The sequence below is a fragment of the Strongylocentrotus purpuratus genome, unplaced genomic scaffold (assembly GCF_000002235.5).
Source record: "Strongylocentrotus purpuratus isolate Spur 01 unplaced genomic scaffold, Spur_5.0 spur5_scaffold_7, whole genome shotgun sequence".
Taxonomy (NCBI): domain Eukaryota; kingdom Metazoa; phylum Echinodermata; class Echinoidea; order Camarodonta; family Strongylocentrotidae; genus Strongylocentrotus; species Strongylocentrotus purpuratus.
The window spans coordinates 31,023,097-31,084,455 of NW_022145613.1; the positions used below are offsets into that span (position 1 = coordinate 31,023,097).

Consider the following 61,359-nt stretch of genomic DNA (forward strand, 5'->3'; position numbering starts at 1 on the left):
TACTCTTGAAATGTTCTTGATGTTCCAGGTTTGAGCATTTGAACCACAGCTTCACCATCAATAATTATTGGTTGGGCCACAGGTGCACTATTGTTTTCGAGCAGATTTGATTCCAGGCAGCGAAGTAGATCTGCTTTAACTCCAAACCGCATTTACCTCCAGTTAACAAAGCTGGCGGGACTGCCTGGTTTTCATGAGAGAAGAAATTGTCCATATCTCCATCCCTTGTCTGACACGAGATGTAAATCCTCAAAAAGAGACCACAGTCACTCTTAAGTGCTGCAAGCTGTGCCTTCTGTTTTAACATATATATAACCTTCGCTGGCTGCCGACTGAAAAATGGCAACTTGTTCGTATGAAGTGTTTGTGTGACAGCTAGGTGTCGTACACTGCTCTAGCCTTTCTGTCACAAACTTTGTGTACTGCTCACCTAGGGTCTCAATCCTTCTCCCCGTTTCAGCCAATTGGATGTCCATGATATGTCGCTTGTGCCAATGACTAGTATGTCTTGACTTTGTTCTAGAGATGGATTCCCCATCTCTTTCAGTACTGTCAGAAGTTCCCATCCCTCAAGAATGCTGCCTGCACTCCAGGTTGCTGGTCAAGGTGATGTTTGTATAGTGTTAGCAGAAACGTTAGTTTGCTTTATGGCATGTTCCTCAAACTCTGTAGCGATTATTTAAATTACTTAAACCAAATAAAACACAAAGTAACTTAAAGAACATCTTACCAGTATTATTGAGCAGTAACGGAAAGGAGCAGTTTCCCTGACTTGAATTGAGGTTTGTACCGTATACTGCCTAGCTGCCCACTGACCATGCTATATGCATATGGTCAGTTACAAGACAACTACTGGTTTGGTGCTATAATTAGTGAAATAAACTAACTGACAGGGATTACGATGGAGACTATGCAGGGGAACCACTCCTAAAGAAATGTGAGAACATAGGGGGACAAATAAATGGGAAAACCTTTTGTAAACATTCAAAACTTGCTATTTTTTTAGTCAATTTTGACCTTGACCTTGACTTCATGCAAAGCCCAGAGTTCTGGCGTACCCAAAAGTATTACCAAATGAATTGGCATCCCCAACTTAGTTGGAAATGACACCTTAAACGTTTTTCTGGACTATTTAGTTCAAGAGTTAAGCGTGTTTGGACAATTATTAGACTATGCGGCGGACTGGCAGCCATTTTTTATTTGACCTCTCAGGGTCATCAGAGGTCAAATCTGATTTCGCTCTACATCTGAAAATTAATCTCATGGTATGCAGGGGAACCACTCTTAAAGAAATTTGAGAACATAGGAGCGAACAAATGACAAATAAATGGGATTTATTTCGTTGTAAACATTGAAAACTTGCTATTTTTAGTCAATTTTGACCTTAACCTTGACCTAAATGCCAAACCCCGAAATCTGGCGATCTCAAAAGTATTACCAAATGCATTGGCATCCTCAATTTAGTTGGAAACGACACCTTAAATGTTTTTCTGGACTATTTGGTTCAAAAGTTAAGCGTGTTTGTACATTAGACCATGCGGACTGGCGGCCATTTTGAATTTGACCTCTCAGGGTCATCAGAGGTCAAATCTGACTTCCCTCCACATCTGAAAATGAATCTTATGGTCTAAACTAACTATGCTAGAAGTTTCATGCTTTTATCAAAAAGTGCACAATTCTCGTTATATGGGGAGCTAATCCGCTGTACTATAATGGGGGGAGCCGGGCATCTACTGTACATGATTGCACTTTTTAAGCGCTCGCGCGCTGGCGCACTTTACGTCTGGGCTATAATAATACCTTTCAAAATAACGACAAATTATTCTGAAGTTCAAGAAGTGCTTGATCGCGCACGACGCGCAACTACTCTTAATGATCGTGACATACTGTATACGTGTAGGCTATACAGTTATACATACATAAAAAATAACTCATTTCTCATGCATTGTGCTGAAATTGAAACAATCACATATTTTTCTTCTTCTTCTTCCTTTTTTCTCTCTCTTTTTTTGGGTAATATCAGGGGGGATGATTGTACAGGCCATACCCCCCTACTTCAAGCCAGGGGGATGCAGCCCCCCATCCCCCCCCCCCCACACGGGATTTACGCCCCTTCTCTGTATCATTTTGAAAGCAATACTATTATTTTCATGATGTCGGTTTTACTGGTCAGATTATAAATGCTAACGTACGCTTTATCATCATTCACTCTTTAGTATATCCTTTATCCAGATATATATCATTGGTTGACTTTATTAAAGTTCGTCTCTATGGCGACAGAATGATCTAACTAACCAATATATGTTTTTTTTCCCTCTCACAGCATAAGATTCAGCGACCTCATATTAGTGGGCACTACGACTATTCCAACACTGAACCCAATGCATACCAGAGCATGAACCCTGCTCACACCCAGCATATCCCGGTATGATATAGGCTATATTGTTTTCAGATATACATTCTCATTTAGAATATATCGCAGAAAATTTTCCCCCTAATCTATACTTTAATATGCACGACAGGACTGTATATATATATATATATATATATATAGAAGAGGCATCTGCCCCTTTTCAAAATCAATTGGCATAACTAGAGTGAGAGACGAATGATATAGAAAGAGATAGAGACATGTATATAGTGTGTGCGTGGACCTACTTCGTAGTAGCTGGTCCGTGGTGTGAGTAAGATAGAGAGGAGAGGGATGGAGGGGAGAGAGTGACAGGGATTTGGGGGGGGGGGGGTGAGGAGAGAGTGGGGTGGGGGAAAGAAAGAGAGGGAGAGGAAAAACAGGGGAGAGTGAGAGGGGGATGGAGGGAGTGTGTGTGTGTGTGTGTGTGTGTGTGAGAGAGAGAGATAGAGAGATAGAGGAGAGAGAGAGGAGAGAGAGAGAGAGAGAGAGAGCGAGATAGAGTAGGTAGAGAGAGAGAGAGAGAGAGAGAGAGGAGAGAGAGAGAGAGAGATATATAGAGGTGGTGATTGAGGGAGAAAGAGAGAGAAATAGACGGGGGACTTGGGTCAGTCGGCTCCACTTCATTAGTAATATGCCAATGCCCATCTTGATAAGTAACTGGATACCTACACTACGATAGGATTGTGCCTTGGGTCGTATAATGTATGGTTAAGATTAAGTAAAAATTGTAAAAAAAACTCTATCATAAATACCTGTACACGTGAAATACAGTGATAATTCGCATTGTGGAAAAAGGAACATGTCTCTCAAATCAAACTCGTACAATATTATAGTCTCTTGTATAATTGTATTACAAGGCCAACACGATCGCAAGACCAGAAAAAGACTTTAAAAAACCAAGAAAAAAAAACGTCCCTTGCGGCAAGGAATGTAGTTCGTTACGTGAAGACACTGACATGGTATTGACACTGACATGAAACGTAATCTGAATATGATTTCTATATGCAATACAATAGGCGGTGTCACACAGAGGCCAAAAATCCGGATTTTTGATATTCGAATTTTAGTTATCCTCTTTGCTGTCTGTCATCAATTATCCCATTAAAAATCCTTTAACGAAGCAAGAAAATTCTCCCTTGAAAGGATTTTTCAAGGGATTTTGGGGGGATTTTTCTGTGTGACACCGCCTATTATGTAATTTAAATTGCACTGAAGTTAATTTCTTTGAAGTTTTTGCCATTACCAGGGTCCGGAAAATTTCAGGAAGGTCTGGGGATTATTTTCATGGTAAGAACTGTTTTTTCTGATGCCGGGTTTCGTCATGGGGTTTTATCGTTTCTGGTAGTATATTATTTTTGCGATGTAGTATGATATCGCAAAAAGTACCATTACGACAAGAATTAATATTGGTCTGTTTCATTTTTGTCTTATTTTATAGGAACCCGACTACTATCAAAGATGAACACACGACTATGCGTATCGACTCGCGTCTAGGCCAATATAAAATCACGCAATACCATGATGACACTCTACTATGTTGCCTTTATCCGAGTATAGTACACCCAAACTGATATTTTCAGAACAAGATTCGCAGCTTTCATTACCATTCGTCGGTCGGCAGAAGAGTCTAATCTTTCTTGACTGCAACATGACGAACCCCCGCTATACAGTGATATTTCCTGTTGATAGCCATATTATGTAACTATTTCATTTTCGTTTATTTGCCATGAGAAATATTCTTGTTCGTCGCGAACATTTTTTTCATTTAAGTGTCATAAAACACATCCATGATGTACACAGAATACGCCATATTTTTTATACCCGGACCTTTGGTTAGTAAAGTAATGATTTTTTTCTCTTTCTCTCTTTAAATTGTATGTATCCATGAACATTTTGACAAGACGATATCATGTATGTTGCAAGATCCTTTTTAGAATATATTCATTCTGCGATCTGTTTCATATCCACTGAATTCTAATTTCTGTAAGAAACACCATGTCAGGTATGAATAGGGAATGATTCTATTTCAATTTGTTATGCATGTATATATATTTTACACTTTATTGAGTTTGATTACATAGACTAACTTCTGGGCCATCGAAAGACCGGGGATAGGGGGGGGGGGGGGGTGGAGTGGCAGTCCAAGTGATTGCGTCGACAATAAAAATGAATTAAGTGTTCACATTTCCAAGTAAAATATGTTTGTAGTGTGGTGGAGGGAGACATAATATATGCAATGTTCCCTTCTTTAATATCCAATTATACATTTATGGGTGTAGGCCTATATGGGGCACCCTCTTCTTTCGGCGAGTACGCCGTTGAATATCAAGTTGTTTTGCTTGCATTGTGTATCATGAACGCTGGCTTCGAAATGCCGTATTAAAGTTGGTTAGGGTTTATTCTAATCACATTTCTGGTAAGTCAAAGCTATCTACCATTTTACAAGTATTTATACAATGTGGATTAACATTTTGTAACAATGTCTATGATAACATAGTATACTTACATTATTGACTTTGCATTAACAAGCTGCTACGATATACTCAATATAACCATGTTAAACCTCACTGTACCATTCTAATACAGTTAATGATAAACAATTATAAAATACAATGTACTGCAAAAGTGACTTTGTGCCTTTTTACATTTGATGTTTTATAGAATTACCAAACGGTTATAATTATGTAAATAAGCATGTATGAAATACTACTGACCTTGTAATACGTGCAAAGTCCTTTTCTTCACGAAGGAAATAAATAATATGTTACTCATTTTGTATATACACATGTTTTTTCTATAGCATATGTCATGATTTTAACGAATAAAAGAAAGTATAACAAAACAGACATATCCGTTTATATAATATTGACAAGATTGGTTCAGTAATTATTGCCTTAATTTCTATAAACTATATAAGCCTAGATAACTGTTATATATTCAGAAATGTCTGAATAAATTGTTTTCCATTACAGTACTATTTCATGTCTAGCCGTTGGGGGTGAATATATAGGATTCATTTCAAATTTATAATCATTTGCTGTGCTCTTTTGAATAAATCCATGCATCTTTTTCACAAAATAATTGTACCAGATAATGTTTTTGAGTAGTTTGTATGAATATGGTATATGGAGGAAATGAAAATTATTTTAAGAGAAAGTTCCCACCCCGTCATAATTATAAGCAGGAAAAATTAAACAAAGGGTGAATGTTTGAGGAAAATGTGATATCGGTTCGTAGTTAAGAAAATTTATTTTCAAAGTTGACCTTTTTCTTAATTGAAAGACATGAAGTCGCTCTATGAATATCGACCTAAAGAAATGGATATGCTGTTGTGTATGAACGGGCTGCTTTGTCATTTTAGATGGTAATCCAATCGTTATAATAAATTAATATAAAAGCATAACAATAATAGAGACAGAGTTTGCGAAGGTTTGAAATTAAATCGAACAAAGGGGGATGGGCGGGGGGGGGGGGGAGGGGGTCATATAAATAACATTTGCCCCTATTCCCCTCAGTTTTTAATATATTCAGTAAGTAGTACTAAACATTTTATTACTAATTAATATGAACTAACATCGCGATATTTATCAAAATTATACGCCGGAGATGATGGACAGCCGGATATAGCTTTGCGCGCTAAAGAGAGTACTAATATGAATAGTGAAGGATTTTTTTTTTTTTTTTTTAAATAAAAAAACAACGAAAAATCATAAGTTTGAAGAGCTGCAGAGACATATCATGATGAAGGCCACTGAGAGTTGTGAGAGGGGTTACAATACAGGACAGAAGACTGACGAAGTATGAAAAACAATTAGTAAGAGTGACAGATAGATGAGGGAACAGACCATGACAATACGGAAAGCTCTGTCAGGAGCGAATCAGGAGCTAAAGAGAAGATCGGTTAAATCAGGGCTAAGAAAGGGGAACAGAAGGGAGAAAATGCTCAGGGGTACATTATGCTATAAATTGATGGTGATGGTGATGATAATAAAACATTATACCCCTGTCAGTCCTTAATAAGTTGATATAAGTAATCAAGATAGTAGTTTTAGAGGTTCATATTTTTGCATGATTAATATATATTATGCTAATGGTTTCATTCTTCATAAAGATTGGAATGATAAAGAATTTAGATAATATGGGATTTTTTCCCAACCCCCTTAAAGAGACATAGATTGAAATAGAAGAAATAAAGAGTGAATTATTGGCCAGTTGGGTATTATACTAGACTCGATACGAATTATTTTATTCATGCCAATTCTGTTACGAATGAGTGTATTTCAATAGTTAGGTTGCAAAACGCATATATTCCGTGTAGGTAGGCCGACAATATTTGACCTACATAGCACCAACTAATTCTTGCAGTTCGCATTCTGACTATTGAAATACAATTATTTGTAACATATGAATAAAATATTTCGTATCGAGGCACTTCACAAAGGCGTATACGAAGAAAAAGAATATACAGGCCTAGTCTATCACAGTATCAGTGCTGCCGTATTTCGTAGCATTTTTTGTCAAAGAGATTCGATCATACACAGTTTTTTGTTTGTTACAGCGCCATCTGTTAATGATTTTTATTCAGGTTTCTGGATTTCGCAAAATTTCTTTGGACCCAGGCCCAATTCCCGGTGAAAAAAAAAACACCAAAATGGGGAAAGGTGGCATCGAGATACCGGACTGGCGCATCTACAAAGTAGAAGATGTACCAAAGTTGAAAGCTGTTCAGGAAAAGTTGGCACTGAGAGGTCTTAAGGACCCCTGGTTGAGGCAAGTATTAATGAATTCCAGGTTGAATCTTATCCGGCGAGTTTAGTTCGGTCCGATATGCTTATTTCTGCGTTCTGTTATCATGTATGAAACGTTAATGCAAAAAGACGGGTCGGGATCGAAATGAAATTTTGAAACAAATTCGATGTAATCATTGCAAGATTATATTGAACTTTAAAACATAAGATCTGAATGGGGCATCAGTATTAAAAATTAATTACACTTCGAAATCTTAGTTCTGAACTTCTGATTTTGAAAATTGAAAGATTTTCTGGCATGCGCATGTCAGATGTGCATGTCTACTCTGACTCTGAGCTGCTAGTTGCTGAGTGACGTGACTGAGTTACAGACACCGGGGAATCGCTTCATCATGACACTGTTATAAGTGCAAGTTCACCGACATCCCATTGAAACGTGTGTTAGATATAATACAAATGCTTCAATGTGTTGTCGGTATAGTTATACTGATTATGGTTTTGTGAAATGCTGCCCTGGCTTCTGCCTTTCTGGCCATTTTTAATTGTAACCAAGTTCTACAGTATTTGATTTTGTATGATTGCAAGTTGATTGCTGTTCTAGAAGTGCTGTGCGGAGAGTGGTGTTGGATGAATCCTTAAAAGTAACAATCTGTTGGAGACAGATGGACATTGGAAATAAAATTGGTTGAGAATTTCCTTAAAGGATTAATTGCTAAAAAGTGCAGAACAATTCCCTGCTAATAAGCTCAAAATCATTAAAAAAAAAATCGTTTTGCTTTCTGACAGGAACGAGGTCTGGCGTTACCAACCTTGCTTCAAACCTATCCCGTGGTGGAGGATAATCTTCAAAGGTCTACCCATTGGAGCTGGTCTCTTCGTCGTTGCAGTCGGCATCGAGAAGATGTTTGCCAAAGATGATGGCCATGGACATCATTGATGATGACCAGCTTGGATTAGAGAAGGATGTTGTCGATATCATCTCGACATCGAAATTGTTTATCTCCGTCTGAACTGTGATTTGCAAGCTGCACTGAATGTCTTTGATATGGAGGAATCCCGGAAAATGAAATGAACCTAGATGACCTTTGACTGATGTATGAGAAGCATTGCTATGACAGGCCTGTCAGGTGGTTAAGAATTAACGGAAGCTGTTTGATATTCATGCTCACCCTAAAAACTTGACTGTGTCTTTATTAATTTTCTTACTCAGGAACCCAAGGATTCACTGACACCTAACATCCCATAGTAGTGCTTTAAATATTTTGATTGAAAGTAAGCTACCAGTATATGTATTTTGACTGTAAATCAACTTAATCATAAAAACAAAGCAAAAAAGTAGAAATGTCTGAAAGTTTATATACCTATGTGTTCGAAGACATATCTCCCTCATAATTTGTATGTGCATGGGTCCTCCTCAATATAAAATTGGTCATTTACAGCATTAGATTGAATTAACACATCAATGCTGTCTTTTGACTTCATGATGAATTTCAACTTCAGTGAAAGTTACTAAAATGTTCTGAAGACCAAGATATTGTTAGCTGTATGAATTGTGAACATTAAAGGTATGCTTTGATCTGATTAATGTTAACACAGTGAAAGTGTTCATGTGTTTGCACAATGCTTTTACAAAGATGATTTCATTGTTTGAGAACCATTTTACTCTCTTCAAATCTGAATGTACATGTACATGTACATCTAGGAGTTTAGATGGAGATTTCATACCTAATCAAATTAATGTGTTTACGGATTGAATGTGTGGGATTAGCTTAAGGTCCAAAGGACCCAATTAGGAGGGTAAAAGGAATAATGTCTCCCCCCCCCCCCCCCACAAAAAAAAAAAATTTTAAGGCTTTTCTATGCAGCTTGTGTACACTACTTATCTCAGCTAAGGAATTATCAAAATGAGTTTGAAACTTAATATTGAAGTGATATTAAAAAAGATTTACTATCATATTGGAAAGTTTTTGTGTCAATTTTATTTGGAAATTTAATTGAAGGAAATTTTTCTTCTTCTTACTAATTTTTTTTTTTTTTGTGGGGGGGGGGGGGGGGGAGTGTTTTGCTGAATGATTTTAGATGAATGAATGCATTTTTAGGTATTGAGGATGTCTTTCTGAGATGGTAAGACGTAGTAGAGAGGGGAGTAAACAGAGGGAAGAGGAGGGGGAGAGAGAGAGAGAGAGAGATGAATACAGTGTGTGTATGTGTGTGTGGGGGGGGGGGGGGGGGCAGAGAGGAGATGAGGTAGACTGTCATCAGATGCACACAAATAGAGTGGTTCATAATTGTCATTGCAAACATATTATGTCAATGCTTATTAAACACAAAGCAAAATAGAAAGATTTACAGGACTTATGTTGATATTCTGTAAAATTGGAGGGGTTACAGTTCTTTCCTGTTTGATATTTCTACACTCTGGAATATTATTATGGCCAGTGCTTGATCGAATAAATCCATAGAAATATTTCTTGAGAAACATGAAAAAAAGTACTAAAATAATACAGACATAAAAAAAAAGTCTACTATTTTTTGTTGCAGTATTTTCTCTTCTGCTTTCATCTATTCTTTTTCTTATATCTTTCAGTATTTTATCTCTTAAAGCCCATCCCTTCAATATACATTTTATATTGCTTTCTTTTATCACCCTTTCCCCTCGCTTTCTTTCTTTCCATCTTTATACCTCTTCCCTTCTCTATCTCCTCCCTTTATCCCTGCTTCCCTCCCCCTCTCTCTCCCTCTCTTATTCCTCTCCACCCATTCTCGCACAACTACCCCCCCCCCCCCCCCCCCGAACTAGCTTTGCTGTCCCCTTGAAACCACCATTAACACGATTATATCTACTCATTCTGAACTAAATCATTTTTGACAGGGGGGGGGGGGGGAGATTGTAATAATACACAACTCACATTTCTTGCTGGTAAATACCTTTATTACCCATTTTACATCTACATGTATAACATCTGTCTCTTCCCCATTCATCCTCATTGCATGTATATAAATCTACATCTTTTAACTTGACACTGCACTAAAACTGATTACCAGTGGTATTCTATCAATATTCTGTGTTTCCATGGAAACAATGGAACGTGTACAAAAAAACTCAATATAAATATATATTTGTGTAACATATACCTCTAAATATACATAAAGATATTTTTTTCTCCTATCATACACATGACATAAAGTCATGAAACAAATTCACCTACCGGTAAGCACAATAAAGATAAATAAGATGCAATTTAATGATGAGCAAGAAGAAACTTGAGACTCGCATCATAAAGATTTTACAGACTGACATGAACGTGTACATATAGGATTATAAGAAAACAATGACTTTGGAAGGGGGGGGGGGGTGGATGTTTCCAACATAAATAACTCCAGGTAAATCCATGTGTAAATCTCATTGATGATATAATGGTCCTCTTATCAAAATGGACTAGTACATTCCAGATTTTAATTGTACTAAGAAAATATAAAGGAAACATGAATATGCTTTTCACAGGGTTCCAACAGAAAATTGAGAACCAAATTCCACAACTTTCCAGATAAGTACCATTTTGGTATGGGTTGGGGTGTCAATTCAAACCGGAAGGATGCCATAGCCACAAGTCAGGCCCACAATCAATTTTCATGACTTTCCATGATTTTGGAGATTCCCCCCCCCCCCCACCCCCATTACATTCCAGAAGAAATCATTTTTCCAAGAAATCCCATGAAATTCCAGGTTTTTAAATGACCTTTTATTCAGTATACCATAGTAAACTATGCCTCCAATTCTGTTAACTATATATTCTCTGGATGGAAAATGGTTGGACTATTTTGAACGGACTAGACGCGATTTACAATTTATCATTAAGGTATATTCAAATGTAACACATCTTTGTCTGACATATTCTAGAACTACTCTTGTGGTACTAAAACTACATGAATGAACCGGTACATGTATATTCTTTGGCATACCAGGAGTGAAAACTAATATAGATAATCCTTTATCCCCCACATGAATATTAAACACAACTTGGAAACGAGCAAATCTATCATACTAACGAAGGAGGGCACACTGGAATATAGACAAACACACTTTCACTCAAAATCAAACTTTTTTGCAAAGAATATAAAATCAAATAATTATGGACAATTCCAAGTGTTAAAAACTGGCATTTTTACAATATTTTCAAGCATACTAATCACTCAAACAAGTAAAAAATAATAACTAATGAAAATTTCATTTGGGACCATCATGAAGTACTATTAGTGTGCCATATTAGTTGGTCATTTGATTTCATTCTTTGATAAATGATAAAGTATGCCCATTGATTTGGTTCCTTTCTCCAATTACCATTAAACAATTATCACTTATTCTCTGGTACTGTGAGTCAGCCTCCTAAAAAAATGTAATCAAAAGCATATGACACACATTTTGAATGAAACTTAAAACCTTCTAAACAAGGAAAATCAAATCATGTGATAAAGACTGGCCTTAGCAAAGTTAAATATAAAGCAAATAACAGCAAATAACAGAAAAAAGAACAGTCAAATGCACAAAACCATTTCACTTTTCCTTTCATTCTATAATTATTGCTGGGGTTTATAATCATACATGTTCTGAGAGGCAACGTAATTTGTGCATAATAATGTTCACTCAGATCTACTGAATATAGAATATAGGAATATTAGACAAAATGGGACTTCAAAATCAAATAATGTACATGTGTCTATATAAAGAGATGACAATGAGCTCTATTGTCATTGTTTCTGTAAATCGATAATTTTTTAGTATAGCTGTAAGAATATGGTATCAAATATGAAGCAGGGGTTGAAAGTAATAGAAGTTCTGGGTTGGACAGTAACAAAATAATATGGATATCATGTGCTTCAAGCTATAATTTGTATACGGTTATTCAAGAATAATTTACGTTCACCAAAATAAGGAAATATAATGCAATAAATTAGGGGTAAATAAAAAGTGCCTGCACTCAAATCTACTATAATGATAGTACTCATACTACAAGAAAATGTAAACAATCAGCATTCTGATCATGATGCAATCAACTAAACTACATGTACTGCGTAGCAAGGGTGGCAGGGGATTCCCCTTTAGTCGATAGGGGTTTCCCCTTTACAGAAGTGAAGGCAAGGACTGCAAATTCTTGGACTCACTTTCAAGGAGGTGCCAACAAGAAGATCTCATGGAAATTAACTGGAGTAATACTCTATACTCTAACAATACCCGTTTTAAACCTAACACTAGTTAAAAGGACAGTGTTGAGAGTCAGAAAGGTGTTAACTATTTTTAGACAGTATACATGAATTAAAGATAATAGGAGTTAATACCCTTCTGGCTCTCAGCAGACATTAGCGAGTTTTCGCAACCGGCGACGTGGCCTTGCACTCAGAGCAAACTTTTTTGTGTAGCGTCCAAACCTACGACGGTATTCAGCCGTATTTAAATAGCGTCGGGAGTCGAGCTAGTGCGGGGTGGCGAGCTCATTTAAATACCCCGTAGTCAGCACTTTCGTCGCCGTGCGAGAACTCGCTAGTATGAAAATGGAGTGCTGGTAAAGAAGGACCGCGCTTCACACAATTCATAATTGCTTCATGGTCGACTTCTGAACCTAACTCAGTGACCAGTGTTTCCTTTTGGAGTACCGGGTAGAAGAAAAAGTCTGAGAGATTGAGGTTCCCATAAGGATATCAGAGATCTCATGAGTAAAGGATTCATATTCTCTCTGTTCAAAATTCATAGATTATATTCATACTTTCCAGCCCAGCTGTAAACCTCTAATCATAAAGATAATCTGCAATATAATCTACAACATATTTGATGTCTTTTCCAAATTTAATACTTACGGATATCATATACGAATATAGATCTTTTGTTCTGTTTTTCTAAAACAAGCATACCTCATAAAACAATTTATCCAAGAAATCCTTCACACTATTACAAAAATACATGATCAATTTACATCTTAATACAATTAATGTTAATGATGTATTGATAATATCCTATTTCTTTTTTATATAAACATTACCAGGTGTCAGGTGATAATGTAAAGTGATAGGTGATAGGTTTCAAAATAATCACCCTTTCCCCCTTCCTCTTGAATGAGTGCAAGTTCCTAATATCAAGAAATAGTTTTGTACTGTATGCAACCAAATCATCCTTCCACATCTGTAATGACTCTGCATAAGCCGTTATTTTCGTGATTTTCATTAATCATTGTACAGTTGTGACTTTCACAACACAAAAACATGAGCTGGCAATGCGTGAGCAAGCACGTTATGTAAGCAGTTTGTTTAACTATCGCAAAAAACAGCAGCCTGCAAAAAAACATCTGTGTCTATATCATCCACAAAAACAGTGGCTTATACAGTACACTCAAATCTTAACTGAGTGGAACACATTTTTTTTTAAATCTAATTTTTCCTGGTTGCATAATGACAGCACACAAGAAATAAGTTCACTCTTAAAAGCATGATGTTTTTTTTCACAATATATAGCTTATCTGAAGAATGCTGATCATATCTACTTCCACAGATAATACCCTGAGACGGAAGTTGTTGCTCTCGATAAAGAGAGACAGTGCGTATTTAATAGAAAGATTGAAAGATAAAGAGAATTGCTTTGGAAATCAGCGACGTAGTTATGTACACATACATATAAATTTTATTGGAAGCGACGGGATGATTTACATCAAGAACAATACAGGATGTGACAAGAGTCTGTCCACACTTCTGCCTATAACCTATTGAGCTATTAATACCACCAAACGCTATGAACAGATCTGTGTGAACAGCAAAAGTGTACATTGCCACAAAAGTAGCCATGGCAGCGGGCCAGTTTACACTGTTGTGCGAAATTCATGGATCGCACAGCATGGCAACAGACTCCAAAACATATGCATGTAACATCAACATGCAAGATGCATCGGCACATCTTAATAGAAAGGCCATCGATACTTACTGTGCATTATTTCCTAATGTAAGTGATTATTCAACAACAGACAGACTGTTCACATATGCACAGATTTGCTCTGTCTCAAATCTTCATGAACATTCTGTGATACTATCAAAACTGGTTTTTGAGACACCATGTATGACTCGTAAAGTGAAAGGTAAACAACTAACATACTTGTGATATAAACAGATCAGCATTCAAGAGGAGATCCAAAAAGGATATCTGAAGATAGATACAGTATAGCAGTCCAGTTAGCTCATTATTAAATTGATCTAGTAAAATGAAAGAATGATCATGTATTCCTTTACCGGTGATCAGTTTTGTATGTGTAGGTTTATCAGTTTAGGTACAAGTTACCACAGTAAAAAAATAAAGTGTTTGGGTTATTTGGAATACCTTTTATGAGTACAACACTCCAAATTAAGTCCTGTCTATAAAAAATGTTTGTGTTCAGATAAATAAAGCATCTAGTTGAAATCAAGACTCAGTGTTGATACATGTACAGCTGTACATTAATGGGCATTATCAAAATGAGTTGTATCAGCACTATGTAAATACTGGCAATTCAATACGCCATGCTTTTACCTACTCCTCTTGAATTCTGATCGTGTGTTGATTCATCTTTCCTTTCTGTACAACTTAGAAGACTTGCATTCTATTAAACACGTTCCTATTTTAAGACAATTTTCTATACTTTTCCCTAAAAATGCAATTGTGAATCATATTTTGGAATTGTATTGGAGGACCACTAAAAATGAATTCTATTTCATTGTATCATTTCTGGAATGTTAGTTTGATGTACTGGTTTACATACTGGTAGGCTAACATGTACCAGTATATCAATTTGAGAACTATATTTAATATGGAATCATGAACAACATAATTCTTGAAATGTAAAATCAGAAAATCTTTCTTTTTTTCTTCATCTTAGTGCATTTGGAATGGCTGTTTTGATTGGAAACCTACACATAAATATTCAGTAAGAAGCCCCAGAATCTCAAATCTTCTAAGTTGTACGGAAAATGTTTGTCTCATTACTGAAAGATTTCCTTGATTCACAAAATTTGAAGAAAGGTACTTTATCATAGTGTAGTCTCATAGCTCACGCTATTCCGGCTGTTTGCTCCGGTGCTGTTGCTATTGCTATTCTGGTCCCCATTTAGTCCTGTATACCTCACGTCTAAACCATCCATAAGCCCCGTTTTTTCTGTTGGGGATAACTCCCCGCCCATCAAATTGTCCTCCGATCCGTGTATATTTTCCTTGGACGCGGATCTTCCATAAAGTGCGAACTTGGCCGAGGGTGATGTCCTTGTGTCACTGTGCGATAAATGTTCCACACTCTTGCCATTTGTCGCGATTGTTGAGTTTGAGATATTCTTCAGTTCCAATGCCTCTAGGCTTCTACTGGTCCTTTGTTTGATGAGTGGATGTGCTTCGTCTGGCTCTGTGCCATTTTTGTGAAATTCCTGGCTGCCACGGTTACGCGGCGACCGCCGATCGTCCGCCACGTGATCAGAATTTGTTTTGCGGACAATCATTTTCTCCGAGCTTCTCTGCAGTTTTCCGTCGCCCTTCTCCACTCCTTCGATCATGACTGTGATAGTGGTGGTGGAGGTTGGTGTATCAGCTAAAAAAAACATATAGAGAAAACAAAATAGCATAAATACTCAAAGACTGATATTATTGACAAGTGAACCCTCTTTCTACTTTACTATAGATAAATGTAGATGTTTTCACAAAACTTATTTATATTGTGCCGTGTGCTAAAGAATTCTGTCCTTATATGGCAAAATTTGCTCCCAGCTTTATTTCATCAATGCTATAGAATTCAAATTTGGGTTTATGATATATTTAGGGTAATGTATAAAGTTGGGTCTGGGGTTGAAGTTAAAATTGTTAGTGTAGAAATTTCACCCAGAGTGATTGTCGTTGGAGCATGTGTCAAACATCCAGAAATTAGTAAAGATAAAGATGGTTATAAAGATAAATTGATATCCTTAAGTCCCATGTGATTTATTGTTATCTATTACATCAGAAATCATTCTCCATGCAAACCTTTGTTTCTCCTGTTCTTGAAGGACGCATTGGTGATGGCTGCTCTCTTGACCACAGGAGACGCTGGAGTGACCGCTATGTTGATACCGACCGGTCCATCGCTAGGTCGACCTGATGGATTGGTCTCGAGGGAGTTCTTGATGGCGTTGGTCACTAGCAGGACCTCAGCATAGAGCTCGTAGCTTGCCCTGAAGTGGATGTCTTCAAGGGCTTGTGTTGCTGCTGTAGCATGCCCATTGAACCTGAAAGGAAATTGAATCATGTACAATCTTATCTTATCTGTAAAGCGCTTTGAGAGGGCTTTCGGTCCCGAAAAGCACTATATAAGAACTAGCTATTATTATTATTATTATTGTGTCCGCTGACACATCCACTAGACTATGACATCTCTACCAATGGAGAAGATACAATGATATATTTGAAGATTAATTGTACACTTTGGTTGCTGTTAGATCGAAATGCCAATTTCTGCGGAATTACGATTTTGTCTGAACAATCCCTTCAAGCGTGGAAAGAGATTCACAGTGAGCTTTATAAACCGTACTGGTCTTGATATCTGAGAATACTGTCATTCCGATACGAGCCATTTTTATTCTTCTTTCATTGAATTTATAAGTCATTATTAACCTTTATGCACATTTTCAAGTACAAGTAAATACATTTAAAGACCCTTGCAATGGTAGGCAGTATACAATTTCAAAAGTTCATATTTGTCAATGATAAACTCAAGCTCACTTGCAGGACACAAGATTAAACTGGGAGGAGGCGAAGGCTCTGACTGAGAACTTAACCACATGGAATATGGCTGCTCCTTCCTAATATTCCAAAAGGAATGCAGAAGGGGGAGGGGGTGGGAGAAAACTAAGTATAACAAAAAGTCAACTTGAGCTTATTAAGCTTAATTCTTACATTGCAAAATAGACGCCATTCATCATCTCTAGCATGATGTTTGGTGTGAGGGGTATCCTGGGGTGGTTGTTAAGGTTGAGATGAAGGTCAGCACTCTTTGACCTTTGACCTGATGAGGAGGAGGAGGAGGAAGAAGATGGATGACTTGGAATGCTGTTACTGAACCCAGTCAAGCAAGTCTGTTGGCAAAGAAAATGGATGGTATTAGCTAAAAGTATGGTTTTACATCTAGGTCTAAGGATTGATGCTACAACACACAAACATATCATGAGTATTTGAAAGTCAGAATTCTATCTGTTCGTCACATTTTCATTCTTTTATAAATTAACATATGTTCATGTAATATATTTAAATGAAGTACAAAAAGCACTTTACTATAGCCTTATCATACATGTACATGTAGCTTTCAATTTGAATGAAGTTGCATGAGTTTGATGGAAAATATTTAAAATAAGCATTCTGGACTACAGTACAGGTATAATGGAAATATTTTGTAATACATAATGTCAGCAGGTCAGGAATCTCAAGCAAATCACATCTTAAATTGATTGGATTCTTAATTTTATTGCACACACACACACCAAAAAATTGCTTTAAAAGTTATTTCGGCACATTTACATTCAATTCAATTCAATGTAATGTATTTGTCCATTGTATGTTCAACGTGAATATTTGTTTTCGCTCACATAAAAGAAAAAGACTCAGATATAGTTTGCAATGAAGAGAAATGGATATAAAACATGGGATACATTCTTGTGATGACGAGGTAATAAATATACATAATATTGATTTTTTATGGTTATGGCTTGTTTTGATTCCTTAAATTATATAATTTAGCTGTCTTCATGCATATCTATAAATACAGAATTATAAACCACAAATAGAACTATCCTAAAAGGTTGCTTCCATCAAATATAACATTCATTCTTAGGTCGCGGTGTAGGTTACATTTATTATTGAATATGATGTTGTCTAAGAAAAATCTTCAACAGTCTAGGAAGTATTGGTGTGTACTGCAAGGTTCTGGAATCATCAAACTGATAAGAAATCTGGCCCAGTCTTAGTAAAGTTACAAGCACTGTACACAGAAAGATGTCACATCTGGGACTCCGCAATATCTATCCAGGCGGATCGATTTGATAATTACCAAACATATCAATTAGTAGGTGGTTTTCCCGGCAAAATTTGTATGATCACGTATTAGTCAAAAGATATTCTTTCACAGGATTGGTAATAAGAGCTTCCATTGAATCTTTTGAGAGGGGGGCGTTTCCAAAACTGGTCTATACCTTTAAGTATTGAATTGAAAACCGACCAAGCTTGTTACCTTGAGTAGACAGCACACATGGACTGGAGTGAGAGTGAGGAGAGGAAGCCGATGTCAGCATTGTACTGTGATAAAACGTGGCACAGAATGTTGCCCCTGGGAAAAAACAAAGATAGGTTAATAGGCAACCACATCATTTACGTCAACACAAAGGGGTTAACATGTATCGCTTAGCTGTGAATGTACGAGGCCACGTATTCCTTGGGGTAATACATTTTGTACATGTAGATTAATGTGAAGAGTCTACACTTATGCATCTCACTCGTAGGTGTATGATGGTGGGTCAGGGCACAACGGCATTAATAAATCAGAGTTGCCTTGAGATAAAAGCAAGAGCAAGATATACATTACAGGACCACTCTATCTTCAGCATGAAATACAAGCTGCTTCGTCTATACGATGCATAGATAGAAAGCAGGAGGAAAACGGCGGCTCTTATCCTTCAGTGGACCTACATGGAAAACTGTGGTAAGACAGTTGTGGAAGTTTTCAGATTGTAATCTTATCCTTGGAAAAGATGTTGGTGATTTCGGAGCCCATCAATATTAAAACTAATTTCCTTGTCTGTGACTAAAAGAAAAAAAAAAGACTAGGAGGAAACTGAGAGAAAAAAAAAGAAACAGAATAAGTGAAAAAAGAAAAAAAGAAAGGAAAGAGATATACTACAAAATCAACGGAAAAAAAGATGATGTAAATAGTAGAAAGCAAAAGATTAACAACCTCTATGCTACAGTTGGCAAATCTCCCCTCCAACAGAGTAACAGTCTCCTTTAAGTTTTGCTGACTTATTCCCAAAAAGATGGTTAAAGTCCAAATTTAAACATAAACAATATTTAAAACCCCAAATTTTAATAGGACAATAATCACAATCATATTTTCTCATAATGGAAAAGAAAAGGTTTTAAAATGTTTTTGTTCGCACCTGTTCTGACCATTAACAGTACTGATCTGTGGAAGAGGCCCCCTAGTGAGCACAGTGTGATCATTCTGATGACTGAGTAGAAGGTTGTCAGACAGCGACAGAGGGCTCATCGGCTGCACAGAGAATCGGAGAAGGAAAAAAAAAATAGATGGGTACTTCTGATTGTATGAAATAACATCTGTTTGTTGGGACACTTTTTCAGTTTCAAATGTCATGGCCTTTTAAAAATGTAAATCTAGGACTGCTTGTAATATACAGTAACCAATAGGTTGTAGACTAAACATGAAGCACTTGCATGTTGTCTGTCCAAAACCAGAAGGGCTTAACTCTGTGTTGAAGCATATGAGTTAAATGCCTTTCTGGCTACAAACAGAAGATGCATTCATCTAAACAAGGGAAACGCTCTCGGCGGTCTCGCCTGCATAACGCAATTCAATATGATAAACCAGAACGTCTATGACGTAGCGCTCATCCGCATCTCGCAACAACAAATATCCTAAATTTTATGAGGTACACTTTTGAACTGGTCAAAAAATAAAAATTTGATGCCCTGGAAGGTACATAATTTCATTTCATTTGCATAATCAAATCAAAATCGGTCAAGAAATGAGGGAAAAGAAGCAATTTTTGTTATTTTTGGAATAAATTTTGCATAAATTACCATAATTAATTAATGGAGAACAATTTCAAAATTCTGTGTATATGTTTAGTGTACCAAAGTTAGCTCTACGATATAAAGCAAACCAAATCAAAATCGGTCTAGAAATGAAGGAGAAGAAGCCTTTTTTGTGATTTCGAATAAATTTGCATATATTAGCATAGATAATGAATTTCACGATTCTGTGTAGAAATTTTAAATCCCCCTCCTAGCCCTATCATATGAAACAATCAGAATCAAAATCGGTTGAAAAATAACGAAGAAGAAGCATTTTGAAAATCTTGATGTTGATGCCACAACAAAGTCTAAGTTTGTTGACCTTAAATGACCTTTGACCTTAACTTAGTGACCTGAAATTCTACTTACATAATTGGGGAGACTTGATAACCCTATAGTCCAAGTTTCATTGACTAAGAATTTATACTTTCAAAATTATATCAAAAATTCAAAAACTTAACCTTAGGTTAAGTTTTCAATGATGATGCTACAACATAGTCCAAGTCTGTTGACCTGAAATGACCTTTGACCTTGACTTTGTGATCTGAAATTCTACTCACATGATTGGGGATACTTGATTACCCTATAGTCAAAGTTTCATTGACTAAGAACTTATACTTTCAAAATTATATCAAAAATTCAAAAACTTAACCTTAGGTTAAGTTTTTGATGTTGACGCCGCCGTCGCCGTCGCCGTCGCCGCCGTCACCGGAAAAGCGGCGCCTATGTCTCGCTTTTTTGCTACGCAGGCTAGACAAAAAAGTGGACACCCTTCATCACACAAATCTCAAGAAAATTATGTTTATGTAATCCATGCTTTCTCAATGTGAATTTTTACAGATCGAGTGACTGGGAGAGGAAATAATGCAATAGATTGTTATCATAACACAGTATGCCAAAGAGGAAATGTTATAAACATCCTACCTCTCTAAAATCACTTCCATTTACACCCCCCCCCCCTCCCTCTGTTCAGACCACCCAAATACATTATACAGCTATTAAAAATAACGGATAGAACTATAGCTGTGTCGATAAGTACTAATTATTCTAGTCTAAACATTGTGTCATGAAACACTGCATAACGAAACGCATGTTTGAGTTCAGTTTCGAAACGAAAACTCAATAAAGAATCAGGATCCCATTCCCATCAGAACATCATACCGTACAGAAACCGTATGACTGGGTGGGGCTTATCGTCAGCATGCACTCATTGTTGGCCAGCTAACCTATCAACTGATCACTTCAAAAGTAGTAAAGAATCAGGATCCCATTCCCATCAGAACATCATACCGTACAGAAACCGTATAACTGGGTGGGGCTTATTGTCAGCATGCACTCATTGTTGGCCAGCTAACCTATCAACTGATCGCTTCAAAAGTAGTTTTTTTTATACAATGTTTTTATCCAGTGTGTATGCCCATTTCGCTACACAATAATTCTCAATACATTTCTTTAAAACAGGTTTGGTACAGTATTTCTCAAGTCTGAAGTCTTTAATACATAGATGCTTACTTTACTGCAATCGAAAGACATGCGCCCCCCCCCCCACCCTCCTCCACTGTTTGGCACTGTTTGATCAACATATGTGTCCTCTGGTTACCTCATGGAATATTGATGGCCTTGCCAATGTTGGAATGGTAAAAGTCTCTGCTCTGGGGTTCCATCTGCTTCTACAACCTCCTGCAAATTGGGAAATATAAGGGGAGAAAGGGCCATCAATTTACCACTCTGATAACATCAACATGTATGTGCCACCCTGTATACATGTAAATATCAGATTAAATAAATAAATAGTTTGCAGGCACAAACTGTTGTAAGTCGTGCCAGTAAATAGAGGGTCTGACTAATGTAGATGCTTGGGGGGGGGGGGGGGGGGGGGTTCACAAAGATCCTAAGTTGAACTTAACTCTAAGTTGGACTCAATAATATGGAGAGCCATTTGTAGGCTTAAAATGAAATATATTCAAAAGCAGAAATTCAAGTATTTTAGACTTTTCATAAATTCCACATCAAGAACATGAAATCTCATATGATAAAAGAAATATGAATGTTTTGAATCACCATCTTATGCCATTTAAAGGTACTATGTTCCATTTGCAGGCCAAAAAAATGAGAAAGTTAAATTCCAACTGCATTTGAAAGATAATACTAATTTAGAACTTCCCTAAAAAAAGGTAGGGCTTGAAAAATGTCTTCAAGTGGGAAAATAATGACTATTAGTTGTCAAATCGACTTTAGGGCTATAGAGCCCAAAAGTAATAGTCTTGATTTTCAGATGATTGTACCAAATGATCATACGTTTTATGCTGCGCGAAGATTCAATCAGTTTTATCTTGGCCATCACAAAAAGTGGGTTATTGATGTAAACAAATGCTCATGTACCCTTTACAACTCTGTTCATGTATGTTATTACCAAAGAAGAAAAAAGGCCAGTCAGTCACTCAATAGTGTCTGACAGTGAAGTCTAGCAAGTAAACAGGTTTCCTTGCATAATTTGAATATGAGGACACTGCTAACGTTTAAATTTCACAGATAGGACATATACGACATATTCGTAATTCCTGCAAAGTTCTACAGAATTTAAGGTTGGCTGCAAAAGGGACATAGTACCTTTAAAATAACTTTTACAAAATATTATCAAAGATGCTAACGGCTTTTCATAATTCCAACTTAGAGATAAGTTGGACTTAGGATCTTTGTGAACACCCCCAGGTCTACAGCGCACCACATGCCTTGTATGGCAGCTGCTCCTGGCACAGCCAGAGACTGGCAACATTAGGGTTGGCTCAATGCTTTATGGAACTGTGTCAATCGCCTGACTGCAGACCAAATGCAGAGTGTCACTCTGCAGTCTAGACTATTATACTGCAACATATGTTGTGTGATTATTGACACTATTGCTAATCACTGATTGTGGACATTACTGTAGGCAGTTTATACTTTGTAGAAATATCTATGTACATTTAGTTCTAGTATAAAATTGAATAACCTAGTACATCTGTACTTGAGGCAGCTCACTGACATTTGGTTCAATGCCAAATCACCTAATCACAGTGTGGTTTATACATGGTTTGAAAATAGACCAAAGACTTGAAGGTGAGAATGACAAATATAAATAAAGAAGAAAAAATGAAAAGAAAAGAAAGAAAAGAAATTGAGAAGAAGAAGAAGAAGAAAGAAGAAGAAGAAGAAGAAGAAGAAGAAAAAGAAGAAGAAGAAGAAGAAGAAGAAGAAGAAGAAGAAGAAGAAGAAGAAGAAGAAGAAGAAGAAGAAGAAGAAGAAAAAGAAGAAGAAGAAGAAGAAAAAGAAGAAGAAGAAGAAGAAGAAGAAGAAGAAGAAAATTGAGAGAAGAAGAAGAAATTGAGAAGAAGAAGAAGAAGAAGAAGAAGATTAAACTAAAGATGAAGAAGATTAAATTAAAGATGAAATATTATTGAATCATACATAACGGTCAAAAAGTAAATGAAGGGGCAACCCCTTCTACACATCTCTCTCAAATACTGCTTGTCCAATAGAAGTACATGTAAGTTACTGTAGGCTCATTTAAAATGTGAATGATTTGCAATGCAATTTATAGATGGCCTCTGTGGTTTGGTGATGAGTGTAGGTTTTTATTAGCTGTTGAAGGGCATTAATCAGTATTGATCAAACCGTGAACCAGGCATCTATTTTAGGGGTGTCTGGAGATTAGCTGGTCTCGTGAGCTCAGGAGAGACTCACGGTGGAAACCTCCTACCCACTGCCAAGATGTATGCATAGAATGAAATAAATGATGCATACATGTAATAGGTAAAAGGGTAGGGGAAGAGAGAGAGAGAGGGAGAGAGAGAGGGGGATAGAACGAGAGGATGAGAGAAAGAGAGAAAGAGAGAAAGGACAAGAGAAAGAGAGAGAGAGGATGAGAGAGATAGAGGATGAGAGAAAGAGAGAGAGAGATAGAGAGAGAGGGGGGGGGGGAGAACGAGAGGATGAGAGAAAGAAAGAGAGAGAGAGAGAGAGAGGGATGAGAGAGATAGAGAGGATGAGAGGATGAGAGGAAGAGAGAGAGAGAGAGAAAGAGAGAGAGAGAGAGGATGAGAGAGATAGAGAGGATGAGAGAAAGAAAGAGAGAGAGAGAGAGAGAGGATGAGAGAGATAGAGAGGATGAGAGAAAGAGAGAGGATGAGAGAAAGAGAGAGAGAGAAAGAGAGAGAGATAGAGAGGATGAGAGAGAGAGAGAAAGAGAGAGGGAGAGGGCGGTGAGGAGGGGGGGGGGGGAGACTGGGAACCTTAGACCCACTGCTAAGACAACAAAAATGGATAGAGTACTAAGAGAAGATATTAGGAAAATAGAAAAGATAGAGAGGGTAGTTTAATAATAAACTCAGGATAAGGTGACATATGAGTCACTGCAAAGATTGAACAGTAGAAGGGCTGATAGAGGATAGTGGCAAAGTATAGGAGAAAGATAATGTTCTCTTTAATCTTCAGGCTTCAGCGGTACGTTGAGACCATACATGTAGTTAGAGTAATGGTGGAGAAGCAGTAAAGCACTTGAGATCTAAATGAATTCTGAAGCAGCCTGGCAAACATTGCATCCTCCAGGGGGACGAGATCTTTCTTTACACTTGGAAAATATAAAGGGAGAAATGAAAGGCTAGTCTGCAGCAACGGACTTGATTTTTAAAGTTATTACATGTACTTCAGTGCTTCAGGAAAGCCACTTGCATGAAATGCAAATCAAAGCACAACCTACATACAAAATTGCAGTTCAAAAAGCAAGACAAGAATTAGCACAGACAAAAAATAGAAGAACACAAAGAAAAGTGTGAAAAGACAAAAAGAAGGAGAAAGAAGAAGAAATCCACAAAGTCGCTGATACTAAATTGAACAGAAGGAAAATATAAAGAAAAGTGATGGGGGGGGGGGGGGGGTAGGTAGCAACAAATTACCAGGGTATTCTTCACAGAGGAAGTAATTTCCCCTGCAAAGTTGCAAAGTTGCAAAATATTTGAGTACTATTGGAAAAAGGATGAATGACACATGCAGATGTATTACATGAAATATACCGGGTATTTGTTTTTATGAACTTTGCTAATTAAGCATTACAAATTCAGTTATTTGGAAATTGTGTGTTATGTTTTTCTCCAGTTATACGTTGTGCATGATTCATGATTTTCTAAACTTTCTATAAAATGAAATTTAAAGTATTTCAGTTTTTCATCTTGTATGCCCTATGACTTGTCAAGCATTCAATGAATTTCATACGGATGAAAAAAATCTTCAATTACGAACAAATTAACTTTTGATGCACAATTCATGCAGCTGTGTTTGCATTTAATATTGGCTGAGTTTGATGCCCTTCATGTAAATAGTTTGCAATCTCCTCATCCATAACCCAGAAAAATAAATTGAATATTAGCTTTAAAGGCATCGTTTAAACAATGTTAAATCTGAGATGCATGGCTCTATGTGTTATTAGTGTCTGTGATATGGTGTAATATTGAAGCCCTAAAAACTGTGCTTCAAAATGATCATGAAGTGCCTCAAAAAAGTAAAAATCTTTGAGTGACCGGTTTTACCATACCGGTACTCATTTTCCCCAATAGATTGTAGTGTAATAAAACTTGTTAGGAAAACGTTTTTTGAAATTTCAATTTACAATCATAAATATATTGATAATCAGACAGGCGATCGGCTTGTAAAGTCATGGGTTTCCGTCTTAACTGACCTAAAAGTTTATAATTATGATTGCAGCACGAGTTAAATCCAGTATTTTGTTTAGAATCAGAGGCAAAGATACCCAATCCCTTTAAAGGTCTCTTTGAGAAATCATCCAACTGTGAAATTAAGATTAAACTGTACGGTACGTAAATATGGCACAACATGGTTTAGGCACCGAGCCTACAACATATTCGGTCTGATACACCTACGCACATTACATGTACTTGACAAACTGCCCTCATGCATACACTAATGGAAATATACATTAACAGCTGTAATGGACATATATCATGTACTAAGTAATTTGTGTTTTAAAGGAGAGTACCATATATTGTTGAAGTCTACTCATGCGATTTTGTGTCTGATCTCTCAACAGAATGAGGAAGAAGGGAATTAAATAGGATGAAAAACTTGACAAGGAGAAGGAGGACAAAACATTTTTTTTTTAAATAGGACACTAGAAGAAGGAAAAAGAAGTGGGGGAGAAAAGGAAATGAGGGGAAAAGGAAACAAGGAGAATCAAAGCATAATATCATGACATGAAAAGTAGTAAAAAACAAACAAAAAACAACAACAACAAGAAAAACAAATTATTCTAAAGCATGTGTACATGCATAAATATAATCAGCTTCAGTGACACATTTATTGTGGTTACATGCTTTTAGCTGTATGATTATACAATTTATTCTTACCAGGTTGTATATGCCCAGAAGCAAGCTCTCTATCCTTCCAATTGTCTGTAGAGGGAAAGTAAAAAAGGAACAAGAAATAGAGGTCAAATTCATTATCCAGTGTTCACTGGATGAGGGGTAGTAATAACGAAGTAAATTTCTATTTTGTATCACACTAGTTTAGATTTAGCAGTGTATACAAACAAATTGTTAGTCAGAGGTCTATAATTTACAACTGTACAGTATCTAAAATACAACTGTATGAAAGCATTGATTTTATGCATATGAGCAATACTGTACATTGTCATATAAAAAAGCAAAATGTTGGTGATACAAATATAGAACTGTTCCCTCTCTCTCTCTCCCTTCTCTCTCTCTTGTCAAATGCATCTTTGCTTTCCTACATCTTTTTTAGCATCAAATGAATGATGGTGTCTGGGGCTATATTTCATTCATTTTTTCATAACCCAAAAGTGAGAAGTTAAAACTAATTTCCAATTTGTGGTAAAATGTATGACAACCACTCCACACTGCCTAATACCATGAACCTAATAGGTTCATGCTAATACATACCACATGTTTGTGGTTGTGCAAACTGTATGTTTCTCTCATTTTTTTCTCTCCACAATGTGACATACTGTAACAAAAGCCTCAGAAGGAGACTTTCTAGTTTCTACATACTGTACATGTTCATGTGTTTATGTCGTTACAGGGTTGAAAACACAATAACGTCCCGACCCAGTTAACTTTACATTTTACAAGATTATCAGTCAGACAAAATCAACCGTCCTGAACCAACCACGAGCCGAATAAGCAGCCTTTTCACACACAGCTAAAATGCATCGTATCTAGAGATGATTAGTATAAAGTTTAAACATGTTTAACTCAACAGTTTTTAAACATGTTTATAGAAAATTTTCCCTGTGTGAACATTGTTTATAAGATGTTGGGATAGATACGAAGTCGCGATTCATACGCCCCTAAAAGCAGGCTGCAGATACGAAGTTCGTATCTAGTGTTTAAACTGGATGGAGCGTGCGCTTTGATTGATATGACATGACCTTCAATGCGCAATGGCACTACCGCGCATTTTACGAGCAGTAGTTAATCACAAAACGATCGCACCAAAAATTTCTGTGTGTGAATGATGTCGTATGTTCAGGTGATTAGTTTAAACACGCTGATACTAATCATGTTTATAGAATTTTAGTTGTGTGTGAAAAGGCTGAAGGTCAAATGTAGATAAATGGATTTAACAGTGTGCAGTGAATATGTTGGTGACTGTTTCACGTTCATATCACACAGACTTGTGATACAGTGTTTTTTTATGTTGACATTATTTATATCCTTTGTATATTAATGCAATTACCATAACGGAATGATAATAAAAACAAAATAATCAGTAATTAAGAATTCCATTGTGTTAGATCATAATATAAATACGGTAGACGCTTATCTATTATTAACCTTAAATCATTGACAAACAAGCAAATGAATAAATGATGCAAGTGAAACTAGATGGAATTTTGACTGCGCGCAGTCGAAAATTGATGCCTCCGCCATAGAGCAATTTAAACAAGTTTGGAGTTTTAAATCACCCTTGAACTTTGACCTACGTGCTCCAAAATCTAATCAAATTGTCTTCCTATGGTGATACACACTATCATTAAGTTTGAAGTTTAAATCTCCAGTGGTTCTTGAGATATTATGATATGGTGATGTACATACTGTCATTAAGTTTGAAGTGAAAATTCTCCAGTGGTTCTTGAGATATCGCGATAAACGATCTCAAGTATGGAATTTCATAGTTGACCTCTGTGACCCTTGACCTTTGACCTACGTGCTCCAAAATCTAATCAGATTGTCTTCCTATGGTGATACACACTATCATAAGTTGAAGTTTAAATCTCCAGTGGTTCTTGAGATATTATGATAACAATCTCAATGTATGGAATTTCATAAGTTGACCTCTATGACCCTTGACCTTTGACCTACGTGCTCCAAAATGTAATCAGATTGTTTTCCTATAGTGATACACACTATCACTAAGTTTGAAGTTTAAATCTCCAATGGTTCTTGAGATATCATGATAACAATCTCAATGTATGGAATTTCATAAGTTGACCTCTGTGACCCTTGACCTTTGACATACATGCTCCAAAATCTAATCAGATCGTCTTCGTATGGTGATACATACTATCTTTAAGTTTGAAGTTTAAATCTCAAATGGTTCTTGAGATATCGCGCTAACAAACTCAATACAAGGAATTTCATAAGTTGACCTCTGTGACCTGTGACCTTTGACCTACGTACTCCAAAATCTAATCAGAATCAGATCGTCTTCCTATGGTGATAAATACTATTCCCGAGTCTTAAGTTAAAATCTTACATGTAAATGGTTCTTGAGATATTGTGATAACGGTCAAACGGGACGGACGTACGGATGTACGGACGGACAACCCGAAAACATGATGCCTCCGGCACCACCTTCGGTGGGGAGGCATAAAAAAGAAATGTAGCCGGATACATCAGCAATGGATGTGAGGGAAAGATTTCATGGAATCCATGAATAATGCACACCATGTAACATATATACTTGTACATGTAACCCAAGGGGGTTTGTTCAAACAACAATCCTTATACAATGTAGACCCATTTAGACTACTAGACTTCACTGTGAGAATCACATACCGGTACATGTACATAAAAGCAATACACAGGGGTGATAGTGAGCACTAAAAAAAAAATAGGTTTTTTGTTTTCCCCTCAACCACGCCCCCCCCCCCCCCCCCCCCCCACCCCCCCCCCCCCTTGAGTAAAAAAAAAAAAAAGAGGATTCGCGGGGAAAAAATGGCATCTAACAACATTTCCCCCCTTTCGAATAAGAAAATTGGGGGAAAAATAGGGCAAAATAGGGAAGAATAGAGAAAATAAGAGGGAAATCTGGAAAATCAGGATAAAATAGGGAAGAAAAAAAAAATTGGTAAAAAAAAAAAAAAAAAAAAAAGAAAAATCTGGATTTTTTTTTTTTTTTTTTTTTAAATCGGGAAGAAAAAATCGGAAAAAAAAATCCGGAAAAATCAAAAAAATCCGGAAACCGATTTAAATCGGGTTTTATCAGGCCTGAATACAATGAATAATTATTATTTTTCTAGTCTGAATGTTGTATGAAACTTTACACAGCAAAATGCACATTTGAGCATCGTTTCGACCAAAAACTTGATGAAGAATCATGGTCCCATTCTCACCTGAATGTTATATCGAACAAATAACGTATAGCTGGGTTGGGCTTTATCATGAGTGTGCACTGACGGTTGGCCAGCTGTCATGTCAACTGATCTTTTTTTCTTTAAACGATTTTATCTTGTCAGAACGCCCAATTTGCTATACAACGATTTCTAATTTTCTATATACAGGTGTATACGGTTTTTTTTAACAAGTTTTGTATGAGTTTCCTCAAGTCTGAAGGGGGTATAAGAGGCAACCACATCTGGTGACAAAGTAGGCCAGTAATGCATCATCTTGTTTAACTTCAACACCTCTTTCGGCAATGTAGAAATAACCGCAGGGCTTTCAAAGCAAGTCCAAAAGCCTCCATGAACTCGTGACAAGATGGGTCTTTTGAAAAGTTCAAGTAGGAATACATTACTCAATCTCGTCAAATTGAAACAGAATATCCTTTTTATAATAACATCTACATGTAAGACTGTTTGGACTCGGAAGAAAGACGATGTTTACGAACAGCTACTATGGAAATATATACTGCCCAATCAATCTTCCTACAGCCTGCAGCACCCAGAACATCTTGAACTTCTTCAAAGGCACATCGCAGAATAGTCATTATTATTGGAGTCCACAAGTAATTTCTACATTTATCTCCCTTACAAAAATTCAAAGAGAAGATGAAGTCAAGTTGTTATTCTGGCGAAGATATGTTTTTGATTTGATATTTCCTCTTTCCTACATGTACTGTAGATGTTGACTTGATTACACAATTTTGTTTTCTTCAAAAAATGATTGCCCCAGGATTGATGTTCACAACATTGTTCTTTTCATAAGCAGATACATATTTGCATGTACAGTATACATGTACATGTGATTCATTTGAAATTCATGGTATTGTGGTAAGAAGACAGTATCACACTTTTATCAAATTGAGTGAATAATTTATTCCCTAGACAGCTATAATAAGGTTACATTCTATTTTGTTTGAAGTAATCATATTTACTCTGTTACATTCTAAGAATTGAATCAGTCAGAACAAGATTTAAAATGCAATTTTTTAAAAATATCATTTTGCTTCTCGTCGAGGATACTTTACAAAGTAATTGTACATGTAGTTTAATACTCAGCTTGAAGTGGATACTCCTAATGGTATTAAAGAGTATTCAAGCTTAAACAATATTATATGCACTAAAGGGAGAACAAGAGCACTTATGAACAAGAAAAAGAGACAGGGAAAATCAGAGTTTGAAAAAGTGTGAGTGAGTGAGTGAGAGAGAGAGAGAGAGAGAGAGAGAGAAAGAGAGAGGCTGACAGAGACACAGAAAAGGGAGAATGGAGGATGATGAAAAGATAGGATGGGGAGAAAAGAGAGAGAGGGAGAGAGAGGAAAGAGAGAGGGAGAGAGAGGGAAAGGGAGAGGGAGAGAGAGGGAAAGGGAGAGGGAGAGAGAGGGAAAGAGAGAGGGAGAGGGAGGGAAGGAGGGAGAGAAGGTGGGAGGGAGAGGTGGGAGGGAGGGAGGGAGAGAGAGGGAGGGAGGGAGAGAGGGATGGAGGGAGAGAGGGATGGAGGGAGGGACAGAGGGATGGAGGGAGGGAGAGAGTGAAATAGAGAGAGAGAGAGAGAGAGAGAGAGAGAGAGAGAGAAAGAGAGAGAGAGAGAAAGAGAGATTGAGGGAGACTGTTATCAATAATAGCCAGGTTTAGCCAGCATCACCTATAAAGTGCAAGACGATACAGACTAGCAAAGAATTCATGGAAATGTATTCCAGATTATCAATCACAATTATTACTACTGCATGAAAAGCCTCCCGCCTTGAATTTCCGAACCAACACCATACCCGATCACGACCTCGTCGTCTCTGTTCATTATTAACCCAATCCTTTCATGAGCAATGCTGAATTTAATTAGTTAGAACTTGCCACTGGTCACTCCGCTTTCCTATTTCTACTTTAATAATAATAATATTTAATTTTTATATAGCGCTTAATACAAATGTCTCTAAGCGCTTTACAAATATACTATTACCTCGGTCATTGGATTCAGTGCTTGCCCGCACACACTGTGTGCACAATCTCCACTCCCTGGGGAGCATTCCAGCCGGGCGTTACTTGACGCTCACAAGCTGTTTGACCAACAATGACGGTCGCATCCTACCGTCATTTGTTGTCAATGAAACGATTTTCAATTCAGGCAGTCCTACAACTGCTACCAAACCAAGAAATAAAAAAAAGACATCACTTGTGTGGTATTAGTTTGTGTTGCTCTAGGGATTTTTAGTTTTCCTTTGATAGTTGATTAAATATTACAAAAAACAAAAAACATGAATTAATGTTTAATTCAACTAACACCTACCTCTTGCATAGCTATGGAACGGAGATACTGCCATACCAGAAGAGGGACAAACTGGATGCAGAACCGTTTGAGTTCCAGGTGTCCTGATCGGTAAAACTCAAAGAGCTGACTGCATACAGAATCTTGGTACTGAAAAAGACAGAAACGGATAGAAAAAAATTCACTTAATCTTGAAATGAAGAAGAGATAAATATTGGACACAGAACATAATGGAAGACATTTAACCTTTTTCTTCGAGCAAGAAGGTATCAATCACATCACTTTCCAATGAGACCTGAAATCCTTCTGGCACTAAAATGTAGATATATTGCTCTTTATTTAAATAAATAACTGTCAAGACTCCCATTTCTTAATGTCTTGTAAACATAAAGAAATACAAATACAACAACAGGTCTAATCCCCCTCTCCAATACTAAAAATTGCTCCACTGGTATTAAGAGATAACAGTTCTTCTCTAATTCTTCAACTTTTAAAAACATTGTTAAAGACTTTTTAATCTTTTAAAATTTCACATTTACAAATCAAGACAACAACATTTCCCTTTGTTATAATGTGTGTGACAGACAATCAGAGTTTGAGCACTTTTAAATCATCTTGATCATGGTAAAAAAAAGTATTCATGAATGCAACGACACAAGATTTTGAATCAGTAAGAGTATGGGTTGAGCTTGGGAAGACAACTGATTTTTGCTATTTTTGACTGATGTAAGAAGCAGAAAAGGAATAAAGGATTACAGGTAATGGATGACAGGAACCTGGGAAGGATAATGCTCTCCAGAAGTTATCCCTACATTTTTTGGCCCTAAGGCGATCTCTCAAAATGTAAATTTAAAAAGTATCTTTAATGTAATGTGTGGGAATTTTTTCTTGATTCGATGCAACAAACTTCCATTATCTATCTCCAATCTCTATCGGGATTAAGTCTGCATGCCTAATGTTCTAGAAAGCTTTGTGCTCCAACCATTTTTACTCCTTTCTACATGTACATCTTTCCATATCTCTATAAAGCAATGCTTGACAAAAAGAGAGCAAGAAGAGAAAACAAAAACTGGCAAGAAAAATATTTTTTGATACTTGAGCACATAAAATTTGTACAGAAACCTTGTACATGCACATTTTAAACAAATGAAAAAATCAAATGTACTATTAGTCTACTGGAACAAAATTACAACTGACAAGTTCATCTTTAAAAAGCTTTTATAAAGTGTTTCTGATTTGTTTATTCTTGATTTACTGCTGCTGGTTTGTGTCTGACAAAAACAATTTTGTTCAGTCACCAGAAAAGTGTACATGTAATTCAAAACATCTTTTCATATGCAAGTCATGTCCAGTTTCACATGTTATTTTCTAGCGAGTAACTGGGCCAATACCAAGTGGTGATTGACCTCTTTTTTCTAGAATGAAGTCACCTAATTCAATTTTGTTTTTAATTTCAATTTCATAGAGAAATCTATATTGAAACGGAACAGTTACGGAAAGTCCATTATTTTGTTTGAATAGGGTGGGTTTCTATGAATTATTAATGAAGAAACAAATGTATCAGGAAAGCTTTGTCGACATCTGAAGTACATGTAGATGTAAACAGGGCAATTGAACAAGCCTTTCCTGCAACTTGTCTTGGCAAATTCTAAAAAGATAGTTGACCTTTTTGCAGATTGAAGTCAACCATTTTCTTCTTTAATGTCATAGATCAATCTACACTGAAATGAAATAATATGCAGGAATATACAGTGTGTCTCAGAAAAAACAAAACCGAGAACTATCAATCTTTTATTAACTTAGTCACATTTATAATTAATAAATGACACAACACAAATTTGGAAAGCTTAGACCCTCCTCTTTCATTTGATGCAACTCGTATAATCCATATTTCATGCATGAGTGATTAAAATGAATATGAAGAGAGGAAACCAAAAAGTCATTTGGCGGACGGTATCTGAATTTTAAAGAGAAAATCACATTTCTAAAAAGTTGAGTTTCTGCCCTTTCATATGACACCTCAATCATGAAAAATAAGCAAGTAATGACAAAGTTCTGTTTGTTTTAAAGTAGTGCTTGCATTTCTATAATTTCATCAAACAAATTCGTTTTCACTTGCTTCCTGCCGTAGCAACAAGCAGAATTGACAAAAGACTTAACTCCGTTTTGTTGACAATCAGCCATGTATGAAGTCTTTCGTCTACGGCTGATTGTCAACAAAACGGAGTTAAGTCTTTTGTTAATTCTATTTGTTGCTACAGCAGACAGCCAGTGAAAACGATTTTGTTTAATAAAATTAAGGAATTACGGAAATTATGCAAACACTCCTTTAAACAAACAGAACTTTGTTATTTCTAGCTCATTTTTCCTGACTGATAATAATTATTACTCTGAATAGGATGAGTTTCTATTGAAACAAAAATAAATGTATCAGGAAGGCTATGTTAACATCTTAAGTAGATGTACATGTGGTAGTTTGGAACATCAAATGTTAACTAAGATGGCTTTGCTAAAAGTGAAATTTCATTAGAACATTAAATTTGGAAAGAAAGACACAATTGGTCTGTGTCAACTTGTGTGACTGACTGGCATGCGATGAAATGTATCCAACAGAGGTAGACTTTATGTCAACAGGGGAACAAATACACGGGGGCTCGGGGCGAATTAGCCCCCCGAAATGCCAAAAAAGCCCCCAAAAGTCATAAAAGAGCCGAAAAAACCTGCATAGAGTTCAATGCAAAACAAATTAAAGAGTGTCATTTTCATGCAAGCAAGCTTGAAAAGTAGCCCCCAAAATGTTTTAAATAATTTTTTCCCTGTATGTGAATGAAGAAATGTAGAAATATCTGAAGTACATACTATATGATCAGTGTACACATGTACATGTAGATGCAGAGAGGAATACCATAGGTGTGTCAGGCATTCAGGCTTTATTTGCAAATAAAGAAATTTAACAAAACCATTTTAAGTAGCATGTATGTTGATGAAGTGAAGGGTTTCATATTGATATAAATAAAATTCTTTTTACAATTTATTTTACCACTTTAAAAAAAGCCAATAATTTCAAGTGTAACACTCTCACAATAAGATGAAAAACAAAAAACCTTCCTTAAAATATGTCCTGAAAATTGTACACTTTGAAGAAGAGTACAGCATGTAAACATACTGTAGGTGCCCGAATTCACAAAGGAGGTTTAAATTTATTCCATGGTTTAAACATTCATTTACATAACCCATGGTTTAAAATTAGTGCAAAATAAGCGCAACACAGTCAAGAGGTCAAATATTAGATGTGCGCAAGGCAAGGTATGCTTATTTTGCGCTAAACCTCCTTTGTGAATTTGGGCCAAATTGTAGACAACTGGGAATTTGGGAAGAGTGACATGCCCTTCTCTATGTGCATCAATATTCCTATTCTTGAGTAAAATGGTCATACAGCTTTGGTAATATGCACAGTCCTTTTGATAAATATAAATAGGCATTGTGATATGTGCTCATTCTAAAACTCAGTCTTCTGAAATCAATTCAGAATTCAGCTCATGATTGACTGTCAGAGCAGATTAAAAGCTATTTTCCAATTCAAGCACAATTTCTAGTCAAGTCTCCCCCCCCCCCCCCAGTTTACAACCTGTACTTGTAGATATTCTCAAGAAAGTCACATACATTGTATCGGTACATGTTTTGAGGTACAAATTGTACATGTATCTCTAGTCTCTGATCTCCCCCTCTCCCTCTTCCTCTTTCTCTTCTTTTATTCATCGTTCTATTCCCCTCTTTCTATATTTCTCTTAACCTCTTAAATTTCCTCATATTGCATTTATGATGTGTACATCTAGACGTGTACCTCAGAGATGCTGAATATTTCATTGTTCACATCAATATGACAAAATATCAAAGGTGATCTACCACAGACATTACAGAAGAACAAATAGGTTTTCTGCAGGTTTCTTTTCCTGAGTAGATCTGCTAGATCATTCAGACTGCCTTCCTCGTCAGTAAAACACTAGATCCCTTAAAATGTCAAAGCTTTAGCTACAAATCTACTTCAGAATTCAGATTGCTGACAAAATATTATTCATACAAAAACAAAGTTCTGAAATGGATGTACCACATATTATATTCTAATGATGTACCAATTAAACGTTTATAAATTAGTTCCGCTCTACAATGATGTCACCTGTAACATTTTCTCAGGGGATTACATTTTAATGTCTACATGTACAGTAGGTCGTGAATCTCAAATAAACCCAAAAGAAAAGAGTAAAATAACGAAAGAAGGAAAATCCCTAATATATTTCAATCAAATAAAGACGAACAAGACTTTAAATGTACCGTTTGCACTGAGGAGAAATACATGTTTGCAAACACACGTTGAGAGATATCTAGAAAATACATTTATACCACAAATTATAATTCTTTAAACCAATACAATTGCCCATTCAGCTGCTGCACATACATGTACCATGTACAATGAACATGTAATGTATACATTACCAGGCTCACTCAATCATCTTCAAGATATATAAACAAGCCTCGTGCAGTACCAGGAAAGATAAAAGGATCTCTAGTGTATCGAGAATAGAGCGGAAGTCAGAGAATAATTGAAGTGGAGGAACCCAAGATTGCATGAGAGCCTGGCTTCTCCTTCTTCCACTGATCCAATATAAAAAGAACTTGAGGGCACAGATTGCGAAGTTAATATCTCTATAAATAAAGTAACATTATCTTCAGGTGCAGCAGCGGAGTCAGATAATACATGTACAGTACATGTAATGTATAAGGGGATCTCCATAAAAAATATGAAAATGCTAGGAAGGACTAAAGAAACATAGAAATCTGACAATCGCTTTATAATAGAGTTCTCTGTAAATTTGCACAAAAGAACACCACAGGAATGTAATTTCTAAAATCGGCAAATTCAATGCTCTACCATGTTTAAGAATAGACTTGTATGTCCATTTACAACACTGCAGGAGCATCATATAAAACACCTTTTAGATTTCAAGGGCAAAAGGAGTAAGAAAGCTCAAAAGATATCCATCGGGTGCAGCAAATACTAGACAGGATTCCAGTTTTCTTTCATTCTATTATAAAGGCAAGTTTGGTAATACATAAAATGCACATTTCCCTGCAATGTTTTTGGACCTTTATGACCCAGTTGCATAGCAAATCACCCCCATTAAAGCCCCCCCCCCTTCCCAAGTAAAAAGAGGAGAATGCAACATGAAAAGAAGATGGTATGACCTAATTTCACACCCTTCCATTCATTCAATGGTGTTTTTTCTTGCATTTCATCCACCTAATACGATCGATCAATGCCTCCTGAATGGCTACACAGAGACCCACCATAGACCACTCTTGGAACATTTGTCTTTTGGTTCCTTTAAATTCCACTCAGGTAAGAGGCTCAAGAATATCTGAAAGTCAAAAGCAGGCAAGTACAGTGCCAGTAGGAGGATCCCCAAGAAAGAGGAGAGAGAAATACCTTACGGTACAACATAATTGTATTTTTAAACAAATGTAACCAAATCTTTTGACCAGCAATATCTGTTTTTAATATTGATTGGGTCTTTAAATTCCACTCAGGTAAGAGGCTCAAGAATATCTGAAAGCCAATAAAGGCTAAGCAGGGAAGTACAGAGCCAGTAAGAGCATTCCAAATTAAGTGGAGTGAGAAATACCATAAATCATACTTGTCTTTAAACAAGTGTAACCAACATTTTTGACCAGCAATGTACATTTCAGTTTTTACTGTTGATTGGTTCCTTTAAATTCCACTCAGGTAAGAGGCTCAAGAATATCTGAAAGCCAATAAAGGCTAAGCAGGGAAGTACAGCGCCAGTAAGAGCATCCCTAATATAGTGAAGAGAGATCAGATATCTAGGTCTGAATTGCACAGACACTCTGCCATATTAGGGATGCCCCTCACATGTGTTAGTCAATAGACATTGACAGGCTACATACCGTAATATGATTTACCACAGGATGGAGGGAGAAAAGAAAGAAAGAGAGAGAGAGAGAGAAAGAGAGAGAGAGAGAGAGAGGGAGAGAGAGGGAGAGAGAGGGAGAGAGAAAGTGAGAAAGAGTAAAAAAGGATAAGACATAATTATGCCTACCGGTAGTGCAATGTACATCTACTGTACCGTATGCACAAGTGGACTAACTAAAAAGAAAACCTGTCTTTAAAAGTATTGAATGTCAAATTGACAAACAAAACTACACATATGAGTTGAGTAAATACAGCACTAGTGGACAGAAGAGGGAAATCAATTTCATACTTGTACCTAAATTTCTGTTTTTAAAACACCCCCCCCCCCCCCCCCAATTAAAAAAAAACAGTGCACAGCAAGCAAAGAACTTGACATGTTATATAGCATCCTCTGCACATGATGTGTATCAAATTAAAGCTCTGGTAGTGGTATGTACATGTATGATATTTAATTAAAGAGAAAATGGCTATAACTCATTCTAAATTGTTTATCCTTCAGCAGCTCATTACTCATTCCCTATAAATTTCTACTAAAATCGTTTAAACATATCATGTAGTTGTAATTTTGAACATTCAGTGTCAGTTTTGTTAGAATCTCTGAGAATTTATTTTCTATCATTGGCAGAACTCAAGCTTATCTTTAAAGAGAAGGTTCATTGATTTAAAAAACTGCTTGGGCAGGGTTGGTTCATATTGTGACTGCATTCAAACATTGTTATTTTTCCGGCGAAACTCTCGCATATCCCAGATGCTATGGAGGTTGTTTTATTTGTATCACCCAATATGTAGTTGACCTAAAACTTGCATGATGGCCATCTGTTAGCTTACCAGTTTCTAGTAATACGCTATTTGCCGTATTTGTGATTTTCTATGAACCCGCACTTTAATGTAGGATGAATTTAATGAGATCAAGTCTGTTTAGATCATTGTGCAGCACTCTACTATAAATTCACAAGCTAATTAAAATGTCATTGGTTGACTGCCTGGTGTTTGCATCTTAATTGGAACCGTGGATCATAAAATAGTGTATATAAGCATCAAGGATCGTAATGAACACAAATTGATAGAATTACGGACAATGTACATCCTCTCTCTCTCTCTCTCTCTGAATTAGTCTCAATCCATCATCACAATTTCTGCTGAATTACAGGATATTGCTTTTGAACAAAACCAACATGTACTGAGTACATAACACTCAAACCTCGAAGTTCTGCTATTGGTGCAAATAATTTCCCTTGGGCATGTAAATATGCAATTGCACAGTAGCTTTCTCTTCATCGCCACCACTGTAGTTAATCATCTTTTCTTTTTTCCTCTTCATCGTATTGATACTATGCAAATTAAATCAGCCTCAAATCAATAATTCATTTTTCAATAAATTTCAACTACCATACTACATGTATGCACAGAGTAGCCCACTGTATGGCGTCCACAAGATCTTCTACTTTAACTCATATAAATGGACATCTACCTGTACATGTAGACACATGTACATGTATACTGTACTTGCTATTTATAATGGGCGTACATGTCATGTGTACATGACGTCAGTAAATACAACAAGTGTGGTTGATTACATCCTTTCAACGTAAATTTCCTATACCCCTCCCCCCAACAATCGAGCAGGTAAATGTAAATGTGAACATTAAAATATGAGGAAGTATTTTTATCTTCTCACAGGCAATACAGAGCGAGAAGTTTAATATGCTTGTAGGCTGATATGGATGTAATGAAAGAAGACGTTTGACTTGCATCATGCATAGATGTCATCCACTTTCTCTTTGAGAGCCCTCAAGGCATTGAGGAAGGATGGATTAACCGAGGATCTTAATCATGGGGTGTGTTCATGTATAACTTAATTATGCTTTATGAAACATGTCATTTCGATTTACCAAAATGCTATAAATATTGTATGTCAGCAGACTAGACAGAACAAAAAGGTAATGTTCCATGTGAACAAAAACAATTCTGCATGTTCTGTATGCCACTTCCTGTTGACATTTACATGTACAATGTAGTTTATCATGATGTGTTTCCAGAGTGCAGAAAGAGCAATTACACCAGGAAAGAAAAGCTTCAAAGGCGATATATGAATGTTTCATCATGTTTACATCCAAAGAAGTAATGTATGTTCTCAAAGAAATATGAGGAAAGTAAAATTTGATATTTTTGAAAAAATGAAAAAACTTGTTGACTGTCAATCAGAGTTCAGTGAGTGTGAATGCTACCCACTAACACTTTGCCATTCATTCAAAGTCTAGTATAGTATGTGTGAATACAACCTTTATGTTACCAATTCTCGCTACCCTAAATAGGTACGAAAATCTCGAAATTCGCGAGACGAGGTAATTTTCACTCTCTCGGGTCGTCACTACAACTTCCGGTATAGAGTCCCATCCCAAGTCACGGCCTTCATCCACCCCCATTTTTCAGGGTTCTTACGCTTGGAATCATGAGCCCAGCACTGTGCAGCCTCACAAAAGAAAACCATCGTCACTGATGTCAAAAGACGCAAAAAACAACGAATGAAATGTTCAAATAAACGTTGAAATATTTGCGAAAAAAAAAAACAAGACCGAGCAGACGACATATTCGGTGCATACACGTTGTGTGGCGACGGCGTTTTACGTTTGCGCTATCGCGCCGCCTGCACAGGAAGCTGTAATGTCGAAAAGCTATCCCATAATGCAATGCGCGTTTTCAGGATTTTCCCCGGATCTCGGCAGAATCGCTATTTGGGGTAGCGAGAATTGTTATTCAAAGTCCTGTCAGTGTCAGTGACCCCAACAAGAACATTAATTGTCATTCACACACAGTAAGTGTGAATAACACCAACCAGAACTTACAGCCCTTCAATGTGAATGACCCAAACCACAAAATTGTCATTCACAGTCCTATATTCAGAACTTCAGGAAGTGTTAATACCAACTACAAGACCACTGCCCTTTCAAATCACGATAGGGTTAATGCCAACCACTGTGACACCGTCATTGTAGATGCCCTTTCAGCATGTGAACGCAACCCACTAGAACGCTATCAACCAAAGCCTGATCAGAGTGAATGCAACCCTGAATGCAGCCAGCGGATGAACTACATGTACGTTTGCGCCTGCTGCATGAGGCAAGTGTATTGCCTGGACAATTGAGCATTCCAAATTGATTTCCGCTACAAACTACGCACCACGCAGTCCCCTAAGATGGATTATGGATGATCACGGATGTCAGATTTAGGAATTGAAATGGGAGAAAGCAGAAATGGTGATAAGAGTAAGAACTGGGAGATGGATATGGACAGAAACAGACTTACTCGTAACACCCCCCCCCCCCTCAAAAAAAAAAAAAAAAAAAAATACATGCATGTATAAGCAGTGTGACCAAAGTATTTTCTTGAAAAGTTCTTTAATCTTGCCCATGAAAACATCCCAAACCAAGAAAGGAATGACCAACACATGATACAAATTTTCGACACATGTACAGAAAAGGATAAAGTGGGGATATATACAAGTCATAATTCTTTCTCATTGCTACACATACAGTGTACATGTACATGTACATGAGCTGTACATCAAAAATTACAACAATGTACTGTACATGTGTAGATGATTCTAATAATCCGTTTAGAAGTAACAATATATTTCTAACTATCAGTATCAAAACAATAATCAATAAAACATTTTGATGCCCATCTAACTGTCACATTCTATCGCACTCTGTCTGAATGCCAACAGCCTGTGACTTAACACATTCGTACTCTACATGGTTCTCACACCCAGTCTGTGTAAACACTCATCGCTATACATGCATGCGAGTGGATGGAATACAGGAAAAGCAGGCCACAGAGATTTATTGATTTTTTTGAGATATCATGCAGTATTAAAGCACCAACAGTTTGTGCATTTGACTTTTTCTTCTGTGGTTTGTCTTTTCTGGTACATTGACATGCACTGTACATGTAAATCTTTCTGGGCTGTTAGCATTTCCTTCTCATGTTATTTTGATAACATATTTGTTGTTGTTTTTGTAATTACCTGCATGTATCTGGACAATGCATATCACACATTACACAAAATAAGATGAATAATGTAGTTTCTTAAAGCTATGGATAACAATGATACAAACTTTATGCTATCTTAATATCTGTCAGAGGAGATATAAACAGCTCTCTGAAATCTCTAAAAACTAAAGCTTTGAAAATTGGAAGTTGTTGACCGAACAACTAAATTTGTAGCTATCTACTTGATGACTTCATCTTATGTGGAGAATGCATAGATAATGACTTTGCATTAATTAAGCACAGCTCATCGCCTAAGCTATATAGGCGAGCTGATCGGGTCCACATGTGTTGTCGTCACTGTAAATGTAGCACATGTCAACCCGTAAATTTGTACTTTAATCGGATAGGTTCTTTAATCTATTCATGGCCTCGACTATACAGGACCGCATGGATGAAACATTAGACAATGATTTGCAAGAGGATAGAGAAAGACCATTTACTCACCACTGAGGAGCTTGAATTAAGGACATGAAATAGAGCCTTCAGAAGGTCCACATTACTGCTGATTTGGCGAGCAAAAGCTGGCATCCCAGAACCTGGCAAGGCCTGTGAAGTGTGAAAGTGGATTAAAAATTCCCCTCATATCATCACATGTATATAAGAATTAAGCTTTGTTCCATCTTAGCTTCAAATAGGTACATGTACATTAATTACATGTAAAGAGGATTTTCATGACAGATTAAATAAAGAGAAATATTATTTTAAAGTTCTTTATACTTATTTAGAATGAAGAAATAGACGTTTCTATTTTACAGTGCCACTGCCTTTTGAAGATTCCTGGTGCAGTTTCACAGACCAAAACATGTATGGAATTGTTATGTCTATGAGGTAGGGGATATAAACATTTTCTTTTATTTTAAAATTCCCTCTAACCAATGCCGCAAAGAGTGAAGTTGAGTGATCAATATCACTTCTTTACAATAAAAATGATTTTAAGCCCTTTCAGATGTCTGTAAAATGTTGACACTACACCTGTACAATACGATAAAGAGCAAAATTACAGCAGACAAAATCTTTGGACATACTGTACATTACATATTTACTTCTATTAATGGTACATGAACTCGCAACTTGATCTTACCTTATATTCTGTCAACCACTCTCGCACCAATTTTTGGTCCATTTCTAATTTGTCAGGTATCATCAGGACTGTTGAGACAAAAAACAAGAACAAAAAACATTCATGAAAACAACAATTCAATTGGCTCTCCAATAGGGCATAGGGGGCAACAAATTTTTTTTTCCAACACGGGGAGGGGGCCCAGGGTCACCACAAAAAGGCAACTAAGGAGTATCAACACCTTGATATACCCTTCCACTTTGACTAATTAATGGTTATCTTTAAGTTTTGTTTTAATGCTGAAGGCAGCAGCACTAGCATCACTTGTATGTTAGATTATCGTTGAAAATAAGAATCGTCCGCAGACGATCCTTATATTTGCGGACGCGTCTGTCCACGTTTACGAAGACGATCCTCGTTTAAGCGCACGATCTATATCCTAACCGTGTTCTAGGACTAGCATTTCTACTACTCATGGAAGAGTAAAGGAGGGAGTTTTCGGCCACCTATAGAAAAATTCAATTTTTGGATGCTTTACTTCCTATTTATTATCATTTCTTGTTCAAATCATGAAGCCAATACTATTTTTATTTAAACAAAAAAGAATCTCAGAAAAAAATCAGGAATTGCCATGGCAATATTCATTTTCATGTCCACTGTATCGGAGGTAGTTTTCGGCCTAGCGAGGCAGTTTTGGGGCATGTAGTCAATAGGGAGCGCGCGCTGTGCGTTTTGCCTGCTAATGCTATAGCCCGGGCTTGCTGTGGTACAAAAAAAAATAAGACGTGTGCGGCCAGAGCACGCAATCCCCAGCACGGCCGAAAAGTACACATGCCGTAACGGTGATCAGAAATTGGAATCTAAACTAAACAGAGATACCGTGCTATAGTATAGTAATGCAGTGGTATAATACATGCGATGAGAAACTTTTGAGCTTGCGATACTCAAAAAATCTGACTCTAAATCTGAAAATACTTGAAATACAGCTCATTTTATGGTACCCATATTCCTTACATGCACGCCTTAAGTTATTAGATTTTTCAGATTCGGAAAGCTGGACCGCCAATTACTTTGCTAAAATGTGATATTTAAGGATACATTTTCCTTGCAAATGTGGTTCTCCAGTGCCTTTGGCATGTTATTGTATGTATGTGATACATGTACATGTATTTTAAAGGGATTTTACCATGCATCCAACGGACCGGCTGAAAACTCCCTCCTTTACTCTAGTTAAATTTAGTCATGATTGATGCATATCTTTCATAAAATCCAAAAATGACAAAAAGAGATGGCCGATTCTTTGACTGCAGCTGCAAAGGTTAAATTGAACTTTGAAGCCAACGGAAGGCATGAAAATTGAAGCCACATATAAATTCATGTAAATGCTCTCTGCTACCCTGTCGCCCGATACTTTATCCAAAATCGCCTATGACTATGCAGTAGAGTAAAGGAAGGGGTTTTCGGCCACTTAAAAATACAAAATCACATTTTTGGACTCTTTACTTCCTTTTTATTATCATTTCTTGTTCAAATCATGAAGCAAATACTATTATTATATAACCAAAAAAAGAATCCCAGAAAAAAAAATCATGAATTGCCATGACAATATTCATTTCCATTTTCACTGTTTCGGAGGTAGTTATCGGCCTAGCGAGGCAGTTTCGGCTGCATGTACAAAGTCAATAGGAAGCAAGCGCGCGCACCATGGATTTCCCTGCTGATCTATAGCACTAGTGACCGGAGCAGCTATCACACGCCGGAGCTCGCCGTGCCGAAAACTACCTCTGCGGTGATCGGAAATTGGATCTGAATTAGTGTGTGTGCTTGTGTGTGCGCTGCGGTATCCGGCTGCATTGATTTAATACATGCGATGGGATACTTTTGAGCTTGCGACTCACACAAATCGGGCTCTAAATCTGAAAAATACCTGAAATACAGCTCATTTTACTCATTCGGGTATTTAAGGATATATTTTCCATTGCAAATGTGGTTCTTCAGTCACTCTGGCATGTGGCATGTGGTATATGTGATATGCTATTATGCAATGTATTTTAAAGGGATTTTACCATGCATGCAGCATCCAACGGACCGGCCGAAAACTGCCGACGGCCGATTATCCCCTCCTTTATGTTATTAATACTGAACAGTAGGGGCGCTGGTCCGAGAATAAGGATCGTCTTCATAAACGAGGATCGTCTTCGTAAACACGGACCGATGCGTCCTCAAAAATAAGGACCGTCTGCATTTTTGCAGACATTTCATATTTTTGATCGGCACATTGGCGATGCAAAAAACGGATTCTGCAGTGATTTTCTTGATGCATTTTACATTGACATTGTACAGAGACTTTCACATAATAAGCAATAAATCCTTGGGAAGACGGACAACCCATAAAAGTAGACGGTGAACTAGGGTTATTTTTCCCCGGGGAATCCATTTTTGGCATCGCCAGTGGGCCGTTCTGTAACATGAAACCCCCAGAGCGCCGATGAAAAAAAACGTCCTCGAAAATGCAGACAACCCTTATTTTTGAGGACGCATTTTGTCCTCGTTTATGAGGATATCCTTGTTTATGAGGACGATCCTCATTCTCGGACCAGCCCCCCTACTGCTGAATAGGTCTTTCTTTTGTATTTTGAATTTTAATTAATTTAATGTAGGTGTCCAGTGCAGTGGCACTTGGCCCTGCATAACAATATAATTATAAAAATATAAATAACAATTAATATTTAATTGTCAGTCAACTCGCATCGACTTCTACACAAACACACAAACAAACAAAATAAGCTTGCATCTGAATCCATGTCAAAATAAACTAAAATAAAAAGTCACAGAGCATAATTTTCATGATCCGCTAGTGCCTTGGTAGATCTAGTATCAAAGTTAAATAGTTACTAATAATACGAGTTACTCGGACGTTACTCGCAATCGCGCAACGCCCATTTCTTAGGCTAGGACCTAGCACTAGATTTCGAGTTTTGACAGATTTCCAGGCCGACAGGTAAGGGGTGCCGCTCCTCGAGTGACTGTACAGCGCTTCACCGAGCCTTCCGAGGTACTCAGTCAAAGGAACAAAATCAAGACATCGTTTGAGCGCAATATTCTGACACACAAATGTTATAAAACACAAAATGATATTAATAAAATGATTCATAATGATATTAACTTACAAATAATTGTTGTTTCAAATTCTTTCATCTAATAAATTTTCTGTAAAATAAAATTAAACAGAGCTTACCCGTTGGGTGTAACAAATCTCGCAAATTCACAAGGGTCTATGATTCGATTGCCAAAGTAATTTTACTGAATATTTCTTATAATTTCAAAAATAACTATTATACTAGTCAGTTGAAGAAAATTATTGTACTAGATATGTTTAACCCTAGTACAATGGTTTAAATATATGATGACACACTGTTCTTTTTAAATTAATCAAACAAAACTCTTTTTGAATTTTGAATTTCATTGACCAAGAAAGCAAGATGGCGACTTTCATGTGGAAATCCGTATCGGGTAAGGAGTGACAGACTTGTCAATTTTCTACCAATTGTTATCATATATATCATAATTAATTCTATTTTTGAGATAAGGACATAAATTTCTGTCGATTTTGGAAATTTGGATGGTCGCTGTGATCTTAATTACAAATATAATTCATAATAGAAATTTGCATTATTTTGAATTGCGGTCCCACACGTTTAATTTTGTGTAGGCCTAATGTTTGGGGTCCTCAAATTGGCGCTTGTTCAGAAGCCTATCCAAAATTTGTCCTGTAACTCCGGCGTGGAGAAAACATACTAAAACATACCCAAAATGAAGTAAATATTCATTAAAGATAAACTCCAAATAAAGATCATGAGTTAAAAGTCGATATGTTTATTACCTGTTTCGTGTCAATTTTCCTGTTGGGAGTATTTTCCGGATAAACGTTGAAATCTAGGTTAGATCTACACTTTTTCACAGGTTTCATGGCAAACCGCTGCACAATTCAAGTACATACCAGCCTGGTACATACCGATGGTGGGTTGCGCTTGCGGGCGGGCCTGTGTGAAGTTATCTACCGTAATGTCTCAGATCCTCATTACGGTAGATAACTGTTTGACATGAGCTTTCAGACGCGGCAGGTAACAGCATTGCCATTATTAGTGGGATTTACTCAAAGTCAAACAAGTCACAGATGACGGACACACAGACAGAGAAATAACACAGAAAAAAGTCAAGGTTTTCTTTTAGTGTGAGTGTGTTAATCTAAATAGCAGTAGGATGCCTATTCATTGTTGTTTTGCTGTTATTAATATTATTATCAATAATAATGTTTGTCCATCCTTTTCAGCTTGCACATGGACTCCATCTTCTATGTGTGTGCGGACGATGAAATCCATCAACACCAGAAAGAAGAAACCCATGCACATCATGCGTGCCAAGCTGATGGCCGTGGCAGAACGCAAGGAGAGACCAGACCCGAGGTCTCTTGCTGAGCAGTGCAGCATGAGGAAAAGTATCAAGCAACCAGCAACAGAAAAGGTAAGCTTATCATTTCTCTTTGAGGATGACAATCTTTTGTACTTGTAGATGAGATCTGTTTTACATGTTAAAGTTTTGTGATTAAGAGATAGAATTGATAGGGATATGAAAACAATAGTGTACCATTAATGGAAATGTTATTTTGCCTTTTGAAGTGTACAATGAAACTGAGATTTTAGGACATTTGCTTTTGATGTTTTCACTCTTGTTTTATTGAATTATATTAAAGTTTCACAAAGTCATATTGGATTTGATACTTAAAAAGGAATCATAGGTGAGGGGACTCAGAGGAGTATATTTACATGAATTCATGCAATATACTATGTCATGAAGATATATGTAATTTTTGTAAAGTTGCATACCTTTATGCTTCATCAAAAACAACATGGTCATACATTGCTGATGTGGACATTCTTTTTGTTTAAATTCTCCAATTCTTATGCATCTACATTTTGTATATTATCTACAGTGTAACATCTCTTATGAAGGTAAATTAAGTACTTAACAAAATGAATACTTGGGTAACCTACATACAAGAGCAGAATTCTTAATGTGCAATGGTGTCAAACTGTCAATGCTCTGCTTCGTACTAGCTGGATAATGAAGTTTTTAAACTTCCTTTCTTTATGTTTAGCCTCATCTTGTTCGAGAATACTATGCTAGTCTGTGCCGCCAAGTGTTTTCTGCCAGTAAACTAATTGCAGTCTATCACACCGAGGGGTTGTCAGCAGCAGAACAGAATGATATTAAACGCAGGTTGCGGAAGAACAACATCTCTTTAAAGGTTTGTTTACTCATTCAATTAAACAGTAGGCCTATGTCAATTAAACTATTGTTTGAGAACTGGAAGACCTGAAACATTCTGTAATGGTTTTCTTCTTTGTGAAAGTTTCATACAGTGAAACAATTGGATTCCAACTGACACGTCACTGAATACATTTGTGCATCTTGTGAAAGCTCTTTCTCAAAAATGGCTGTACCTCGTTATTTGTGAAAGTTTCATATCGTTAATGTTTTGTTTCACAGTGTCTCATCTAAATATATTTTATTTTTGTGGATGTCTCATTTAAAATTGTGAATGAGGGTTTCCTATATTTTTTATCTTATCTCTGTCAAGCTTTAATCATTTCAATATATTGTATATGAAAGTGGAAATTCAGTGCAAAGGAATTAAGTTTTGTAGTTTTTAATTTATGTTGCCTCTTCTCTCACAATTCTACCAATGAAATCAGTGATATAGTCAGGGTATTAATCAGCTGGTTAATACATTTATTTTGAAAAGGTAAAGAAAGTAAAAGTGATTGAGTGTACTCAGTCAATTTATTTTAAAGTTACAGGTATACAGTTGTATTTAACTTTTGTTTGCCTTTTCAGACATCAAAATCATCTGGTAAATTTATTTATTGTATTAGGAATTTATATTTTAGAGCAACACTGAGAAAACAAGTATTGACCTTCGTGATTTGTATTATACTTATTATACAGGTTTATGGCAACAGTATAGTACAAGAGGCCATCACTGGCACTGAACTGGAGAGCTTGAGACCTCTGTTTGTAGGCTCGTGTATCATTGCCCTGAGCGAGGAACTAACTGTCAAAGAACTACTCAAAGCTACCAGAAGAATACCAAAGATCCATCTTCTAGGTAGGTTTAAGTACAAGTACATTTGAATACCAAATAAAAACATGAATTGATTGCAATGCTGACATTGCAAGCCTGATTTATCCTGTTATCCTTCCATCCATGTTTATATTGCTATTTGGAGAGTCATAGTTATGGGAGAGTGTTAAAGAGTTATGAAAATGAATTGTTTTATAATCAAAACTTGTGTTTAAAAAAAATTATTTGAAAAAAAATGGAAGGAACAAAAGAAGACGTCCAAGGGATACAGAAAATGTGGCACTGTAGACATATAGCTTTTCCTGACCGGCTCTTTAATTTTTCCTCTAGGGAGAAAAAGAAAAAAAAATGACTACTAGAAAAGGCGGCCTTTGTAGAGAGTATGCTTCAAAGACAGACTCGACTATGTGTTTCAAGTAGGGTTTTATACTCTTTTTGTTTGTCATCCTATTTTCTTGTCCTGGTACAGGTGGTAGAGTCGGGGACCAGCTGATGTCGCCCAAAGGCATGGACGATTACTCCAAGTTACCCCCACTAGAGACCCTACAGGGTCAATTCGCTGGTCTGCTCACCTCCTCCCTTAGTCGACCTTACTCCCTCCTCCAGGCCAATCAACAGAGGCTGACCATGAACCTTGATCAGTTGGTGAAGCAGGGAGGGGACTCGGTAGATGGCACTGCAGAGGATAGATGATGATGGAGTATTAGGGCATTAGTAGGTGCCAATGATATTTAGATTCAAAATACTATCTTATCTGTTGGGAGATAGAAGGGCATGAACTTTGTTAAATGATATGATTTAATGCCCTTGTAGCTGTCTGTCTGCAGATGTTTTGTATTTTGTACAGTGACTGAGAATGTGCGTGGCTTGATGTACTCCAAATGATCATGAAGATCAATTGAGAAGCAGTATCTTGGAAACACAACACTACATTGTTGAGCCTCGAAAAAGTCTGCTTGCTAAATCTCATTGTTGAAAATTGAGAGCACCACAGAACAATGTAAAACTGATTAGTGACACTGGGATAGCAAAAGTAAGGATATTAGAGAAGGTACATTTGCTATACTGTATATCTAGTATTTTGTTTTAATTACATGAAGTAGTTATCATGGAATTTTGCCTGAATCTGATTAAGATTTCATTACATAAGGCCAGTTTTGGTCTTAAATTTGAATATTCCATACAGCCAATCACAAAACTTCACAGAGCCATCACAGTAAGTTTGAATTGCATTTCTACAAGGAAAATACAGGTTTCATGTATTTTTGTTGTTGTTAGCTTTCTCTTGTTTTTATGTATCTTCTGTACAAATTATGTGCTTATGAATATTAAAAGAGAAAACAAAATTTAGATGAACGAATGAATGTGTTATTTTACATGTGATGTACAGTGCCAAGAAAAAAATACAGACAAAATGATAAAATAGGCAAAAGAAACAAATGAACAAATTGTCACCTTAATATGTTTATTTTGACCAGCAAATAGATTCATAGTGTTAAATTACAAGATTTCATGTATAAAATATAAAAATATTAAAAAAACACACACTCTTATAGAATAGCTGACAAACATGTACTCTGTATATATACATAATATTTCAGGAAATGAATGCTACCAAATTATAAAAAAGCAAAATATATTTATACTAAATATATATATATATATATATATATATTATATGAAATCCTTTGAGGAAAGCAGAAAGACATGTCCCAATATTGAGTATAAAATGAGTATATATCAGAGAAGATAACCGCCAAGACCGCTCTCACTAGAACACTAGAATGTTCAATAAATACTTTTTTTTGTTATGAAAATACCTAAATAGACACATAACTAAGCACATCAAAAAGTGTTTGGAAATAATAGAAATATGCACACATTAGTACACCATAATAAACGGAATGTGTCAACATAAGGTCAACTACATGTACATATACCCTGCCTTTATGCTACTTATATAACTACAGTACAATATACTTTGAAAACTGAATTATTTTGTTCTAAGTTATTTAAATGTTGCCATAAGTATGCAGCTACATTTTAAGACTGACATAGAGAAACATGCAAACATTATTTCAGTTGTTTGTATTATGTTTGGCCTTTCAAAATTCTACCCTCCTTTATGTATACAAGTTTTCTATCCACTAAATGATAATGAATGAAAATAGATAGCTCTTAAGCTGAAAAATACCCACATAACTATTTCTTTTGAGAAAGCTTCTTTGATTGCACACATGGCTATATTGCCGCATAAGGTCCCCAAAAAATAATAAATTATTAATACCAGTCGCTCACAGCAGTTATTAGAAGATAGGATTACATTGTTTAGGCTGAGTATAATACTTTATCAATAAACATTTGATTACATACTTAGAAATAAAACACCAAGATAAACCTTTTTCAAAGAGCTCTGAAATTTACATACATCCATATTTTTATGTAAGAAAATAAGAATAAAAATATTGCAGAAAGACCTTGTTTAATAGGTGTCATACATTGTAGTTTGGCACATCGGATTTAAGGAATAGTGAATTTGTACATCACATAATTATTGGCACAATGCAAATGCACTTCAGAATTAATAACATATCTTTGTGTCTAACAAGAACTAGAGTTTGCCTTCTGAATTAAGAAAACTTTGTATTATATAAAAAGGCCTACCGTAGTCAGAAATAGATATTAGTCTAACTTTCTAAAACTGCATTATATTTCAAAATGTTATATTTCAATATTTTATGTTACAAAATACTATATTTCAAAATTTCAGCTTGACACTATTACTAGTAAAGTAAATTGCAGGGGTTTCTGGCATTGGTCACACTGCTTTAGACATGTCTGTATATTCCTAAGGTAAATACTATACATTTTAAGATGGTTATATGCAGGTTTCATCATAGAGAAATATATTATTTCTTGATTAAAAACAAGTTGGAATGCTAGAAAATATACAAAAAGAGCGTTGCATATTTCATTTAACTAAAAATATTTGACATACAAATACATATGTGTACATAGTATTACATGTACAATTACAGAAAAAATTAGCAATATAAAGGTCGGTTTACTAGATATTTTGGCACACACATTACAATGTGCGCTCATAATTGCATTCATGTGCTCCCATCACCATAGATGGGTAGATGAGAGCACCTGAAAACTGCAAAAAAGGTATGCAGCCTTCATTGTTTAGACCCTGTGATATGACTGACAAAAGTTCATATTTGCGAACTAATTCAGGCAGCATGCACAGTTTTATCTGCCATCTTGCCATGATCTATATCATAGGCCAATAGTTGTAGTCATAGATGACTGTTGTTCTCATGAGCTCACTCTCGTCACTGCTCCATCCCGCTGGATCTGTCGACACAATCCCCATCTTTTTGGAGATGAGGTCTTTTAGCTCACCCACCTTCTTTGCTGCTGGGGACCTCATTTTAGTGTAGCACCTAATAGGGTCAGACAGTGCGTGATAGCATTGCTCGTAATAATCAAGCGCCCTCTGTAGTTGACCTTTGGCAGAACAAGTATCGCCCATGGTTTCAAATGTCTCTGCTATCTCCACGTTCCACTTCATATTCTTCAAGGCCCTCTGTCGCATCTCGAGGCAGCGCTGGAGGGTGTCCAATGCGTCGTCACAATCGCCAAGCCGCAGGGCTACCCAACCCTCGGACTGCAGAGCACGTGCCGTGTTGAGATGCTCCCCCAAGATTGGCATGGCGAGTCCGAAACCCTCCTTGAACATCTGACGCGCTCGGGCGAGGTCGCCGGACCTTGCGACTATCTTGGCCTCGATGAAATGGAGACAGAACTCCAGGATATTCTTTGTCTTGAGTTGCTCTTGGACTTTGTGTCCCTTGTTGACGAAGCGCATGGCTTCTTCAAGGTCATCATTACAACCGTAGACGATTGCAACGATATTGTAGCAAACTAGAAGGGTGCCACTTGGTTGGGTGCATAACCTTACATGAAATGAGAAGAGGAGAATTTAAGCCGGTATTACAGTACAATGTCATTTCAAAAGATCACCATCTTTGTACTAACATATCAGAATTACAAGGCATATTCAATTTCTTTTTTTTTTCTACATATGAAGGATTAGGAATATAATTTCTGCTCCATTTTTTTTTTCTTTACCATCAACCATTCTCCTAATTAAACCCCTATACCTGGATACCTAAGAGGACATCTAAGTAGACCGATGGCTCAAGAGACCAATGGTTCAAGATGTTGACAGCCTGTGAGATCAAAAATGTTGGTCTCATGAACTCTCGGATAAGGTTTAAACCTGGGAGATCAACATTGTTGGTATAATGGGCGGTCAGTTTGGTGAATCATGCGAGCTGTATTCATCCCTAAACTAAATGTCCATGTACATCATTGGGTGAATGGATAAACAAATAAAAAACATGTGGCACAACTTTCAGAAGAAAATTTGATCACCGGTCATACCTTTCGATGATATCCAGAGCTTGAAAGACACATCGCAGGGCTTGTTCCTTGCACCCCATATTTTGGTAGACCAAGGCCATGCAGTAGTAGTTGCGGCCTATGTTGAGATGGTCCTTCCACAGTCTCTTCTGGATTTTGATGCTCTCTTGATGACATGCTATACCTTCCTTGCAGTTACCTGCAATAAATTGGATTACAACATATTCAGTATAGTCTCATACTGTTCAAAGTCTATCAAAAGATACATAAGATAGATATTTTGATGTTCCATTTATGACCTCTTGTGGGTTTGAATGTAAAGATATGCTAGGAATATTGCTAATTGAGGATATCGCTAAGATCTGACCTAGCTTGCGGCTCTTTGTAAGTGTAAAGCGTAAAGCAGCTTAAAGAGGCCTGTTCATTTGTGACGTCCCTTGAGAGACCAATGGTGAGAGCAACCAGTGGCATGAATGGCCTGCCATAGTTTAAGTCCAACCTAAGTTGATCTTAGTCTTTGTGAAACACCCAGGTCTATTATAGATTCTTGCAGAATGCCCTGACTTCCAAGCTTATATATACTCACCATCCAGCCTGGCATGTACACATGCCATTTCAACCAGAGTCTGCTCCTTGAGTCTCCACAGCTGCATTCTGGGAGAAAGAACATCCTTCCCAGAATCCTCCTTGCAGTCGGACGCTGAGTCTTCCCTCAGGTTCCTTTCCAGCCTCTCTAACATTTCCAGTGTCTCTTCCTGGTAGCTGAAGAAGTAAGGAAAGATAAGTGTAACAATGGAACGTTCTGATTGATGCCTTACACAATTTAGTCAGAGCCTGATTTTTTACTGGATCTTATCGAAAAAGGAGGACAGACATCAAAGCCATGAATATCTATGTTTACTCTTTGACATTATCATGCCTTAATGGATAAATGAGTCAAATCATTTGTCCTGTATTATTACTATTGGTTTAAAAAAGTACTAATTTCTTTGAATAATTGGGGAATATTTCTTAAGGTTTAGAGCAAATTGGAGTATGTATCAGTCAACAGCTTATTAACACTTAGTTGTCGATAACTTTCCCATTTGTTGCGTACAAAAATTTATGTTTTTTCTCCTAATTATTGCCTTCTCAAAACTACCCAAAACATTATGAATAGCATATAAATTGTTGTTATTTTTTATGTGTCAGAACAAATGGGAAAGTTGTCTGCAAATACATCAAAGAGACACTACCAATTCAGCCAATTTGGAGAGCCCATACCTCTAAAGATTACAAATTTCAAACATTCGTAAATTTCTAATTTTTGTCTGATTTCATTCAAACTTTTGCCAGTTTGCTTCTCTGATGTTTCTGTTTTCCTGTAGAGTAGTTTGCTATCAAGTTCATTTTGAATTTCCTTCTAACTTCTTGTACATATATTTCAAGGTTACCCGATGGATAACTTTGGTCTGGCACTATCAAAGTAATGGAAGCCCAGGACAGACAAGATGGCGGCATGGTCCAGGCTATCTCCATCAGGTGCCAAAAGATCGAGTGCCTGACGATACGACTCTTCAGCATACTTCATGTCGCCATTTACATAGCGTACCAAACGACCTGAAAGGTCAAACAAACGACGGCTCAGATGTGAATCAAGAGTCTAGGAAATAAATCGGTCCACCATTGAGGGACAAAAAACTGTTACAATCTCATTCTATTTTTTTGCTTCACCTCTAGGATTCTGAAGATCTAAGATGCTATGCAAACACGAGAAACCTTTTTCATTAGATTGTCAAATAATTTTGAGGCCTGTGCCATAATTTTTACAAAATACCCTGGCACTGCTCTGAGGACACTTAGAACCATCTAATAAGACTTTGAGGATGATGCACCAGTAGCTTAAAGATAAACTTGAGTTCTGGTAAAAAAAGAAAATGAATTCTCACAGAATCTAACGAAACTTACACTGAATGTTCAAGATTACAAATAAATGTCATGTGCCAAACAATTTTGGAAGAAAATGTATACTGGCTGAGTAATGAGCATAGAAAGATAAGGAAATCAGGGTAGTACTAGCCCCGACACCATGTGTGTTGTCCCATATACATCTATCTATGTAAGTGATTGTATACTTTACCAAGACTCTGCCAAATTTATGATGATTTTGATGACTCTAGAACCTTGCATTACACACCATTACTTACATGCTATATGATCAACTTTTCTGATCCATTCCACACCTTTTCTTTCACAATGCAATCGCATTACCAGTACTCAAGTTTATCTTTAAATGCGATGTAAAATGTTTATGGCAATTCTATGAAAATGTCATGACTAGGACATAATTTACTTTGATTCAATGAGTAACAGTGATTTGTTGGAGAGGATGACACACTGCAATAATTCATAAGTTGTCTAGACTTATATAACCACTTTACAAAATTGTATTTTCCATGGTTAGTAATGATGACTTGGAATCTTGTCAGAGGATTTGTATGACATAGCACCAAGTCACAAACACCAACAACTAACCTATGCAACCTGCATACTGACTTCTGAAATTCAAAGGGACAATGGCAACAATACAACATGAAGCTCTTGGAGTAGAACCATAAGAACTTGGGAGTGTTTCACAAAGGCCAAGATCGACTTTAAGTTGGACTTAACTATGGCAGGCCGGTCACGCCACTGGTTGCTCTCATCATTGGTCTCTCAATTATGATCTTTAGACAATATTTTTGCCTTCAATAATGAATTATAAAAAATGTAAATTCTGTAGATTTGTGACCATAATTTGTACATCTCTTGAGCTACTAATGCCAGTAAATGGTGAGAGCAAACAGTGGCCTGAATGGCCTGCCATAGTTAAGTCCAACTTAAAGTCGATCTTAGTCCTTGTGAAACACCCCCCTTGTCTACCAGTCTAGGTTGAAAACTGGCCTTCAGTCCACATTTAGGAATTTCAGCCCACATCTCCAAAGGGGGAGTCTCCTTATTGTGCCTGATATGATCCCTACCTAGTGAGATGAGGATCCTAGCTTGACGTTGCTTGTCCTTCCTTCTCTCTGCTGCTTCCAGACACGCCTGGTAGAAAGAGATGGCATCCTCTGTCGGGATGAAGAGCAGGATGAGCTGCCTGGCCTGGTAGGCTACTTCAACAAAGAGATCATAGTTGTCTTCAAAGCAGTGGATAGCTTCCTATAGATGAACAAAATGACAGCAAAGTACTACAGAGTAAATGCTATAAGCCTCTTCAGAAATAGCACTTGTACAATTAAACGACTCCCAAATATCTCTAAATCCTGTATGGATGGATAAATCTCACTTTGTGCATTTGAAAAAAAACACTGCCAAAGTGATGGAGGTGCTTCATTCTACCTGTGTACCACAGAATGTATCACTGTTGTTAATACATAAATGAACAATGACTACATAACTTTCAAGAACACGTATCCAGCTGTTGTCTCGGTGGGTTTGACAATTTTGGTACAAATGACCTAGCTTTATCTGCCCATGCACAGAGAGTATCTCTAAAGTGGTTCATGGTACAATGTACTGGCGTAGCTGCAGGGAAAGCACCTTCCATCTCACCCCGCCCCCTCCATCAACTTGCACAAAAAGGGGAAAAGAGAAAAGCAAACTTAAAGGAAAAGGAGAAGAAAAAAATTACAAGAAAAGAAGATGAAGCCCCCCTCACCTGTAGTGGCTGGATCCTTCACCACTGGTACATTATACTTGTACATGAACATTGTATGCTCAGGGAGCAATTTCCTCTGCAATGCTTAAATTGATAAAAAAACTAGTATGCACATGTACCTGCAACAATTTTTGCATGTTCTGTAGTTCTGCTGTGAAGATAGGAAGTGACTTGCAAGCATTGTCCTGCTCCAGCAAGTCTGCTGCTCGGTGCAACAGTCGAGCATAGAAACCACAGTACCTCACTCTCACCAGGGCCGTCTCTGCTGGCGTGAGGAAGAGGCTGTACCGTTCTTCAATGTACAGGCGGAGAAAGGAGAGGATGTTGAAACGCTTGGTGAGCGTATCCATGGCGATTAGAGAGCGTGTGTGGAGGGGGATGAGAAGATCCCTCTTGGCGCAACACGTGGGATTGGTGTTGGTGATGCATGCTGCAGCATCGGCTATAAACATAAGGAGATGTGAATGGGGTCGAGTAACTTTGAAAATCAGATCATTACAATAGAAAAATATGTATTGTTCATTTGAAAGAAAGATTGAAAGAAAGATTGGAAGAAATAAATCACATCTAATCAAAAGTCTGCATAATGTTACATGAAGGTGAACATTCTGGGTAACTAGAATCTACCATGAGTCAAACAATTCAGAAAATTTCCTCAAATGCATGCACAGGAGCAGTAAAGTAATTGAAATAAACAATTGGAGGAGACTTGTTGTAAAATTTCTTCTGCTACTGAATAGCCCCTCCCCCTAAAGAGTTGACTCTTTTATCACATCACACTTTACTTATGCTCTCCTGTGATTATTCTAATAACTCTGCTATTTCCATGCACAAATTCTAAGATTGAAAACAGATGGCATGAATAGAAGAATGAAATTGAAAAATCTACTAGGAGTTTACCCAAGTTAAGATGAAAAATGAGCATCATAATACAGAAAGCGGCACATAATTTTAGAATGAATAGTTAACCTGTTGACCTTTGGCTATATCCTGTGGATTATATACCATAATCAAATCGTATCCCAATGGGTTGATAACCTAATGGAAAAAGAAGAAAGAGTGCAGTAAAATCGCATTAAATAAAAGATAAGGAAACAAAAACCTTGTGTTTAAATATAGCGAAATAATTTTGCTGGTCCCAATTTTCTATATTCTAAAGTGGAAAAAAGAATGAATGAAGGTTGTGAGGTACCAGTGAAAGAAGCACCGATGAAATTCAACTGCGTGAGTCGTTTCCGTAAAGGGCGAGATAACCCATTCACACTGCTCTCCATCAGATGCTCCAGAGTTTGCTTGACCCCATTAGAAAGATAATCATCCCCTCTGCTCCTATCATCTCCATTGTCATCATCAACCTCACCACTCCCATCCTCATCCCCATCCCCGGGAGTGGCTTGAGAACGTGTCGCCCTCTTCCTGCGATCCTTGTTGCGGAGGTCATTGATGATGTCAGCAGGTCGGTGCCTCTCGTCCCTCATGTCGGCTCCTACGAGCTCCAGGGCAAAAGGGATCCCGCCGCACAGCTTGATAATCTCATCGATGTGCTCCTTGTTGCTAGACTCTTCCAGACCGGTTGCTATGGAGAAAAGAAGTTCTTTGGATTCATCTGGTGAGAGTGGATTTAAGTGGATTAGCAGCACCTGCAAAGAAAAATGGGAAGAGAGACATTGATTTACAAGTGCTGGAGCAAATTTTGAAGCAAATGAATGGTGCAGTAATATGATGAACAATAAAAACTGGAAGTATATACTTCCACCTACATATATAAGTATTTGGTACAGAGTCCTTACTTTGCAGTTACAAAATGTAGTGTCTGGGCCATCTTGGGCCTTAGTAATAAAATGCTTTAAAAATACAATTTCAAACAATAACAACAAAACAATCATGTTCATCCAAATTCAGATATAATGGCAGTCTGATTGATATTGGTGTAGAGGAGAAATTCTAGAAGGGAACGATAGGGTGTTATTATGATGTTAAACACATAAACTAGGAAGATAATAATTACCGATGATATTCTACTCATTGTCATGATTAAATTTCTATTTATTCATGTAAAATAGATCAGCCAGTTTGTTCTAACCTTAAGTGTCACACTATGTAATGAATTTGAGGTTTGCTAACATTTAGTGCTAACAATAGTACATGACTACCTGATTCATGATTCTGATAAAGTTGAACTTCCACTGAGATGTGATCATTATGAGCACCCGAGATGACCCCCCAATGACCTCTTGACACAGCTCCATGAAACCACTCTGAAGGTCGTTACCCCCAAAGCACTCTGCTCCATCCAAGACGAAAAGATGCCACTCCTCCAGGTCACCCAAAACATCTCCAATGCCACGCATCATCCCATCATCTCTTTGTTGCCACGGTAACAGAGCTGACGCCATCTTCATCTCCACTTGGCGTGGGTCACTGAGTCCTTGCAGTTCAACAGAGTGGACGTTGAGCTTGACGTCGACAAACTTTCGAAGCTCCTGAGCAGCCTCGGCAGCAAAGCGGGTTTTCCCGACCAGTGGACCTCCACAGATGAGCGCCAGCTTGGTCAGTGGGTGGACGACCTCATCCCCCTGTCTCATGTAGGTTAGTATAGTGCTTGTGAAGGCTTCGACTACATTGTTTATTTGATGCCTCCTTCCAATGAACGGAAGTTGTTCAGGTGCACTGTGGAGCACCTCTGACATCTTGCAAGAGATAAGTATTTTTTCTAAACTTCTAGATGTACAGACCTAATTTTAAAAGACAACTGAAGAAAAAGACACATGGCTACTGTTCTAGTTAAAAAATATATATCTTGAATAAACCATTGGTTATTTTGAGTTTTTAATGATTTTGTCAATTATGAACAACCTTTAATTTGTTACAAAAGAATTTTCGTGGAAATCCCAGTGTTGTGAAATTTTAAACTTCTTTCCTTGTTCCTGTCCCAATAGGCAATATCTAGCAACCAAACATTTTGTTTAGAAATTTACAGAATTAATACACACATTTTGGTCAGAATACTCCTATTAATGATGATATTAGTATTACTACATCTGTTTTTATATAGCATAATTCAATCCTGAATAGGTCTTTTTAGTTTTAAGGTCCTAAAATGGATTTACATTGCTGTATATTTTATTTTTAATAATTAAGAGTAGATAACCAATGTACAACAACCAGTTTATGGAACAAGAAGAACAAGCAACATATCTTCTTGACTAAATAACAGTAAGGCCTACAAAAAAAACACGTTGTATTGCCCTTTAGGTGCCAAAACATGGGTCGGTCGGTCTGGAATTTTTTTTTTCTCTTCCTCTTTGGGATGATATTTTTCAGTATGAATGCTTTTTTTAAATTATTGAACATTTTCTTTTTTTAAACGGTTAAAAATTAAAAGCCGACCATAGATTTCAGTATTTTGGGGTCGGTTGCAAAGGGCAATACAACATTTTTTTTTTAAAGGTCTTAATGTACACAAGCATGACAAGTAAACAGAGAGCATACAATGTATTAACTCAAACAAATGTTCACATAAAAAGAATGAGCTAGCAATTGAGCACACATTACACAGTGAGAGAAAAAAAATACTAGAAACAGCCTCTCACATACCCTTGTGTGAATAACGATTCCAATCAACGTCAGTCAATAGATCACTGATGTGAGCACAGCAGTGGAATAACAGTACACCACAACTTTCATTGACGACGTGTCATCGCATTGCCATTGCTTTTGCCAACTGCATCTTTTTATCACACACCCTTTCTCTGGCATACATCGGGGTAAATCTGCATGCAAAGTCACTCGTTTGTAATATTACCCGTCAATTCATGCTGCCAATTAACTCTTCAATTATTTGTTGTTGTTTTTCTCTCATATCGTCTTGCGTTGGAAGCCAAGTCCATTAGCTAGTTTCTGTTTTATTACGTGTGTGTATACAATCGCACGCCTCGTCGACTTAGGGGATTCCCCTACTCACAGTTCCATTGTATTTACTATATGACATCATATATCAACAGAGGGCGACATAATCCCAATCATTTTTGTCCTGCTCTTTTTGTATGGGACGACCAATTTTCAACATACTTGCAGGA

General features: G+C 36.9%; 4 protein-coding genes across 4 annotated transcripts; 2 read left to right on the forward strand and 2 right to left on the reverse strand.

Annotated features, from left to right (window-relative positions):
* The first annotated feature begins 7,005 nt into the window (after window positions 1–7,005).
* LOC578310 (NADH dehydrogenase [ubiquinone] 1 beta subcomplex subunit 3) lies at window positions 7,006–9,117 on the forward strand. Its single transcript, XM_778485.4, has 2 exons — window positions 7,006–7,183; window positions 7,948–9,117. The coding sequence occupies exons 1-2, from the start codon at window positions 7,065–7,067 to the stop codon at window positions 8,096–8,098; spliced, it is 270 nt and encodes an 89-aa protein (XP_783578.1). The 5' UTR covers window positions 7,006–7,064; the 3' UTR covers window positions 8,099–9,117.
* Window positions 9,118–15,030: 5,913 nt separating this feature from the next.
* On the reverse strand, window positions 15,031–46,238 carry LOC100890918 (hyccin). Its single transcript, XM_030974519.1, has 11 exons — window positions 46,196–46,238; window positions 43,047–43,114; window positions 42,410–42,511; window positions 31,941–32,073; window positions 26,389–26,433; window positions 21,594–21,673; window positions 19,339–19,451; window positions 18,417–18,512; window positions 17,090–17,323; window positions 16,181–16,422; window positions 15,031–15,752 (listed from the first exon to the last, which is right to left on the reverse strand). The coding sequence occupies exons 1-11, from the start codon at window positions 46,221–46,223 to the stop codon at window positions 15,205–15,207; spliced, it is 1,689 nt and encodes a 562-aa protein (XP_030830379.1). The 5' UTR covers window positions 46,224–46,238; the 3' UTR covers window positions 15,031–15,204.
* Window positions 46,239–46,452: 214 nt separating this feature from the next.
* On the forward strand, window positions 46,453–50,723 carry LOC578438 (39S ribosomal protein L10, mitochondrial). Its single transcript, XM_778605.5, has 5 exons — window positions 46,453–46,538; window positions 47,359–47,549; window positions 48,184–48,333; window positions 49,035–49,194; window positions 49,640–50,723. The coding sequence occupies exons 1-5, from the start codon at window positions 46,508–46,510 to the stop codon at window positions 49,861–49,863; spliced, it is 756 nt and encodes a 251-aa protein (XP_783698.2). The 5' UTR covers window positions 46,453–46,507; the 3' UTR covers window positions 49,864–50,723.
* A 1,693-nt stretch (window positions 50,724–52,416) lies between these two features.
* LOC100889376 lies at window positions 52,417–60,113 on the reverse strand. The gene is made up of 8 exons (XM_030974521.1): window positions 59,434–60,113; window positions 58,473–58,920; window positions 57,400–57,722; window positions 56,601–56,781; window positions 55,035–55,200; window positions 54,188–54,363; window positions 53,623–53,800; window positions 52,417–53,132 (listed from the first exon to the last, which is right to left on the reverse strand). The coding sequence occupies exons 1-8, from the start codon at window positions 59,968–59,970 to the stop codon at window positions 52,448–52,450; spliced, it is 2,694 nt and encodes an 897-aa protein (XP_030830381.1). The 5' UTR covers window positions 59,971–60,113; the 3' UTR covers window positions 52,417–52,447.
* Window positions 60,114–61,359: the final 1,246 nt, after the last annotated feature.

What these genes read in the sequence shown, in the direction of transcription:
- LOC578310 (XM_778485.4), top strand. Translation starts at nt 7,065, where the DNA reads ATGGGGAAAGGTGGCATCGAGATACCGGACTGGCGCATCTACAAAGTA. An exon ending in CTTAAGGACCCCTGGTTGAG is followed by an intron (nt 7,184 to 7,947) that starts GCAAGTATTAAT and finishes GCTTTCTGACAG; the next exon opens with GAACGAGGTCTGGCGTTACC.
- LOC100890918 (XM_030974519.1), bottom strand. Translation starts at nt 46,223, where the DNA reads ATGAAAGAATTTGAAACAACAATTATTT. An exon ending in ATTTGAAACAACAATTATTT is followed by an intron (nt 43,115 to 46,195) that starts GTAAGTTAATAT and finishes TTGTCTCAACAG; the next exon opens with TCCTGATGATACCTGACAAA. An exon ending in ATGTGTGCTGTCTACTCAAG is followed by an intron (nt 17,324 to 18,416) that starts GTAACAAGCTTG and finishes ATCAATCCTTAG; the next exon opens with ACCTAGATGTAAAACCATAC.
- LOC578438 (XM_778605.5), top strand. Translation starts at nt 46,508, where the DNA reads ATGGCGACTTTCATGTGGAAATCCGTATCGG. An exon ending in CATGTGGAAATCCGTATCGG is followed by an intron (nt 46,539 to 47,358) that starts GTAAGGAGTGAC and finishes CATCCTTTTCAG; the next exon opens with CTTGCACATGGACTCCATCT. An exon ending in AGCAACCAGCAACAGAAAAG is followed by an intron (nt 47,550 to 48,183) that starts GTAAGCTTATCA and finishes CTTTATGTTTAG; the next exon opens with CCTCATCTTGTTCGAGAATA.
- LOC100889376 (XM_030974521.1), bottom strand. Translation starts at nt 59,970, where the DNA reads ATGTCAGAGGTGCTCCACAGTGCACCTGAACAACTTCCGTTCATTGGA. An exon ending in TGTACATGCCAGGCTGGATG is followed by an intron (nt 53,801 to 54,187) that starts GTGAGTATATAT and finishes AATTTATTGCAG; the next exon opens with GTAACTGCAAGGAAGGTATA. An exon ending in GCTCTGGATATCATCGAAAG is followed by an intron (nt 53,133 to 53,622) that starts GTATGACCGGTG and finishes ATTTCATGTAAG; the next exon opens with GTTATGCACCCAACCAAGTG.